A 72089-nucleotide genomic window follows, 5' to 3' on the forward strand; every position below is an offset into this window, starting at 1 on the left:
CACGAGAAAAAGAAGGCCGCACCTAGAATATTTTGGAACCGCATAAAATTATTAGGCAAGGAGTCAACGACCATACAACAACATATCCTAGACGAAGATTGAAATAAACTGGAAGGGGAAGCGGGAATAAATTACATCCGAAAAAATAACAGCCGCATCTTTTCAAGGCAATGACGAGGTTGTATTTGAATAAAGAAAGAGCATGAATGAGACGCACTGGAAAAGGAGCTGGTGCTGATAAATTATAACTGGAAAAAAGCCGAAGGAAACATTCCTAAGCGCACAGCCACAGGGCTAGACGAGGTTCCCGTTAGGCTGAATAATGAACTAGGACCAAAAGTAAGGAAGCTCAGGTGAAAGCAGTGGAAAAAACTTTAAAAGAATGACGAATACCATACTGTTGGCGAGAAAGTAGCATGAATTTAATTTATATAGGTAAGGGGGAAAGAGGTAGAGTTCACTTGTATAGACCGTTGACTATTGCATCGGTAATATACAGGCTAGAAATACAGGCAATCAAAGTAAAGCTGCAAGCATGGACAGAGAATAATGGCATTTTGGGAGAACTTCAGAATATCTTCAGAATAGCTAGGCGTTTGGATGATTACTTATTTGTTCTTACTCAGTGTATTGAAATATCAAAAGTAGAAAGCAAACCGTTATATTCGGCCTTTTTAGACATTACAGGAGCCTTTGACAACATAGACCGCCACATTTTGTGGGATATTGTGGAAGGGGAAGGCTTATGTGACAATTGTCTGCAGCGTTTGACAGAGATTTACCTAACAAATACTGAGGAGAAAGCTGATATCAACAAGGGACTCAAGCAAGGGGGCCCTTTATCCCCATTGCTGTTTATGATGTACACGGTGAAGACGGAGAGGGCGCTAGAAGGAAGCAATATCGGGTTTAATATCTGAAACAAACAGGCGGGTACAGTAGTAGTGCCGCAGCTTCCATGTTTATTTTCATGTTATTAAGTTTCCATGTTATTCCAGATTCCAGATTCCATGTTATTAAGTCAGAGAGGCTGAAATAATCTCATGGGTGGCCGCGATGGGAAAGAAACTTGCCATGAGTAACTACTTAAGAGGAAAAAACGAAATCCGGAAAGAAACAATTTATGATAACTCAAAGGAAGCTTATTACTTTTCGAAGCTAGATCGGGATACCTTAGAACACGCACCAATAAAGCGAGATACAAGAAGGAAGAAGTATGTGCTTGCTACGGTAAAATTAGGGAAACAATGGAGCATGTTTTATTAGAATGTGAAGGTGTCTGCCCAGTGGTTGATTTTGGGCGCCACTGGCTTCTTTGAAGCATTTGGGTTCAGCGAGAGCATTGTAAAAGTAAACACGTCGGCAATAGAGGTTAGTAAGTGGCGATTGGAAGATTGGTGGAAGAAAAGTAGGAAAACGACGAAAAACGGAGATGTACAACAGGAAACTTTAGAATAGGGGATCATAAAATTTGGTTGTGGGCGTTCACGGACTTCTTTTTTTTTCTTTTTTTTCAACCTAGGTAGGACATTATTCAGTATATAGCTAGGTGGCGCATCCCACCACTTCGTTCCAAAGGGGATGCTCACAACGTCTATCCGCCCATCCATCCAACTATCTATCCGTCCATCCATCCAACCAACCATCCATCCATCCATCCATCCATCCATCCATCCATCCATCCATCCATCCATCCATCCATCCATCCATCCATCCATCCATCCATCCATCCATCCATCCATCCATCCATCCATCTTACACCCAGTTTCATTCTTAGGATTACGTTGAACCTCCTTCAACTAAACAGAACCTGCATGTGGATCGTGGCCGAACGCGGTCAGCGATACAAGGTGTGCGGTTATGCCGGTTAGACGCTACCACGCGTCCTGTGCAGCGGTGGCGTAGAGGAAGAACACCCGCCTCGCGTACAAGAGGTCCGTGGTTCGAATCCCGGTGCCTGCAATTTTGCACCGGATTAAAAAAAGAAGAAATCCGCGTGTTGATAAAATTGCATAAACAAGCCTGGAGTGTGGCCTGATCCCGGCGACCAGAACCGGTAACGCACTCCCTCACCAGAGCAGGATTGCCCACCCTGATGCAGTACTTGGCCACAACCTCCTATATGAACACAACAATCACACCCCGGCCCTCAGTCCCCAGCAGCTGCGAAGCAACTGACCACGGCGGCGGTCAGATCTGCGACGCAGCAGAGGGTGCTAAGAATCCCTGGCTCTGGACAGGCCGCCATGGGTATGAACCTGGCAACAGGCCGCCATTGAATATCAACCTGGCAACGTTTAACGCTAGAACGATATCTACTGAAGCGGGTCTAGCAGTGCTATTGGAGGAATTAGAGGGCAGTAAATGGGATATAATAGGGCTCAGTGAAGTTAGGAGGCCAAAAAGAAGCATATACAGTGCTAAAAAGCGGGCACGTCCTGTGCTACCGGGGCTTAGCGGAGAGACGAGAACTAGGAGTCGGATTCCTGATTAATAAAAATATAGCTGGTAACATACAGAAACTCTATAGCATTAACGAGAGGGTGGCAGGTGTTGTTGTGAAACTTAATAAGAGGTACAAAATGAAGGTTGTACAGGTCTACGCCCCTACATCCAGTCATGATGACCAGGAAGTCGAAAGCTTCTATGAAGACGTGGAATCGGCGATCGGTAGAGTGAAAACAAAATACACAATACTAATGGGCGACCTTAATGCCAAGCTAGGCAAGAAGCAGGCAAGAAGCCAAGCAGCCAAGAAGCAAGAAGCAGGGAATATGGCATAGGGACTAGGAATAGCAGGGGAGAGTTATTAGAAGAGTTTGTGGAACCGAATAATATGCGGATAATAAATACCTTCTTCCGCAAGCGGGATAGCCGAAAGTGGACGTGGAGGAGCACGAACGGCGAGACTAGAAATGAAATAGACCTCATACTCTGCGCGAACCGTGGCATCATACAAGATGGGGACGTGCTCCGCAAGGTGCGCTGCAGTGACCACAGGATGGTAAGAAATCAAATTACCCTAGACCTGAGGAGGCAACGGAAGAAACTACTACATAAGAAGCCGATCAATGAGTTAGCGGTAAGAGGGAAAATAGGGGAATTCCAGATCAAGCTACAGAACAGGTACTCGGCTTTAACTCAGGAAGAGGACCTTAGTGTCGAAGCAATAAACGACAATCTTGTGGGCCTCATTAAGGAGTGTGCAATGGGAGTCGGTGGTAACTCCGTTAGGCAGGATACCAGTAAACTATCGCAGGAGACGAAAGATGTGACCAAACGGCGATCTTCGTGGTGACACATCAACGTACGGCCCTACCGGACGCTGAATCATCGCCACGTGGTGAAGCTGCGACTGCGTGGATTCATCGTGGCCTGCTGACATCATCAACAAGACTACCACTGGAGGTCGCTGCCCGGAGCACCTTCCCTTTAAATAGCACGCACCGACGCCCACCCTTCACTGGCAGCAGTGGCATTGCATGAGCCACATCTTTAAAAAAGTTCATCGTTTACGCAGGTATTCTTACCAACTCCTTTCTTTTTCTTTTCTTTTTCCATACCACTGCCACTGCTGCCACCAACTGTGTTCTCCTCCTGCTTGTGTTCGAGTTTGTATTTTATTTTTATACCATGCCAACTAATGCTGAACTCTAAAAAAAATCGAGGATCTAGAGGCTAAAATTAACAGTTTAGTTAAAGACACCTCTGATAAGGTGTTCGGCAGATTCTTGCTAAAAATGAAAGATTCCGGCATTGATGTTGCGGAGTTAAAGAAGGAAGTTGAGTCCCTTCAATCAAGTGCACAACACTTGAATCAACTTGTCGAAGACTTACGTGGCCAAAATGCCTCATTGGTAAATGAGAATAAAGAACTAAAATCTCAAAACTCTTCACTCACTCGCAAGGTAGAAGAACTTGAGCAACATTCACGCCTCAGGAATGTTGAGATCAAGGACATTCCCTGTTCCCAAGGAGAGGACTGCGTCGCAATCATGGAAATGCTAGGGGAGAAGGCTGGATGTTCCATATCGCCTCATGATCTAGACATTGTTCATCGCATGCCCACACGGTCTACTGACAAAAAAAAAAAAAAAAAAAAAAAACATCATTGTTCGTTTCTGCTCTCGAACTAAAAAATCTGACTTCATCAGTAAAGCACGTAAGGCCAAGCTTTGTGTCAGTGATCTAGGCTTCTCTAGCATTTCTAACGCACCTATCTTCGTAAACGATCATCTGACCCCATGTAACAAGGCTCTGTTTTCCAAAGCTCTAACACTGAAGAAAGAAAAAAAGTGGATGTTTCTTTGGACTGACAACTGTCAAATCAAGGCTAGAAAGACTACTAACAGCAGAGTTCCGCGAATCCGTGATCATTCCGACTTGACTAGAATAGACTAATACTATAGCAACCTGTGTTCATTGTCTCACAGCTTATCATGGCCTCTTTCCTGGAACCTAATCAAGTTAACTCTTTCATAAGTGGATTTCATTCCGTCATTCATTTTAATGCTAGAAGCCTTCGCAAACACTTTGAGGAGATTAATCATTTCTTTTTTTCATCTTCTAGCTCATTCTCATTAATTGCCTTGACTGAAACTTGGTTGTCAGACGTAGACAAAAATCTTTATTGCTTCCTTACCTACAATTCAGAATATTGTAACAGATTAAATACCAGTCATGGTGGTGCGGCAATATATATCTCTCCTGATCTTACTTATCGCAGACGACATGATCTACATTTACCTATCACTAATTGTGAATCTGTCTGGATTGAAATAGTTAATATTTCTCCCTCTAATGATAACAGAGGTTTCATATTTGGATGCATTTATCGTTCGCCTTCATCATCAGTCGACGACTTTTTTTATAATCTTGATCATAGTTTACATACCCTTTCACTAGAAAATAAAAATGTCATTATAATGGGTGATATCAACATTAACCTACTCAATGATACATCACCAACAGTTATTTCTTACACCAGTCTACTACAAAGCTACGGATATGAATGCTTAATTGATGTTCCTACACGACAGGTTCCTAGTGGCACAGGGACGCTAATTGATCATGTCCTAAGTTAATAACTTCACCAGAGGCAAAAGTTCTCGATATGGACATAACAGATCATTACCCATTGCTTCTACGTTTTAAACATAACTCGAGTCCTTGCCCTCTTCCACACTTCAAATATGTTCTGGACAAAGAGAGCTTCATAACTGCCATTGCTAATATAGACTGGTCTGAAATAAAAACTTTTAATGATCCTCAGAAAGCATTTTCTAAATTTCTTACTGTAATTATATCACTTGTAATTAATTGTAATTAATTAATTCACTTGTAAAAGGAAATGTAAAAAAACCATTGCATTCTCTCACAATCCATGGATGTCTAAAAAGTTATTAGCAGCTTTGCGTAAACGCGATAACCTGTACAAAAAAACTAAAAACCAGCCTTTTAATACCAAATTAATTGCCCGATATAAAAGGTTACGTAACTCTATAAACAACCAGTTAAAAGTGGCAAAACGGTTATATCTTGAACAAAAAATCTTACAAGCCGGCAATAACAGCAAATTGAAATGGAACATCGTCGACTCTTTTCTAAACAGGAATTCTAAACCAGAACAGCTATCAAAAATTATATACAATAACTCAGAGTATAACTCCCCTAACCAAATAGCCAACGCCTTCAGCTCCTATTTTTTTGATAATGACACACCCTCTCCTTCACAAGTAACTCAACTTAATCGTCTCCCTCACACATTTTTTTATTTTCCCCACAACGCCAGAAGAAATATATAACGTTATATGTCACCTAAAACCCACCAGTGCTGGAATAGATGAAGTTCTACCTGCTACCATTAAAATGATTGCCCACCTAATTTCTGATATCATGTCTCATAGTACTAATTTGATATTCAAGACTGGTGTGTTTCCTAACGAGCTTAAGCGCGGTAAAGTCATTCCAGTTCTAAAAAAAAGGTGACAGTACATTAATACATAACTACCGCCCTATTTGTATTTTACCTTTTTTCGGCAAAGTTCTAGAGAAATTAATCGCATTGCGTCTAACCAAATATCTCACTAAATTTAATATTCTCTCTTCATGCCAATTTGGCTTTCGTAATGGATACTCCACAGATTTGGCACTCATACATCTAACTGACCAATTAAAAAAAATAATTGACGATGGTCTATTCGCAGGTTCAGTTTTCATTGATCTAACAAAAGCATTCGACTGCTTAAACCATACTATCCTTTTTGCTAAGCTTGAGGCTATCGGCGTTCGTGGTCCTGCGCTCTCATTATTCAAAAGTTACCTATCAAACACGGTTCAAATAGTGTCTGTGTCTAACGTCTACTCCAGAGAACAAACCACTAACATTGGCGTCCCTCAAGGATCCATCTTGGGACCACTACTGTTTTTGATTTATATCAATGACCTACCTAACTGTTTGTCCTCTACTAAGTGCATTCTGTACGCTGACGATACTACCATATTTTCCTCTGATAAACACATGTCACTTCTTATTAACAAGCTAAATACTGATCTACAAAATGTTTTAAGTTGGTGTAATGCCAACCTGTTATCTATTAATGCCACCAAGACTAAATTGGTTGTATTTTCCTTACATCAACAACATTCGGCATTCTCCCCTTTAACTTTCGGCTCACACTCCATATCTCCCAGTCCATGCTCATCTTTTCTTGGTATTTCTCTTGACTGTAGCTTGAAATATAAAGATCACATCTCTCACATCAAAAAGAAAATAGCATACGGTATTCGCTTTCTAATTAAAACTCGTCCCTTCTTCACACATAACACATTAATCTCGCTATAACTCTCATTCATTCACTATCATATTAACTACGGCATACTATGCTGGGGTAACACTTATAACACCCATTTGGCATCTCTCCAGGTAATCCAGAACCAATCCATAAGAATAATTACAAGGATTTCACGCTTTGCTAATGGAAAATCCATATTACATGCAAAAAACATTCTAACCATTTCAGAACTCACCAAATATAATCTAGGAATTCTATTCTACAAATATATGACTAAGGAACTACCATCAATCTGCTTCTCACCTTGTGACCTAATATCTCATAGTCACACTAGATTTGCACTCAATAATAATTTTCTTCTACCTAAAGTGCGAAATAACTATGGTAAACAGACTGCGGAATTTTCCGCAATATCGCTTTGGAATACTCTACCACCTATCATCAAATATGAAAAAATTTATACCAATTTAAAACAGAACTAAAACCATTCATAATAAATACTTACTGAAACTCTCCTTCTTTTTTTTCGTTTTGTTTTTTTTAGTGTTCTTAAATTTTTAAATTTTATTCCGTTTTTTTTATACTGTCTTGCTGTTAACAAGTGTTCTTATTACTCATATGCTATAAACATGTATTGATATTACTCTTCGCTCTCATCTGTACTACTGTTGCTTTAAACATTGTATAACATCATAAGTGTCTTTAGCAGGAGGTCCCGATACAGTCTTTGACTATGGGACCTCCTTATGTATACTACGCACATGCAATTATCTGTATTTTTACTAATGGATGGATGCAGAACTTTAATAAGGTCCTGAGGTACGCGACTCGGCGCGCTGCGGGCCGCTCCCACGTTGGGACAGTCAGGCCTTGCCCGACCGCCGCATCGTGGGCCCTCTGGACAGCCCATAGTTGCGCCCCGGCATCGGGGCTCTTGATAGCGGAGAGCCACTTGTCTTCATTGATTCGTTCTGTGCCTCGTAACGAGGGGCAACGCCAGAGCATATGGTCTATGCTAGCGATGTCATTGCAGTGCCTGCAAGAACTAGTGGCATAGGTGTCGGGATAAATTTTGTGAAATAAAGCCGGGTTGGGATATGAGCCTGTTTGCAATAATCTGAGGGTCAATGCCTGCGCTCTGTTTAACTTCTTGTGTGGAAGGGGAAAGTCTCTCCTGCCGAGATAAAAGTGCTGCGCAATTTCGTTGTATGTGGTCGGTTGATCTCTGTTCTCCACCACTGCGGGCCGGCGTTGGAGTTCTCCATGGTCGCGGAAAGCGAGACCTCGCGCCTTGGAGTGGGCCAGCTCGTTGAGGTTTGTGGGGCCTCCCATGATGGATCCCATGTGAGCGGGGAACCACGTGAGAGTGTGGGTGGCGATGCTTTTGCCGTCGAGGATGCGAAACGCTTCCTTACACACGGCGCCAACGCTGAAGGCGCGGATGGCTGCCCTGGAGTCGCTAAAGATATTGGCATGTCCGTCGTCCAGGAGGGCCAAGGCAATGGCCACTTGCTCGGCCGCATGCGACGACGTGCTTCGTACCGAAGCGGCGTTAACGGTCGAACCCCTGTGGTTGATTGACACTACCGCGAAATTGTTGCTGTTGCCATACTGGGCCGCGTCAACGAAGCAGCAGCCGCCAGGGAGTTCTGTTGCGCGGCGTAGGAGCGCCACCGCTCTGGCCTTCCTTCTTTGTACGTTGCGCTGGGGATGCATATTGCGCGGGGCGGGCGATATGATGATGTTATCTTTCTGCTCTTTTGGAAGGCCCTGGTAGGCGTTTTCGACAGTGGCCGGGGGGACGCCCATCTCAGTTAGGAGTCGTCTGCCCGCCCTGGTGCCGGAGAGCCTGAGAATCTAATAAATAAATAAATTAGGAATTAGGAAACGCCAATGTATGAAAGCTTCTAACCCTACAGCTAGAATAGAACTGGCAGAACTTTCGAAGTTAATCAACAAGCGTAAGACAGGTGACATAAGGAAGTATAATATGGATAGAATTGAACAAGCTCTCAGGAACGGAGGAAGCCTAAAATCGGTGAAGAAGAAACTAGGAATTGGCAAGAATCAGATGTATGCGTTAAGAGACAAAGCCGTGATTATCAATACTAATATGGATGAGATAGTTCAAGTGGCTGAGGAGTTCTGTAGAGATTTATACAGTACCAGTGGCACCCACGACGACAATGGAAGAGCAAATAGTCTAGAGGAATCCGAAATCCCACAGGTAACGCCGGAAGAAGTAAAGAAAGCCTTGGAAGATATGCAAAGGGGGAAGGCAGCTGCATGGGGAGGATCAGGTAACAGCAGATTTGTTGAAGGATTGTGGACAGATGGTGGACAGACAGAACGCTAACATAATCCTAATCCACAAGAAATGGGACGCCAATGACTTGAAAAATTATAGACTGATCAGCTTACTGTCAGTTGCCTACAAAGTACTTACTAAGGTAATCGCAAGTAGAATCAGGAACACCTTAGACTTCTGTCAAGCAAAGGACCAGGCAGGATTCCGTAAAGGCTACTCAACAATAGACCATAGTCACACTATCAATCAGGTGATAGTGAAATGCGCGCAATATAACCAACCCTTATATATAGCTTTCATTGATTACGAGAAAGCGTTTGATTCTATCGAAACCTCAGCAGTCATGGAGGCATTACGGAACCAGGGTGTAGACGAGCCGTATGTAAAAATACTGAAAGATATAAAGGAAGGCGTGAGGCAGGGAGATACGATCTCCAATGCTATTCACAGCGTGTTTACAGGAGGTATTCAGAGACCTGGATTGGGAAGAATTGGGGATAAAGGTTAATGGAGAATACCTTAGTAACTTGCGATTCGCTGACGATATTGCCTTGCTTAGTAACTCAGGGGACCTATTGCAGTGCATGCTCTCTGACCTGGAAAGGCAAAGCCGTAGAGTGGGTCTAAAAATTATTCTGCAGAAAACTAAAGTAATGTTTAACAGTCTTGGAAGAGAACATCAATTTGCAATGGGTAGCGAGGCACTGGAAATGGTAAGGGAATACATCTACTTAGGGCAGGTAGTGACGGCGGATCCGGATGATGAGATGGAAATAATCAGAATAAGAATGGGCTGGGGTGCGTTTGGCAGGCATTTTCAGATCATAAACAGCAGGTTGCCATTATTCCTCAAGAGAAAAGTGTATAATAGCTGTGTCTTACCAGTGCTCACCTGCGGGGCAGAAACCTGGAGACTTACGAAAAGGGTTCTACTCAAATTGACGACGACGCAACGAGCTATGGAAAGAAGAATGATAGGCGTAACGTTAAGGGATAAGGAAAGATCAGATTGTGTGAGGGAACAAACGCGAGTTAATGACATCTTAGTTGAAATCAAGAAAAAGAAATGGGCATGGGCAGGACATGTAATGAGGAGGGAAGATAACCGATGATCATTAAGGGTTAGGGACTGGATTCCAAGGGAAGGGAAGCGTAGCAGGGGGCGGCAGAAAGTTAGGTGGGTGGATGAGGTTAAGAAGTTTGCAGGGATGACATGGCCACAATTAGTACATGACCGGGGTTGTTGGAGAAGTATGGGGGAGGCCTTTGCCCTGCAGTGGGCGTAACCAGGCTGATGATGATGATGATGACGCATCCTGTGTCAGTGCATGGCGAAGAGTGCGCTGTGCACTGCGCGACACAACAACATCGTGTCGCGTATCCCTACGGCGCACCGGTGTCTGTTCCCCATCATATTGTCACAGACAAAGCCACAAAAGACTTCGGTCGACGCTAAAGATCTTTTTATATATATCGCTGTCCTGGCACCCTCGTCGTTCTCTTCTTCTCGGAGCCACCCAACATGCTTAGCATGTGGCACCGAATCGCACCGAGTGGCTGTCAGCTGTGTCGAGGCCGTGGCATTACCCCCCTCCCTAGAAGCATCGTCTCGATGCGGAACATTGAGGCACTGGAGATTGCCACGGGGATGCTGTTAAGAGGGACGTAGATGGTGAGAGAGGCGTGGGACTTTGCGTTCAGCGGGAGTGGTATAACTTCAATCTAGAGACGTGAACGACATCGGACAGGCTTGGGCGTCGGGAACGGCGAGCGGTGCCTCCTCCTTCAGGAATCACTTCGTATGTGACGTCGCTGAGTCGTTGAACGATCCGATAAGGTCCAAAGTAGCGGCGCAAAAGTTTCTCCGACCGACCACGCTGGCGAATCGGTGTCCACACCCATACTTTGTCACCGGGTTGATAAGTGACGTCGCGGTGACGAAGATTGTATCGGTCGGCGTCGTTGTGTTGTTGGTAGCGGATACGCATTCGTGCGAGCTGGCGTGCCTCTTCGGCGCATCGAGCGAATTCGGCAGCATCATTGACAACATTAGAACAGTAGGTGGGTAAAAGCATTGCGTCCAACGTTGTGACAGCTTCCCGGCCGTGCACCAAGCGAAAAGGGGTGAAGCCGGTAGTTTCTTGAACGGCAGTATTATATGCAAACGTAACATATGGGAGAACGTCGTCCCAGTTTTTGTGGTCGACGTCAACATACATGGAAATCATATCAGCGATCGTTTTGTTTAGTCTTTCTGTGAGCCCGTTCGTCTGGGGATGGTAAGCAGTGGCTTTGCGGTGAACGGTACCACTGAGAAGCATGATATCTTCTGTGAGCTGCGCTGTAAATGCTGTGCCCCGGTCGGTTATAACCACTCTTGGAGCACCGTGGCGCAGTACGATACCATGTACAAAGAAGGTCGCAATATCATTTGCAGTGCCTCGTGGGAGAGCTCGGGTTTCAATGTAACGTGTTAGGTAGTCTGTGGCAACAGCAATCCAACGGTTACCAGCCCTCGACGTGGGGAATGGTCCAAGCAAATCTATTCCAACCTGCTGAAAAGGGATCCGCGGAGGATCCACGGGATGGAGAAGACCAGCGGGACGCACGGGTGGTGTGTTGCGTCTCTGGCAGTCGCGGCATGTCTTCACGTATTGCTTGACGTCACGGCGAAGGTTAGGCCAGAAGTACTTTTGGCGTATGCGTGAAAACGTCCGTGCGAATCCCAAGTGGCCCGAAGATGGATCGTCGTGAGATGCCCGCAGGATGTCGTCACGTAGTGAAGAAGGCACTACAAGGAGGCAGGCGGTTGCGGTCGAGTGAAAACCCAATTTGTAGAGAACGCCATCGCGGAGAAAAAACGAGGAGAACTTGCGGATGAACATACGAGGCGGCTCCGGTAGACGGTTCTCAAGGTAGTCGATGAGAGGCCGGAGTTCTGAATCATCGCGCTGTTGCTTGCTGATGTCTGATACTGAGATAATGGACAGAAATGCGTCCTCTTCATCAAACTCGCATGGCGACGGTTGAAGTGGAGCACGTGACAGGCAGTCGGCGTCGGTGTGTTTACGCCCGGACTTGAACACTATTGTCATATCGTATTCTTGCAAGCGAAGACTCCAGCGTGCAAGACGGCCAGATGGATCCTTCAGATTGGCTAGCCAGCACAATGAATGGTGATCTGTCAAAACTCGAAACGATCGGCCGTACAAATATGGTCGGAACTTAGCAATTGCCCACACAACGGCCAAGCATTCCTTCTCCGTAGTGGAATAGTTACTTTCATCTTCATCTTCATCATCAGCCTGATTACGCCCACTGCAGGGCAAAGGCCTCTCCCATACTTCTCCAACTACCCCGGTCATGTACTAATTGTGGCCATGTTGGCCCTCCAAACTTCCTTATCTCATCTGCCCACCTAACTTTCTGTCGCCCCCTGCTACGCTTCCCTTCCCTCGGAATCCAGTCCGTAACCCTTAATGACCATCGGTTATCTTCCCTCCTCATTACATGTCCTGCCCATGCCCATTTCTTTTTCTTGATTTCAACTAAGATGTCATTAACGCGCGTTTGTTCCCTCACCCAATCTGCTCTTTTCTTATCCCTTAACGTTACACCTATCATTTTTCTTTCCATAGCTCGTTGCGTCGTCCTCAATTTAAGTAGAACCCTTTTCGTAAGCCTCCAGGTTTCTGCCCCGTACGTGAGTACTGGTAAGACACAGCTGTTATACACTTTTCTCTTGAGGGATAATGGCAACCTGCTGTTCATGATCTGCGAATGCCTGCCAAACGCACGCCAGCCCATTCTTATTCTTCTGATTATTTCACTCTCGTGATCTGGATCAGCAGTCACTACCTGTCCTAAGTAGATGTATTCTCTTACCACTTCCAGTGCCTCGCTACCTATCGTAAACTGCTGTTCCCTTCCGAGACTGTTAAACATTACTTTAGTTTTCTGCAGATTCATTTTTAGTCCCACCCTTCTGCTCTGCCTCTCCAGATCAGTGAGCATGCATTGCAGTTGGTCCCCTGAGTTACTAAGCAAGGCAATATCATCAGCGAAGCGCAAGTTACTAAGGTATTCTCCATTTACTCTTATCCCCAATTCTTCCCAATCCAGGTCTCTGAATACCTCCTGTAAACACGCTGTGAATAGCATTGGAGAGATCGTATCTCCCTGCCTGACGCCTTTCTTTATTGGGATTTTGTTGCTTTCTTTATGGAGGAGTACAGTGGCTGTGGAGCCGCTATAGATATCTTTCAGTATTTTTACATACGGCTCGTCTACACCCTGATTCCGCAATGCCTCCATGACTGCTGAGGTTTCGACTGAATCAAACGCTTTCTCGTAATCAATGAAAGCTATATATAATGGTTGGTTATATTCCGCACATTTCTCTATCACCTGATTGATAGTGTGAATATGATCTATTGTTGAGTAGCCTTTACGGAATCCTGCCTGGTCCTTTGGTTGACGGAAGTCTAAGGTGTTCCGGATTCTATTTGCAATTACCTTAGTAAATACTTGGTAGGCAACGGACAGTAAGCTGATCGGTCTATAATTTTTCAAGTCTTTGGCGTCGCCTTTCTTATGGATTAGGATTATGTTAGCGTTCTTCCAAGATTCCGGTACGCTCGAGGTCTTGAGGCATTGCGTATAGAGGCTGGCCAGTTTTTCTAGAACAATCTGCCCACCATCCTTCAGCAAATCTGCTGTTACCTGATCCTCCCCAGCTGCCTTCCCCCTTTGCATAGCTCCCAAGGCTTTCTTTACTTCTTCCGGCGTTACTTCTGGGATATCGAATTCCTCTAGATTATTCTCTCTTCCATTATCATCGTGGGTGCCACTCGTACTGTATAAATCTCTATAGAACTCCTCAGCCACTTGAACTATCTCATCCATATTAGTAATGATATTGCCGGCTTTGTCTCTTAGCGCATACATCTGATTCTTGCCAATTCCTAGTTTCTTCTTCACTGCTTTTAGGCTTCCTCCGTTCCTGAGAGCTTGTTCAATTCTATCCATGTTATACTTCCTTATGTCAGCTGTCTTACGCTTGTTGATTAACTTCGAAAGTTCTGCCAGTTCTATTCTAGCTGTAGGGTTAGAGGCTTTCATACATTGGCGTTTCTTGATCAGATCTTTCGTCTCCTGCGATAGCTTACTGGTATCCTGTCTAACGGAGTTACCACCGACTTCTATTGCACACTCCTTAATGATGCCCACAAGATTGTCGTTCATTGCTTCAACACTAAGATCCTCTTCGTGGCTTAAAGCCGAATACCTGTTCTGTAGCTTGATCTGGAATTCCTCTATTTTCCCTCTTAGCGCTAACTCATTGATCGGCTTCTTATGTACCAGTTTCCTCCGTTCCCTCCTCAGGTCTAGGCTAATTCGAGTTCTTACCATCCTGTGGTCACTGCAGCGCACCTTACCGAGCACGTCCACATATTGTATGATGCCAGGGTTAGCGCAGAGTATGAAATCTATTTCATTTCTAGTCTCGCCGTTCGGGCTCCTCCATGTCCATTTTCGGTTATTCCGCTTGCGGAAGAAGGTATTCATTATCCTCATATTATTCTGTTCTGCAAACTCTACTAATACCTCCCCCCTGCTATTCCTAGTGCCTATGCCATATTCCCCCACTGCCTTGTCTCCAGCATGCTTCTTGCCTACCTTGGCATTGAAATCGCCCATCAGTATAGTGTATTTTGTTTTCACTCTACCCATCGCCGATTCCACGTCTTCGTAGAAGCTTTCGACTTCCTGGTCATCATGACTGGATGTAGGGGCGTAGACCTGTACAACCTTCATTTTGTACCTCTTATTAAGTTTCACAACAAGACATGCCACCCTCTCGTTAATGCTATAGAATTCCTGTATGTTACCAGCTATATTCTTATGAATCAGGAATCCGACTCCTAGTTCTCGTCTCTCCGCTAAGCCCCGGTAGCACAGGACGTGCCCGCTCCTTAACACTGTATATGCTTCTTTTGGCCTCCTAACTTCACTGAGCCCTATTATATCCCATTTACTGCCCTCTAATTCTTCCAATAGCACTGCTAGACTCGCCTCACTAGATAATGTTCTTGCGTTAAACGTTGCCAGGTTCATATTCCAATGGCGGCCTGTCCGGAGCCAGGGATTCTTAGCACCCTCTGCAGCGTCGCAGGTCTGACCGCCGCCGTGGTCAGTTGCTTCGCAGCTGCTGGGGACTGAGGGCCGGGGTTTGATTGTTGTGTTCATATAGGAGGTTGTGGCCAAGTACTGCACCAGGGTGGCCAATCCTGCTCTGGTGAGGGAGTGTGTTACCGGTTCTGGTCACCGGCATCAGGCCACACTCCAGGCCTGTTTATGCAATTTTATCAACACGCGGATTTTTTTTTTTTTTTTTAATCCGGTGGAAAATTGCGCGGCACCGGGATTCGAGCCACGGACCTCTTGCACGCGAGGCGGGTGTTCTACCTCTACGCCACCGCTGCGGCTTTCAGCTGGAGACAAAGTGCGGCTTGCGTACGCAATGACGCGTTCGGCTCCATCTTGCCACTGTACGAGGACGGCACCAAGGCCAACGTTGCTGGCATCCGTGTGCAACTCGGTGTCACTGTCTTCGTCAAAGTGTCCTAGAACAGGAGGTGTGCGCAGACGATTCTGGAGTTCACAGAAGGCCTCTTGTTGTTCCTGCTCCCAGACAAACGGAACATTATCTTTAGTCAGCCGCTGCAAAGGTTCGGCTATCCGTGAAAAGTTTGCCACGAAGCGTCGATAATAAGCGCAAAGCCCTAGAAAACGGCGGAGTTCGTGTTTGTTCGAAGGTGTTGGAAACGAAGCAACAGCAATGGTTTTGTCGGGGTCTGGTCGAATGCCCTCGTAGCTGACGACATGGCCTAAAAATTTGAGTTCGTCATACCCGAAATGGCATTTTTCAGGCTTTAAAGACAGGCCAGCAGTACGAATTGCGTCAAGAACTGCTTGTAAGCGCTGGAGGTGCTGCTCAAAAGTTTCCGAAAAGACAACGATATCATCTAAATAGACAAGGCATGACTGCCACTTGAGACCTGATAGAACCGTGTCCATCATGCGCTGAAAAGTGGCAGGCGCAGAGCACAATCCGAAAGGAAGGACCTTGAATTCGTAGAGTCCGTCAGGCGTAATAAATGCCGTTTTCTCACGGTCACGCTCATCAACCTCTATTTGCCAGTAGCCGCTGCGAAGGTCCATCGATGAGAAGTATCGAGCATTTCGAAGGCGGTCCAAAGAGTCGTCGATGCGGGGAAGGGGATAAACGTCCTTCTTCGTAACGTTATTAAGCTTGCGATAGTCAACGCAAAAACGCAGTGTGCCGTCTTTCTTTTTCACCAGAACCACAGGTGACGCCCATGGACTGGTGGAGGGCTGTATGATATCGTCGGTAAGCATTTGTTTGACTTGATTCCGGATGGCGTCTTGCTCTTTACGAGAAACACGGTAGGCACGTTGGCGCACGGGTCTTTCATTGGGATTTGTAATAATTCTGTGTTTCGCAGTAGGCGTTTGGTTGACCTTCGATGTTGAAGCGAAACAGTCCGCAAAAGACTGTAGAAGGCTTCAAATGCTAGCCTGTTGTTCACCTGATAATTTAGAATTCACATCAATATTGCTGTTGGCTGGTACGTCACAGTTAGAATCTCCATCATTTTGCCCTACAGTTAAACAAGCGGGAAAATCACTGACTGGCTCCAAATAGGCGATGGCAGTTCGTGGGGCGAAGTGCTGGTATTCACGACTGAAATTGGTCACTAAAATCTGAGCAGTCCGTGACGACAGCTGCAAGATGCCGCGGGCTACGCAAACCTGTCGAGCCAACAAGACTGACAGATTGCCTTCAGCGATTCCGAGATGGGGAGGATCATCGTCTGTTTCTACGGTGATCAACGCAGTACTCCGGGGTGGTAAAGTAGCACAGTCACCCGAAACGCGTAACACCGTGGACTGTGGGTGGTAGTCGTCCGAATGAGTTGCGTGTTCGCTGGAAAATGTGACAAGCAACTCGCGAAGGTTTATGATTGCGCCGTACTCCCGAAGAAAGTCCATGCCGAGTATGACCTGCCTAGAGCACTCTTCCAGTATAATAAATGAGCCAACAAATGTGACCTCGCGAATTTGTACCCTCGCAGTGCATTTGCCGATCGGCGTGAGAACATGACCGCCGGCTGTACGGAGCTTAGGTCCTGGCCACGGTGTCGTCACCTTGCGAAGTGCCGTAACCAGTTATCCGCTCATGACAGAATAATCGGCGCCAGTATCGACAAGAGCGGTGACCGGGTGGTTATCTACAGAAACGAGTATGTCGGCTGAAACAGGTTCAGGGTTTTCGAAGAAAGGTGTCGAAGGTGCGCAGTCGTCGTTGTCGTCGTCGTTATCGTCGTCGTCGGGGTGTCGCAGCGGAGGATCTTTCGAAGTGCGTTGGACAGCGGCCCCACCTCCGGAGGTCGCTGTTCTCAGTTTCCCCGACTTGGGCTCGTGGGCCGATTGCCCACGGAAGCGGAGAACGTAGTGTAGCGGCTAGGTGACGCCGATCGTCGAGGAGGTGGTGATCGTGACTGGCGCCTCTGCGGAGACGGAGATCGGGTCGTTGGCAGGGACTGTTCAACCGGTGGGAACTGCGCGTACGGCGACGAAGGTTGACTGGCCAGATATTGCTGGATTTCTCTCGGGCGCTCTCCCTCACGTGGGCGACGAGCGCCGGGGTGATAGCCCTGGAGTCCAATTCTTCGGTAATAGCAGGCACGGTACACGTGGCCCGCTTCGCCACAGTGGAAGCAGAGTGGCTGGTAGTCAGGTGCGCGCCACACGTCTGACTTTCGCGTATTGATTCGGGGGCTCGTGGACCCGTACATATTTGTACGTGAACCTTGTCCCTGGAAGTGACACAGCGGTTCTTCAGAAGAAGGCGGGTTACGGTGGTTCCCGGGTTGCGCAGGTAGCCTCACTGCTTGCGCATAAGTCAGTACGGGGGCGGCTTCAGGTCTGGTTTGCACGAATGGCTGTGCTGCCTGGCGAACTTCTTCGCGGACGATATCTGTGAGGGATGTTACGGTCGGTTGAAATCGCACTCCCTGTAGCCGGTCGAGCTCCTCACGCACGACACTACGCACAAGCTCTCGAAGCGCATCGGTGTCATAGGGTAACGAGACAGAAGATGCTGATCCCAGGTTGATTTGGCGATCGTAGACCGAGGAGCGTTGTTGAAGGGCTCGCTCCATTGTTGTCGCCTCACTGACGAACTCAGCTACTGTAGCTGGAGGCCTTCGCATCAGTCCAGCAAACAGCTGCTCTTTAACTGCACGCATCAGTAGGCGTACTTTCTTCGCTTCTGTCATGCCAGGGTCAGCACGCTTGAAAAGCCGCGTCATGTCTTCTACGAACATGGCTACGCTTTCGTTCGGCCTTTGAACCCTATTCTGAAGGTCTTGCTCTGCTCGCTCTTTTCTTGCGGGGCTGCTGTACGTGTCGCGTATCTGCCTTTGAAATTCTTGCCAGGTGGTGATGGATGGCTCGTGGTTAGCGAACCATGTTCGGGCAGAGTCCTCTAGGGCGAAGTACACGTTCCTTAACTTTTTCTGCTCGTCCCAATAATTGACGTCAGCCACACGATCGAATTCGTCGAGCCAGTCTTCCACGTCCTCAAAAGGCTCACCATGGAACGGCCGCGGCCAGCGTGGGGTGTGGAGAACCAGCGACGCAGGAGGCTGTCCCGTACCGTACGTCTCCTGTGTCTGGCTTGCGGTTGTGGTGGACAACCTCGGCAGATCTTGGAGGCCGTATTCCGGAGGCAGTCTTTGAAGCCGTCGGCTTTTGCGTAGGTTGTCCGCGCTCTGTTCCTGGGGGTCAGAGTACATAGACGTGTACCCAGCAGCTCCACCAGTTTGTCACAGACAAAGCCACAAAAGACTTCGGTCGACGCTAAAGATCTTTTTATATATATCGCTGTCCTGGCACCCTCGTCGTTCTCTTCTTCTCGGAGCCACCCAACATGCTTAGCATGTGGCACCGAATCGCACCGAGTGGCTGTCAGCTGTGTCGAGGCCGTGGCAATATACTACAACGAGCTATGTGATCTCTGCATCGCGGGGTATATGCGAGCTCTAAGTTGCTCACCATTAGTGCCCTCCTGTCGGATCTTTCAAGTCGTTGGATGGACGTAAGTGTATACTTTATTTATTTTGCTTTGCCGTTCTTTTCTTGTTCACTTTTAAGCTTTTCTCCCGGTTCCTTTTTTCGAATAAAATCATCTAATACAACATTCGAATAAAATCTTTTCTTACCCTGGTGGTGCCTGGGATCTCTGAGTCCCAGGTGGAACAAGGGACGTTGAAGGGCGCGTCACAGCTCCCGGAACCCACGACCGGAGTGTAGAGGGGTATGTGCTATTGCGCCTACGTTTATTGCGCCATAAACAGATTCGCTGTAAAGCAACTGCAGCTCGCTTGCTTGCTCCTCACTTGGGGCGCTTATCCACTACGGGGGATTGGCCAAGAAGCCGGCAGTTAAAGGTTCAAGGGAAATTTAAGAAGGGTTGCAGCTTATATAAATGATCAGGGTTAGTTATCTCCAGGTATATTACACAATCATCTGCGAACAGTTATTATGTTGGAGCGGAGTTGCGCCAGAACGCGGTTACCAAAACCATTCAAGAGAATGGACAGACTGCAGATTATATACTATATACTTGGTGCTAATCTAACTCGGGCCCCAGTGTGGCTGTATTTAGCAGCCTTGGGCATCCGGGCCGCATGTTCACTGTGTGCAACCAGCGCTGAAACTTCGTGTGACAACAGCTGCGCCGTGACGTAGAGCCTGGCAATCAGAAAGAAGCAGTTTTCCGTACACAAGCACCTATTTTGCACTGGCAAATTAAACAGTCATGTCGATGCACAACTACTCAGCTTTTAGCCTGGCTCGGCGCCAACGTGGTAGAATGCGGCAGCACATGGGCACCACGGTCTGCATATGATCATGCATTGGGCCTGGTTGGGACTGTTATTTCTAGTGGTATTGTGTAATATACATGACGTATTTAGATTGACGCTTCCTTGTCCCGCCTTCCCGGGGCTCGGAGTGTCTTCTTTGTTGCCATATCCCAGCAAAGTAAGTGATGGCGTATATGATGTTAGCCTAAACGAGGACGATAACAGAAACCTTGTAACAGAATGTGGTGATTTTGTGGGCTGATCCTCGTGCTAGCACATGAAATGTGTTATCGTAAAGCTTTTATTCTGATTTATAGTGCAGCATAATCCTGTAAGCGGTGAAATAAATTGCGTGTGTGGGCGAGTCTTCATAGTACTGTCGCATTGCACATGGTCGGACATGTTTTAAGGGCATACGTTCTTCGCAATTTCTTCGGGAGTTGGCATCAGTGAATGCTTCTGATTTGTAGTGTCGGGGCTTATATTGCTAAGGTTCATAGAAACAAAGCACAAAGAAACAGCTGCAACTTTAGTGTCGAAAGGTTTCGGTAGGAAGCATTTATTCCGGAATGGCACTGCTTCATGCGTCATAAATTTGAATTTTTTTTTAGTAATTCCCGTCAACAGTGCTGGGCCATTTTTAGTCAGAAGAAGAAGACTACTGATAAAATATAACTCAGTGGTACGCGAATTTTTGACAAAGAAGCCATCGCGCACCCAATCATACATATTCACAGAGCTTATTCTCCTCCGTCAGATACAGTTTGTCAAAGCCCTGCATCCTGTCCTCATGACGTTGACATTGTATCACTTCCGGGCCTTGTTTGGATGCTCCTTCACCTGAAAACTGAAGCCCCAGCTGGTCTCAATGGCTTTCAAGTTTGTTGCTTTCGTCGCCATGCTTAATTCCTTGCTCTATTCCGTGCCTTCTTTTTCGGCGCATCCACATTTGCAGATCTACCGACTGACTGGCGAGCTGCACGCGTTGTGACTGTACAATAGAAATGAGATACTCTACACCTTGCACAACATTGCCTGATATCTCTTACCTCTTCCTGCTGCCAGGTAATTTAATATATTGTTGCTAGATACTTGACCGTGTTTGTTTACGGACAGCTATACTTTTTTCCGCTTTTCCGCATAATTTAGGGAAAGGCTTTTCTACGGTCACGCAACTCACCACAGCAATGCCTAGTTTTTCAAGCGTTGACGATAAATCGACAAACTGACGTAACCTCCTTGCAATATAAACAAGCTTGAAATATTGATTGGCACTGTAAATTATTCTGTAAACTAAAGTAGATTGGTTTGTCATTCTTTCATAAGAAACTGAACTTCCACGTTTTTAGAAAACGGAGTAGAATTACCTTCTAATGATGGTCACTTGTGTAATTTGTCTTTTACTTTCGGGCTACGACTTCGTAATGTGCTTAGACATCTCATATTTTGCTTTACATTATCGATATTGTTATCTTATCAAAGAGAATGCAACAACACGATTATTAACAATTGAGTGTACTTTTTATAATCAAATTGTGTGTCGAGAGAATGAAGAACTCTTGAACGTTAACCTTAGCGGCATCTACTCGTGGTATAAAAAGTAGGACACGGGGCCTATTAAAAAAAATTCACATGCATATTACGAAGAAATAGCCGGAATTTTTTCTACTAACTCCCTGTTCATCCTCTTTTCGAATTGTTTGAAGATCTACATTTGGGTGGAACAAAAAACAACCTAAATTCGAGCTCTCATATCTCGAACAAGTGCGATGCCGGATTTTGGAAGCTTTGTGTTCTTCGTCATAAACTAAATCAAGTGCCTTCTGAAACTAAACTCCATGCATACTGAGGACTAAAGTCAAGCGTGCGACAGAAATGCGTCTGGTCAGGAAGAATGTTACACAGAATAAAATACAGTCCTCGAGCATGTGGAAGAGAATGTAAATGTCATGTTTCGAAACATCATATTTCCTTTTTGTGGCATCAACGGTGACAGCATTTTAATATCTGTATTCACAGAAAGATCTATACTCTATATACTATATACCCCGAAAATAGAATACGCTTTCGCTGTCTTGGACCCTTTCACTAAACACAATAAAGCGCACTTGAAATGGTTTAACAAATAACAGTTATGTGTATTTTTTACAGGTACCGTAAAACCGACTCCCATACAATTCTCACCTAAATACATGGCAACCAGACCTATGCAGCTATGCAGAAAAGTGCTGAGGATTAAGCATTCTCTTCTCCCTAAATATATCAAATTGTCACAGCATCCTAATCCCTATGTCCACCCATTCGCATCACTGCTAGCCAGAAATCATGACTGGAAATATTTAGCTCTCTATTAATAAAGAACTCACGTTTTGATTTTTTTTCTTTCCCGGACTACAGATGAATGGAACACTCAAGCTCCCACTGTCATTGCTACGCGGTACTGATTATTTCGAAGGGACTGAGTACATATTTCACTGTTTTAGAAAAACATCTTCATTGTTTGCTTTTTAATGCTAGTATATTTTCACAATTCTTGTTTAGTGATTTTGATTCTTCATGAGCACACATCGCCTTCTGTATCTCGCAAGTAACAAAATAAATCAATAGTTGGTTTTCGTGTCGTTCATAAAAACCGTGAAGGAAACTTCGCAACGCCTCAATTGGGAATTGCAAATGACCATGTCCATGCAAGTTTTGCACAAACATGATAAAGCCTAAGCTGGACTCGCTCAATGCAAAGCGTTATGTTGCGTACTTCTCAGCACGTTCACTTGAACTCAGAATTCGCTTCCCACGCGAGAACCCCAGCGTCTCTGTATGGCTACTCTATGTAATCCATCAAGAAACTTCACGTTCACAGACTCCCCCAGTGTGCGGTGAGGCGAAAAATATTTCCAATGCCCATTAAAGCAGCCGTAGCGTCCCCGGGTACAGCTGAATTCGCCTCAGCAGCACCAGCAAAGGCTTATTTCTCGCTTATAGCTCCGCAGTGGCTGTACCTCGGAGCACTTCGCCTGTTTCCTTCACAACGGACATGCCTATAAGCGAGATTTCATTGGGCTGCATTTGCATACTTCATTTTTTTTCCTTTTTCTTGCATATGCCGGACATTTCTGAAAATCCTATCGTATCTGGCATGGGATTCTCGCATTTAGTGCAAAGGCCATGACACTTGGGTGAAAGGTTAGGCGTAGTGGACAGGCAGGGCAGCGAGGTGCAGGAGACGCTCCGTGTAAATGTAGGAAGTGACCTGAAGTGACTCAGTCATGCTACGAGGAGCACAACGTTCGTGTCTGATAAGGTTTTCTTCTTTGTATTACTTTTACCCCAACTCAACTCCATTTTTCAGTAGCACACAACTTACCAATATTCCTTTCTCATTTCTCGCTAAAATTATATTCTCGCTGAAATTCATTGTCTTCCCCATATGTATATAACCCTTCATAATTATGCAAAGTCAGAGCTTCAAATTTACGTGCTCAATATAGGGCTCTCTATTATATGATTACTCACCAGCAGGTATTCACTTTCAGGCAAGCAGCAGTAGCCAATTCGCATGAAAGTGGCCTAGTACAGCTGTGCGATGCTTTGCTTTCGGCATAAACATGTGACTGAGCCGGCTAAAACTGCGAAATAGTGATTTTTGTGGCCGAACAGAGTAGGAAGAGAGCAATGTATGAATGGAATCTAATATCGAATATCTTTCGAATAATAAAAAGCCGTTATCTGCATTATTATAAAATGAAATTCACATCCCAGTATTAATGTTTCCAACCTTCTATGATTACATGGTACGTTATAAAGCGTTGCTTACATTAAAACGTAAATGGAGCCATAGGAGCACAGGAGTAGTTGATTCACAAGTACAGGGGTCATCAGAATGGGCGAGTGATCACTGTACAGCCTGTAAAGTATGGCTAACTAAGCTGTGCTGTGCATGCGCATTACGGCACCATTGCTCCAATTTTATGTGGTGTGGTGCAGTACACGGTTTGAACTATTCGAAAAATATACGCTTATAAGAATAGTACCAAGTCGATTTGAAAACCCAACCAAATAAGTTGTGATTCAATTTACTGTTCAAGATTTTCGAATATTCCTGCACGCCTACTAAAAATACAATGATAGAAAGGAAAAAAAAAGCACAGAGAAAGGCACACACTCACACAAAAAACACCGACCTCTGCAAACAACTTGAAAACTAAATACCTTTTATAAACAAGAAAATGTATTTCTACAGCATCCTTCTGGTTTTTTTATTGCCACTTCTAAAGCTACTTTAGGTTATCGAACATCTGCTTGAAGCTGTTTATGGCTGGCCTGTAAACTTCCTCAAAGTAAGGCTGCTCGCGCTTGACACGCTCGTAGTAGCTTGTCAGCTTGGGAAACTTGGAATGGTCCACGAACTTGTTCTGAAATGCACATTAATTGGGCAATGGTTAATTTCTCAGGTCAAGTGCGTAGTAGACAAGTGCTCGAATTTGATACAGGCAGCTCCTATGCACTGGTAGCAATATCGGTTTCATTAGAGCCACTGCCAGACAATGCAAAGGTAAATACAGTGCAACATAAAACAGATGCATATGGAAATGACTGGACTGTTTCGCGTATGCTGGTCATCACCCTTCATTCAGCTGTACGCCAATTGGCTTAATAATGTGACTTGCTAAACAGGGCGATGTAGTCGTTGCGCTGGTTACAAGGCACCAGTTGTAATGACAACAGCATACGCCTACTACAAGCGAGGCACAGTATGGTACAATGAAGAATTAGGCTTATGAATTATCTTCAGAAAGCCAAGGCGGGTAGAACCGAACGGCTGTCAAGAAGACACAACGAAAAAGCTGGACTCCTTACGTTCCTCGAAGTGGAAGATCATGCGCGTTGCCTGCCTATATAAAAGAAACTAGCCGCGTAATAAACGTACTAATGTACACAGTAAACTTAAAAAGCGCTTGCCGAGGAAGCCATCAATTTACTATATGCACAGATCAGGTTCGTGAAACAGGTTTTCGAGAGTCGCATATACTTATCTGCATGCGGAAAAAGCGCCCCCAGAAGCACTGTCTAGCTAGAAAGCTGACAGGGTAATATCGTGCGTAAAACAAGTTTAAATCATTGATTGTCAGTCCTAACTGACAATTCAGCTTGCAAATTACTACGTCATATTTTTATACCTCTCATATGAAGCCAGAAAATATTTATAAAGATTGGAACAACATACTTTCTGGAACTTTCTAGATGTGGTGGTGGTGGTGGTGGTGAATTGTAGCAACAGGCGGGTTTAGCCTGGCGAACAAGGCCGGCAATTGCTCCGCCCGAGCGTCTCGCACAATACCGCTGAAGGGTTTCACCATATGTCGATCAAACCAGTCTCTCTTAAGAACTCGATGAGGAGACGTGAAGTTTCTTTGCGGGCTATAACTGATCCCGCGGGAAATATAAGGTGTTGCAGGCGCGCATGCGGAAGGTTCTTGCTTTGCAGATTCTTCAGGAGAGTGTCTCTTTCATCTCGGAATTGCTGGCAGGACCACAAAAAGTGCTCAATGCCTCCTGTCTCGTTGCATGCCGAACAGTTCGGAGAATTGATTCGCCCCGTTTTAAATAACCAGGCCGGTGTATTAGCAGATCCTGTCCTTATTCGATATAGAAGTGTGGCTTCCTCTCGGTGCAATCTCTTGGTTACGCAGGGCATATGCGGTGGAACCCAAAGCGACGCAAAGTGATTTCGAATGTCAGATTTTTCACTTGATTACTCTTTGGGGCCTTGATTTTGGGAGGATGATAGAGCGCTGCGTATGCAAGCGCATCAGCTTTTTCGTTTCCTGAGATACCAATGTGGGAAGGAATCCACTGAAACTTTACTGTGAAGCCTTTGTTGTTGAGCTCTTTCACGATGGCTAGTGATTTGCGTGGGAACTTGAGGGATGGCAAACCACGGTACATTTGTTGTAATGCGGCCTTTGAGTCCGCAAGGACAACCACATTCTGCGGAGGCAAAGTCTTTAATTTGCGTAGAGCAGAAGCTATTGCTGCGCCTTCCACAACTGTCGACGAGGCTATACAGTCCAGATGGCCAGACCACGTATATCTTAGAGAGGGAATATAGAATGCAGCTGCACAGCGGTCTTCATCTGCCTTGACAGAGCCATCTGTGTATACTTGTAGGTGACTCGGGTAAATCGTGTTCAGGTGTTCCAGGAGGAACTTTCTAGAAAAATCGAATACAACAAGGTGTCCTGCTGTTTATGTGTTCTAGGCTTCAAGTCGGCTTCGATGCAATTGACTTCGTAGGGTCATCTGGATAGGCTCATGCTCAAATTACTTGTACCAAGAATGTTCTACGCTTATTTTGCTGCCTTTTCATCCTAAAGTCATACAAAGAAGGACACGCCGAACTCTTACCTAACTATCGAGAGTGCCCCTTGAACTGCAACCCGACCCTATTCTGATTTTTTGGCTGCTTCCGCTGTTCTAAAGTAAATAGTTGGCTTTGGTTGTTTCGTTTCGCCAGTGAGTCTACGGGAACCGCTGCCGTGGCGGCGGTCTTTCACTCTGGGCGAATTGCAATAAAATCGGTGTGCCGTGCATTGGGTGCACGTTGACGAACTGCAGGTCGTGGAAATTAAACCGAATTCCCCCACTACAGCGTGCCTCATAATCAAATCATGGCTCAATTCGCACGTAGAACACTAGAATTTCTTTTTATTCCTAATTTTCGTTGTTGCAAAGTGTAAGCCTAAATTCCTAATAGTGTTTCTATACTTGCTCATATCGGGTAAATAACAGATATTGTCAACGCGATACATTCCCAGAACATTTGACACAATAGCTTTAGTGCAAAGAAGGCATTTCTAAAGTACATGAATCGGTGGGCAATAAAAGAACTTCCGTATTTGACGCGCTTTAATATTGGTGCAGCCGTCAAGAGAGCGTCCAGCAATTCTCGCTTTGTGAACGTCTGACCGGCTTAGATAGGCTGGTGACTGACCATGTCTACGAATCAGCAGGAAATTTTGAGTGAGGGGATGCAAGCAGGAAGGACCATTACCTCAAGGGGCACAATTATGCGTGCTGTCAAGGCCATGTCGGCGAGGGTGAAGGTGTCCCCAACCGCGAACTTGCCCTCACCGATGAGGTGTTCTAGCCCTCGGAGCACATTCTGTTCAAATGTCGTAATCTCCTCAGTCGTCGGCTTGGTCTTCTGATAGACTCGAGGAGCCTGCACCAAAGAAATGTGCACATAGTTCGCTTTATTGAAAAAAAATGATCATGTAGGCGAATGAACACAATGACAACTGCTTCTTACCCCATGATCGGGAAAGGTTGGATAGTTGCATTCACCTGATAGAGTGCGTAAGCGCGACTGAACGAGGACGTAGAAAGAAACAGATACACAGAGACAGCGCTACTTTCAACAATAAAATTTATTTTCGCATGCATCCATAAATATATACCGTACGAGCGGAAACAAATGAGACAGCAAAAAAGAACAGTCAGTGGTGCATACCGTACACGTCTCCAAGGCATGGTCAAAACTTACACTACAATATTGACAACGTTAAACCGAGGAATCATATCCCCTTTTCAGAAAGCGACACTGATGGCTTGCTCACATGCCTTTCCTCTAATTTTGTAATTTCATAGGCCTCCACGATCTCACTTGTCATCCTGCTATGAGCGCTATGCAAAATACAAGTACATTGAAACATGGGTTTGCAGGTGCAATCTCGGCAATGAATGCCCAGGTGGCCAGAGATTACCCTAGGGAAGTTATATAGATATTATTTTAGTCTCTTATTGATGTATCTGCCAGTTTGACCAACGCACGTTCTTCCGCACAAAAGCGGAATGGCATAGGGAACGTGATGAGTCCAGGTTACAAATTGTTTGATGTTGAGTAGAACATGTGTTCCTTTTTCTATTTACTGAATTAACCTATTTAGACAGCTTGAGCAGACGCTCTGGGGCTGAGAAAACTACGTCCCCCTGAGCGTCTATAGAAGCTATGTAAACCGGTTAATTCAGAGAATAACACAAGGAAGGCATGTTCTACTGAACATCGCAAACAAATTGTAACCTGCACTCATAACGCATGGATCCTCAGTCCTTTCATATTTGAACAGCGTGCGTAATTTACGTCTCAAGAAAACCACTAGAACATGCCCATACCGCTTTTGAGCGCTGCTAGTCGTACTAGCAGCTCCCGAATGTGTAAACTAATTGCCTGGCGTGTTCCAGTTGTATGCGTTTGAGGTGTTTCACAGACAAGGTATTCGACCACTCTTAATAGCATCTTAAGACGATCGTAGCCAAGATATACGGACACCTTACAATTATCGAGAGAATGCAAGTCACAAATGGGTAACCCGCCATGATGGCATGGTTGTTTTGGCGTTTGGCTGCTGTACCCGAGAGTGAGAAATCAAATCCTGGTTGCGATGGATTTAGATGGGGGCGAATTGTAAAGGCGCCCTTTACCATGCATTGGGTGTGCGTTCAAAATGCCAAGGTGGTCAAAATTAATGCGTAGTCGCCTACTACGGCGTGCCTCATAATCAAACCGTGGTCTCGGAATACAAAACCAGAAAGAAAAGATAGGGTACTCACGATGAACACTCCGGATGCACTGTGGATTGTAGTGACAAGTGATGAAAGAATCTGGTCGATGTGGGTGCGAGTCTTGATGCAAGCCGGGTAGAGCTCCGAATCGGGGGCGTACTTGCGGAGCAAGTAGTAGGCAATGGCATTGCTGTAAAGGTAAGGAAGTACCGTGCTAGTGTTTTTGTATTTCGCAATTGTATATCTTAATCTCCTGGTAGCTATTTGCTAATAAACTATTGAAATATGCTATTTAGGGCACATGTTGCCATGATCACACTGAACACGAACAGTAAAGTGACTCGTGCATCGTTAGAGATATCAGTCGCGAAAATCTGCTAAAAACGCATTCCTGTCAGAATTAAGATCATCCCTAACTCCTTGACGTACACTTTTAGGAGACTGTTTGCTCACATCAAAGACCGATATTTCTGAAACGGTGCTAGCCTTGCTATTACTGTTAAGGAAACTTGACACCACTACTCCTAGGCTTCGATATCGAAAATTTAAAATGGTTTCGATCATAAATAAAGCAATAATTCCGTTAGCAAATACCTCACGATGAATTTCCACTGTAATGCGATTAGCATTCGAGAAACGGAGTGACAAGCTGTATTTCCGCCGCCGAGATGCGTCATGTATGAGAGGTCTATGCTGCCTCGCTACGCACTGGCGAACGCCGACCACGCCGTGAATACACTCGGGCACGCCGTGTCATTTAGTGGGACTGCCATGAAGTCCATGCGTGGAGGCACTAATGTGAATGTATAATAAGGAAAAAAATATGTGGATATAGATTACTTGCTTCTGATACCGCCCTGTACCGGAGGAAAGTTTAAGATTTCTTTTATGACGGCAGAGCGGTATACGCATACATGCATACGTAGCGACACAAGCTGGCGTGTCGCGGGATCGAATCCCGGCCACGGCGGCCGCATTTCGATGGGGGCGAAATGCGAAAACACCCGTGTAATTAGATTTAGGTGCACGTTAAAGAACCGCAGGTGGTCGAAATTTCCGGGATCCTCCAGTATAACGTGCCTCATAATCAGAAAGGGGTTTTGGCACGTAAAACCCCATAATTTAATTTTAATTTTTAACAAGCTGGCGTGTGAGAGGTTGAGGCCAATCCCTACCAAGTCACTCAATTTGGCCAGGTTCAATGAAAACAGTTAAAGGTGGGTATAAATAAATCGGTAGATACCGAGAAGTGCGTAACGTATCATAAGGACGATAAATTTATTTTCCCGCATGTACATTCTAATTAGTCACGGGAGGATGTCTCGGTTGTTTCATGTGTCCCCCCGAGAGAGGGAACACCACTGTTTTTAACAAACGACTTGATAACATTCTATTCTAAAAAAAGCAGGCTGTATGAAGCAAGCACAACGCAATTCCGGCATACAGCTGAGAAAGCCAATCAGACTGTGCAAACGGTGGAGATGCTTCGATCCTACATGGTTTATCCTTGCATATGAGTTAAACCACATTTTTTATGTCATCAGCGTTGTACATTCTTAATCGGCTTCTCTGTTCTTACCGAGATCTTCAGCTCGTATTTAGGATGGTGGAGACGTTGAGGTGCGTCAGTGGCATGTAAAACGGTTCCCGGAGAGAGCTTGCCGCTCTACTTACCAGCCCGATTAGGTCACACGGTCACGCAACCATGCGAGGCTTAGAAACATATTCCGCGAAAATTCAAAAATGGGAATAAACCAGTGACATTGGCTTCTCAAAAAAAAAATAACGAGGAATGTAGACATTCTTTTCTTTATCTTTGAGCTTATTTCTGCCCACAACTTTACCTGAACCAACACCGGCATGTGTCACTGTGAACTAGCCGTGCGTATCACGACCTAGGAGCTCACTCAGATCACATGAGGAGAAGAAGCGTCTTAAAATTAAGTCACCGCACCTTCAAGCACAAGTCATGCACCGTCACCTACATGCAAAAGCCAAATTAGAAATACGGCTCGTGTGTTTTCATCTAATTCTCTTAATTGTTTGCCTTCTCCTTACGTATAAAACATCGACTTGCAAACACCACTACCTTTGTGTTCCAAATGCAGCAGTGGGAATTAGAGAAGTACCAAATTCTCAATGCACATAATCATTAGGAACTCAGGGATTTTCTAGTTGTCTCAGATCGCACGCTTTAAATTTCGGGTGGTGCGCAAGTAACTATGGCCCATTTTTTGTATCAACGAAAAGCCAGTTTCACCTTTTGCATGATGCATGTAGTTGCTGACTTAAGCACGCGTTGTCACAAATAAGGCCATGGGCACGATAAAACGTGAAGCAGACTATGTGCACCCTCCACAATACACCTGAATCGACCATCACTTCACGTTCTTCACTTTTCTCATATCAATTTACGCGCACTTTTATTGCTATCGCAATTATGTGGACAGTCCAGGCACCGTCGGCGTCGCCATGTGGTTCCGCATAAAGTTGAAGGACGACAAAATCTTCGCATCTGGCCGCATGCTGTTATGTCCGAGTGAATGCGTGTGAGGGTGAGCCGGTGACCGCGGCTAAATCTCGCGAACGCAGTGGCGAAATTCGGGGAAAAAGCACACCGCCTTCTAGTCGCCCACTAGGCTTCGAGGGGAGCGTCGGTATGGGGTCACGTTCGACACCAAACAGCTCGGCCGGCCACTCGCGCCCGACCAGGCCACTCTACCTTGAAAGCCATCTGCAACAGGTACAGAGTCTGCGCCGCACTGTGTTTTCGCGTCGTAGTCCGCGTTCATCGGAGCGGTCGCACGAAGCTCCATTTACTCGCTGCTCCTACCATGTTTTCTGACTGGAGCGTTTTGACATCGAGTTTCTGTGGTCATCGAGTGAGATGTGCTCGCGTTTCCTCATTCGCGCATGAGACCATGCTTTTAATTTAGCTAGTATTCCTGTTTAAGGGCTTTTACGGCCCGTAAAACTACTATCCTTAATTCGTATGTCTGTCCACTAATTTACTATCGCTAGTTTGCTTCGCCTTTCGGGCGAAACTCCAACTTTTTCTTAAAATTTTCTCCTCGTAATGCCCAGCGTCAGCAGCCTGGTTAATCATGCATGGCACTTCTGCGACCATAGTTTCTCTGCGTGCGTTAGAGCGCGGACAATATATTCAGCCGTAATCGTACTGATTGGTGCACACCCAGAATAAACATCAGATACCGTTTGCTAAGCGAGCTTTCTGGCAAACGGATAAATTCTGCAGCTTTCTCTTTTTTATTTGTTTGTTGTTCCTCAATAAAAGATGATTTCACTGTTATTTATTAACTTTGCATAATTGGGTATGTTTTATTCGAAAGAACGCCATCTTTCACAACCTAGACGGTGCGGACATCGAGCTATTGTGCAGAGATGAATTTAACACCTTCATGGCACCATCGATTGTTGCGAGGTGGTAGTCTCTCTTCTTTTTAAACTGCATTGTCAGCCATTGTGCCAGGCCTTCCTACAAGTTTATGGAAACAGACCTTTTTTATTCCGTTCTGTTTCGAGGTGGCGAAAAATGTGCGCTGGGATGTGAGCGTAGAGAGCAATGTGCCCCTATGCAGCTTCGCCACAGAAAAAAATCGAATCTTTTACTGTGAAAATACCTTAAGGAGTGAAAGGTAATAACACAGATAGTGAAAGTAAATCATATCACGTTTCTAGGGAACGAGGACGTAGATACTCAAACATCACATCAATCTCGAGTTGTATAGATTTGTTAAAGTTCCTCGGCCTCCGAATTATGAACAATTCAGCGTGGTCTCAACATAGTGTGTGAAGCCTTACCTTTCATAGACGATAAAACCTTCATCGTTAATCGCAGGAACTTTGTGGAATGGATTGATCTGGAATACCAAGTGAGAAAATAGGTTTGTCTCATCCCAGTTGTCCCAATAACACTGCCCTAAATAAATACATGCTCTATAAACACTGCAAGGAAAGCTCCAATTAGTTGCAGGGATAGCACATCATTCCGAATGTGGAGACTCCATTCGAACCGTGCCGGCACCGAAGGATCATCAGTACCTACTACTACAAACTGTGAAGAACCACTATAAAACGAGACCGAGAACGAAAATAAAAGAAAAAAAAACAATAGTATCCAAAGCGGTAGCATTATTTCAGCAGTTGCTTACCCATAGAGAAAAGCAAATCAGGTACATCAGGTCGAAAATATACGTGCCTAGGTTGTAGTTTACTGTAAATAATCTCATCCACTGCAGTGTGAAATGGCGAAATGGAGAACCAGACGATATTGTATTAGATTACAAACGCGAATTTCAGGTGTAGCAATATAAGCAGGGTAAACACTGTTTGCGGGAACCAGTGATATAAGATAACGCCCAAATCGCTAACATCTCACAACATATATTTATCTCGCTGCGACACACCTTGAGGTATTCCTCCTTAAACTGCTCCTTGTTGATGTAGTCCAAATTCTTGAGCTTCACATCTATGTCCAAATGCTTTGCGAGTGTGCGTACAAAGTTGCAGGGCGGACTGCCAATTATATTATACAGAATGATGGTCATGACTCAGACCAAGTGTGCGTGCGACCTTCCTTCCACCGCAGACCTACAGCGAATGATGTGAAATAGTATGGAGAAGCGCATTTAAAAACCGCAATCCCAGGGCTGCAGCAGGCGTAGCACCTGACGGGTCTTGGTAATAAAGGCCTTGAAAACAGCAAACGTACGCGGCACAGGGCGAAAAATAGCAAAGAGGGCGTTGGCCTGTAACAGTGCTTTCAAAATGTCGACCTGGTTGTGTGGGACACATGGCAATCGTGCAGTATGAGAGGTTTGTTTAGAGGCATTAAGTTTAAACGCATTGAACATTTAAAAGCAATGAAAAAAAAACAGAACAATAAGCAATATATATAGCTGCCTACGGTGCCCACATGACAAGTGCCAAGCATAAATTGTTCGTTTATAGGCATGCCCCGAAACTTAGAATATGCTTATGCGCCAGCAGAGGAAGTGTAAATCACTGAACTCTAGCCACGCAAAATAAGCCACACAAAATAACAGCTTCTACAACTTTACAGCGCACATGATGAAGCTTGCTTATCTAGGGGGGTATTTATTTATTTATTTATTTATTTACTCATTAATAGAAATATCTTACAGGTATGAAGATCGGGCGTTTTGTAAGGGGAGCTTCAATATTCTAGATGGCATAGACCACAAATAATTATACAAATTATAAGGACACCTTGCAAGTAATTATACAATGAAAAGTCAATGCTACGCCAGGCTGAAAATGCTCCGAGTAAAAAAAGAGACAAAGGAATGCGGAAAAAAGCAAAGCTGACAAGATAATTGGTGTAAGAAATGCGTGTTTAGGCGTGTCTACAGGAGTACATACCTCGAACAGGTGTTTTTCATTGCTTTAGTCTTACTCTACCAACCATATAATAATTACAAGCGTCTTACACAACTGTGGAGATATTGTTGAAGGCTCAGCTGTTCTTTACACATCTTTATAAAAGTGCCATGAGCAACGCCTTTGCCGGAAAATGGCGCCTTCCAGCGCTCTGGCCGGATTCAGCTGCCACGCTGGTCTGTGCGACAAGCTGCAGCGTCGCTTGGCTCTGGGAGAAAAACTTTTTCCAATGCTGCACAGGTCATTTGTTGCAGTCTTTTTTATTGGATTGATATTTGTGTAGGAGCGTGGATGTCGTCCTGGAGGAAATATTAGGCTCGACATAGTTACATCGGCACAGACCTATCAAGCAAATACTTGCGCTTAATAGGGCATTCATGACGCAATAGAATTTCCAACAAAGTGCACTGCGATAGCGTAGAAGGAAAAAAGTACACGAAATTGCAGAAAGCGACGTTGCATGCAGTTCACTATAGCAAATTACACTTCTTTCCGCAAATGTGTTAACGTTTTCACATACGGAGGACTCATCTTAAACAGCACTCCAAGACAAAAAAGAAGTGTCTGATTTCTGAGGAGTTTGGTTGAAGTGAACGAACCAAACATTATTTGAAGGGACCAATTCTTTCTATTTCTGTGTTTAAAAACATTTACCGTATCCTGCTCAGCTTTGAATATTGCATCGCTTCGTTTTAGAAGAGCAGGTTTTCATGTGCGACAAGTTTTTTTAGAATTCTGTGCAGCCCTCGCTTTTAATTTATTGCTGCCGAATTTGAACCGCATGTCCTCCTTCTGATCCGAAACAGTAAATCACACTGAAGCGTTAAGTAACGTGGTATTGTCAGCAGAAATATGGTCTTAGAAAGCAAGGTCTGCGATATTGTCGTCGATGCTGTTCTTTGAGGGTATCTTCTGGCATTTATGGGGCGTTTAAGAAGCAGTAGCGCTAATCTGACTGCAAAGTTCTTCCTTCTCGATAGTACTGTATTTCTTCTCAGTGGTACTTCTTGCCTAGCGAAGTCGTCATGGTGTCAACACTGTTGGAACTTCAACGCCTTCATTCACGTCTACTTGTCTACAACTACTTGGTGGATTAAGTTCTTTATAATATTGAGCTTCACCATTCAAGATGGTTGAACTTCCAAAAAAAACGCCTTCATTTCAACCACACTTTGAAATGTTGTGCCTACGAAAGCGAACCAAACTTGACGCCCTCATTCTGTTTATCTTACATTTACGTTTAAGCGATATTTGTTTACCCCGAGTCCTCAGTGCTTCTTACAAGCTAGTGCTTTCTGGCATGCGAGGAATAAATCCTGAGGATAAGCGTTAGGGAGCAACGTGATTCTTTAAGCCGCGATTAATCACTTTTTTTTTCACAAAATACCTACAGGCTAAATTTTTGGTGTCAATGCTTTGCCTAAGGAGTTGTTCCTAGTACGAGAGCAAGGGGCCTTTCTTGGAAGATAGATAAATTTGTTATAATTACGCTTATTACGGTTGCAGAATACGTATTCTGAAAGCGCAATCTCCTTCCATAACCCAAGATCGAACCTCTTCCCCCTTCCCCCCAAATAAAACAGATTAAATTTGATTTAACCTTGACGGTTATAGACCACAAATGGTGTTCGTATATTTCTTGGTAACACTAAAGGACATATCCAATGCCTCTAATAGGAACTACACTCAACTGTGCCTATATAAGTGTTGTCCAAACGTGACTAGAAGCCGGAGCTTGAAGCACTGAACGTGAACCGTTACGCTTCGTACTTCTCAGTGCAAGCTCCTTTACTTCAAATTCTAGTTGAGGCGCGAGATCAACAGCGCATCGTTACGGCCATATTAATAAAAAATTTACCGATTATTACCATACTCCCTAATGTGAAACTTGAGCGCAGCTCTATACGCGTTTTCAGATCGCGATATATTGGCTGGCACAGACAATCTCCCTTGTGCGGCACGTTACAAACGGAGCGAAGTGGGGCGCGTCTGCGTCGCTATTAGGGACATTGCGAGATGCAGTGCGTGGATGGTGCATGGATGCGATTCACAGCATCTGCAGCAGACAGACCTCCGCTCGTGTAGCGCTTTGTTTCTATAGAGACGACGCTCGCTACTCTGGTGTCATATCGCAGTCATCTTCGTCGCACAGCCCACCTTTCGTGACACTATGCTTTTCTTCTCCCGCTTTTCTTCCACCAATGACGACAGCGGCCCTTTATCGCGGAGAAGTCATGCCACCAGTGTCAGTGGGGACCACACCCAAGAGAGCGTCACATCAAGCCTAACTCGTAGCCGCTCGCCATCGCCCTTTCAAGGAGCAGTTGTCCCCGTGACACACGCTGGCACCGCCGACTGCCCTCACCAGTTGACGCCGCGGACAGGCGTAGCCCTCCCCCCCTCGCGGCACTCTACAGCGCCCCCACCTCCACCTTCCGAAGCGCAGATGAGATCGCCCACGCGGCTTCGGATGCCTAGGCCCCCGCAAATTCTGCGCTTACGCACCGTCTCCCCTCCGTACTTTTCCCACTTTCCGCCTCGTAGTTCCACTGCAACCTCATCCCGCGTTATTGCGTTTCTTTCATTTCCTGCTGCGCTGCGCGTTCACTTTCATTCTTCGCAGCGCGCGTTTGCTCGGTTACGGCGACGCCGTCGGACAACGCCGATCTAATGCTGCGCTCTAAAATTATAATGTCTACAGATTAACACAGTGTGTGGGATCCGCAAATATCTTCTAATGCACGTAAGAGCAGCAGCCGTTCCTCATGGCCACCGCTGCTTCCTCATCGCCCCAACCAGCAATATCCGAATTCTAGTTTTTGGCGGAATAGTTGCTCTACCTAAGGAGCATTTCACCGATTCGCATAAGAATGCAGCAGGCTCTGAGGTGTAGTCTTGCCTCAGTACCAGGCAGTTCACAAAGTTTTCTCTATTATAGTTCATTTAGTGGAGAATACGCATGCTATGGTGTAGGAACTGCCATCACTTCGTTGCGAGGACTGACGTCGAGCTGCTCATGCGCAGAGCGAGGACTGTTCATACATATGCACTTGCTGATCCTTAGGCGAGCTTTAATAAATATCTCTTTCATTTGGTAAAATTGCTTAGGTAACCTCGAAAACGAACTCTGAAGCCGGACCCTACCCACTGCTGCAACCATGGCTGACGAAACCACACAGGAAGCTATAATACAGCCTCCAACAGTCATCGTTCCTAATGTGTCGAATTGCTTAGGTAACCTCGAAAACAAACTGTGAAGCCGGACGCTACCCACTGCTGCAACCATGGCTGAGGAAACCACACAGGACGCTATAATACAGCCTCCAACGGTCATCGTTCCTGATGTGTGGAATTCCTTAGGTAACCTCGAAAACTAGAACTCTAACGCTGGACGCTGCCCACTGCTGCAACCATGGCCGACGAAACCACACAGGAAACTATAATACAGCCTCCAACGGTCATCGTTCCTGATGTGTGGCGCCAGCGCGTTTCTGCAGTCGTTAGTGACACCATTGCTGGTCGATAGTTGCTTGGTCGATCGTAGTTATACACTGCATTGCTCGAGGTACACTAACGCGAAAATCGTGTGTGTCGCGTTCTTTTCACTTGCCGTAGATGGCTCGGAAAACTTTAACTGCGGTTTGAATCCTTGACTCCTCGAAAAAAAGATTAAATTATGGGGTTTTATGTGCCAAAACCACTTTCTGATTATGAGGCACGCCATAGTGTGGGACTCCGGAAATTTTGACCACCAGAGGTTCTTTAACGTGCACCTAAATCTAAGCACACGGGTGTTTTCGCATTTGGCCCCCATCGAAATGCGGCCGCCATGGCCGGGATTCGATCCCGCGACCTCGTGCTCAGCAGCCCAACACCATAACCACTGAGCAACCACGGCGGGTAATGACTCCGCGAAAGTATCATAAATAACTTTTATGCGATGAGTTATACGATGACCTTTTATATGATCAGATCAAAAGACTAGTCAAATGCAGCGCGTTTTCGGTCGATTAAGAAAGCAATATAAAAAAAGCTAAACCATGGAAAAGGCAAGTAGCAGTTACGTGCTCTCAAGAAGAACTTAAAAGCCCGCCAGCCAGTCCGGCGCGGTGCTTGAACGTCATTAATTAACCGTGACGCCCATTGCTGTTGAATTGTTCCTTCCAATTTATCGCTTCTTTAGGAAACGCAAGGTGACACATTCTTCCTTTTGTTCCCATCAAGTGCTCAATGAACTTACGTTTTGGGAACGCGTGTATACACTGTACGAACGCGTCAGTGGTATCTCGTGCACCGAGACCACCACAACAGTTTTCGATGAAGCGATCAGTCTGCTTTTTCACATCTGACGCCGCACTGCACTTGGAGCGCGCATTAAGCTGGTCTCATTAAAATGTAACCGAATAAAATGTTTATAATAATAAATATCCCCTTCAGTCATGGCGTACACGTTTGTGGACGCGACTTATTTTTGCCATTACTGTGCCGTGGTTGCAAGGGATAGACAACGAACATTAAACATTGAGTAAATTGAACATTCTGCTTTCCCAAAGTACACCCACTTCACTTCTGAGAGAAATTTATCGCTTCAGACGACTGCTTTGGTGAAGGCACTACCGTGTTTGACGCGTGACGTTCGAAGTGGGGCGTTTCGGTAGTAATTTCGAAAGATGTTTTTCCCTTGTTGCAATGCTTGTGCCAAATAATTAACTTGTGCATGTAATTCGAGCGGGTGATTCAATATTTTTAATGAGGAGACGTAGCATCACTGACTGTACAATAAAGGAATATATAATTACCATGTAACGATGGTAGCGCTCTATAATATGCACAATCATCCTCGTCCCACCTTGTCTTGCTTTCTATAGAGCCTCCAGCACCTTGGCATAAAATTATGTAAATTTTACACATTTATCGACAGTCGAACATAATTCGTGACTGAAGGGGATATAGAACGAGCTTGCGACTTCGTGATCAGCAGCTTGACACTGTAGATATTGCAATGTGTAACATTCGATAGCTCACTCAAAACAAGTGCCAGAAAATATTTCTGCATTACAAAGAGTGAATTAAATTCATAATTTGGATCTAAGATTGAGTGGTACTTGACTACATCATTTCTTCCATAACTGTAGTGGTAAATACAAAATAGTAGCAAGGGTAAGAAAAGTACAGCCGGCGTTGAAGTTTTCATTTTTCTATGTAACCCATGGATGCGATGCTGGGGGGTAAAGGTAGGGGGCCGCGAGCCTGATGGTTGTTTCGTACATATTTGCTGCCATGTACTCTCTTGCTTTATTCTGTCTGAAAAGACCCCGAAAACCTAGATATCAGCTAGAACAAAGCAGCTACTATACTACGACAATATCTTATACTTCGATCATATTCGTTCACACAACGCGCTCGCAGCGCGTCCGCAAGAGAGAGAGAAGTGGTTCTTGTGGGGAAATGAGGAAAGGCTAGCACTATCTTCTGCAACCCATGTGGGAGCACGGCTCAGCGCCAGCGGGGTGGCGGACATGGGAGTACAGGAGCGAGAGGGTAGGAGGGAGAAAGGTAGAGGGTCGTCCTTGCAGTGTCCGAGCCGTCCGGCCGAGAGGGCCCAGTGGTTTCAACCGGAGGGGTAGGGTGGTGATAGACCGTATAGGACGTGGCCCAGCAGAAGCAAATCCCGAGGAAGAATCCAAAGGAATCCCGAGGTGTTGGGATGGCCGTTAGGCTATCCGTCTTTGTAGAAATTTCCTATAGTCTCGCCGAAAGCCCCGACGAGTCGAGGTACGCGACGACATTTAGGAAGGCTGGTAGCTGATTATGACAGGGGAAGAGGATATCGTCCTGTCGTGAACATGGAAGCCCCAGGCGGTGGAACTCCTGCAGAAGTCGGCCGCGGCACTGCAGGTGAGCAGGGCAGTCCAGCAGGAAGTGCACCAGAGTCTCTGGTTCACCGCAGAAGGCACAGGCTGGCGAGGTGGCTTTCCCAAGGTGGTGCCGGCAGGCTGCCGTCCAGTAGCAGCAACTCGCAGTTGGAGCAGCAACGAGGCTTCCCTTGGTGGGAGGCCGTGCTGTGGAAGAGGCCGTGGAGGCCGGCGTGGAGGCCGTGGATACCCGTTTGTCGGGGTGGCAGGCGGTGATGTGCCGGCCCAGCCTGTGCCTCGAGAAGTCTGCGGCCGCTACAGCAGGGCTGAGGGGGACGCTTGATTGGTGGGCACCCTTTACAAGAGTATCCGCCTCTTCATTTCCCGGGATCCCAACGTGTGCCGGTAGCCAATGCAGGGATAGTGAGCATCCTGCGTCGAGAAGGGCCGTCAGTCTTGAAGAGAGCAGCGCAACCCCAAGGCTAGCCCTGTCAGGGCTCTGCAGGCCGAGCAGCACCGCCTTGGAGTCGCAGAAGATGGCTGCCGGGCTCACTGATAGCTCCTCTGCGAGTAGGTCCACAGCAAGGTGGAGTCCTGCTACCTCTGCTGCGGTAGAGCTTGCATGTCCCGGGAGACGGCACAGCTTGCTCTTTTGTAGGGCCGATGCAACGCAGGCTGCTATGGATGAGCCCGTATCCGGTGTCACGGATCCATCGACGAAGATGTGAAGGTGGTCCCCAAGTCTCTCTTGGAGGCGCGAGGCTGCCGCCTGCTGTAGGGCACATGTTGGGGAACAGTTCTTCGAGACACCTGGCAGCTAGATTGGGATAGCGACTGGTGGTCGCTGTGGTGGGCGAGGCGGTACAGCGTTTGCAGGCGTGTCCCCTATGACTTCCTTAGGAAGCGATAACGGACAATTGTCTTGAGGGGAAGGACTTTCGGTTATTTTTCTTCCTCCTTCATTAATTAATGCTAAGCAGTCATACAATCGAAAAGTCTGCTCTTCTCACTTTGGGGAGATTAAGCGCATCATGATTTCCAGGATGGGGTGCTGCGGGAACCTCACCGATAAAAACGGAAAGTGGGGATCAACATTTACGCTGGTGATCTCGCTATCCAGCTATAACAATGATTTTGCTATCTACAGGTTGCCCTACGATATGCGATATTGAGTATCAGTCGCAACTAGTGTGTTAGCAAAGGTGTGTTGAAGAAAAGGCAGTGAAAGAGCCCTCGACTTTTCAAACACTTACTTTATAGTGTTTCGGTACAGATGTGACTGCTGCCTCTCCCAAGCTATTGGGGGTGGCTGTGTTGCATTGCTCGACTGAGCAGCACAATATCAATGCTTCTCTTGTCAGCTGCGGAAATACCTAAATATTTCTAAGCAGCCGCTCCCTATGGTAAAAGACTTTCCGACGAGATCGAAACGAAAATGCTCACTTCCTACAATGTGTGCAAACAAGACCTTACAGTATTTTTTACTGGCCGAATTGAAATTGATTGAAACAAATAAAAGAATAGACCTAACTTGCTATAAAAAAATTCGATTTTGTGGGAGTGGGTCAGTAACCTTATTGTTTTAGTTCTCAAAAAGTGCTTGCATTACATCTCTCCTAGGTTAGATCTTCCCCATGTATAGTCTTCTCTTCCTGTGCTAGCTACCCTTATGATAAATAGAATGTAATTGTACTCCTCAGCAAATATTTCTTTTTATATTTTCTTTCCTGCCAAGGGAGCCATAGAGAAAGGTAAAGGAAAGACAGAGAGTTTAGCCAGAGATAATCTCCTGTTAGCTACACTGTATAGGGGGGGAAGGGGCAGATACAAAAGGATGTGATAGGTAAAAAAACAAAAATAATTAAGGAAAGAAAAAAGCTACACGCAGAGTTATAGCTCATGTTGCATTTGTTTTGATGGAGTGTAAGGCTACACAGTAAGAGGACTTGTTGTTGAGCTTGTTGGCGTTTGCTTAACGATATATTATAACGCGAAGGCCTAATGACAATGACGACAGCCACAAGTCACAGCGCCTGTGACGTGTGTCTGTGTGTCTTCTCTGTAACTTCTCTGTAAGACGGAACAGACTTCTCTGTCACGTGTACAAGCGAGCGAGCCACTTAAGAACTTTAACGGAGATTAAGTTATGGCGCCCTAACACACGCAGGCCCTTTCCTACGAATTGTGAGTAACTAGATAACTTTGTGCAATTCCTTTATCTTTATGCCACTGAAAATCATTCAACAATGCACACTTGGTGAATAACAGCATAAAGCGGCAGGATTGGCTATGCTGTACGCCTGTGCATGTACGCTAACATTTGTCCAGCATCGGCTTGCTTGTACAACATAGTTGCGGCTGGTCCCAACAAGTCATGCAAAAGGAAATACGCTTGTGTTGCACTGCTCGACTGAGAAGCACAAAATCAATGCTTCACTTGTCATCTGCGGAAATACCTAAATATTGCTAAGCAGGATTTACCGAGGTGTTTACATCACAAAAACAATTAGCGTATTCGGAGATATAGTTGCTACGGACGCCATTCTGCATTGCTGATCAATCTCGGCAATGATATTTGACTGCCCTGAATATATCTTGACTTGTCTCCTCCCATGTTCACATAAATGAAAAGTGTAGCAACGTGATGGCCAGTGGCAGCAGCATTGTGCTCCTGTTTCGCCTTTTACTGAAAGCCAAAAATTTGAAAGTTCTTTGTGGCATTGTATGTTTCTTTTCATTATTAAAAAGAAAGCTTTCATTTATTACGGTAATGAAGCAGCTAAATATTTTAATAGATGTGTCCTCTATCGGTATATACCAATTTGAGGTCCTGAAGAAAAAGGATACTAAAACTGCATGTCCATCAACCACAAGAAAATCATTCCTGCGCCTACCATTTTGATCGGAAAGGTTGTGTTGGGCTTTTGGGGTTTTGTTACTGACTACATCGAATTAACAAATATAAACACACTCCTTACGCGCTCAATATGCATTGCGAAACTGTGCCATGAGTAGATTTTATTCACTATCATAAGAAACTGGGAACATGATTGGTTGTGACATTGGGTTTCTTTGGTGTGCACCTGACATAACAAAACCGCAGTCGGGCCTCACTGTTGTATCCTCTCTGATTTCTCACTAATCGTATCTATGACATACAATTAGTGAGAAATCTGCTGTATAAATGAATTTTAGGTTTGATGCTCCTTGCATGTAGATTAGTTTAATGTGCAAAAGCAACATCCAAAAGGCATATCCGCCGGGCCGTCGGGTCAAGCACTTAAGAACGTTTATTGCTCTTTTTTACAGTGCATTCCGGTCTCAACATCTGCTCGCTAGCACATAACAGAACAGCGCAATGAACTTACCTAAACGCATGGCCCGATGTCCCGGCGGATGTTTCTCTCGGGCTGTAGGAAGGATGCACTGCATGCCGCCAGTTCGCCCTTGGCAGATGTATGGGGCGAAAATGTCATTTGCCGCGACGGGCCAACTGCGGCACGCAAAAAGAAAGTGTGTCGTGGTATCGAACAAGGGTACCCCATCACATCGCACTGTTGGCATTTCGGTAAAAAGAAACTTCTGCTTGCTTGATGTCAACTGTATGCGTTCAGTCGTACATGCGACGTACTTTTTGAAACCTCGTATAATTTCCTTAGATAAATGAGCAGAAGTAGGCTAGAGAAAGACGTCACGGGTACAAACATTGCAGTCTGAAAGGCCAAACACACATGTTGAGAAACGAAGAGAACCTACATGGCATCAATGGTGTTATCTGTCATTGCAGTTCGCGCGCTGCGGCCAACAAAAATTTCACCAGTTCCACAATCCAGTGTTGCTCCGCACTCACGTAAGAAAAGAATTCCTAAAATAATGTCATGAGCTACGCGTGCAAGCGCAGTAATTTCCCGCCTAAATGCCTGGTCCCGTACCGTAACGTACACAGAACATACCACCAGTGGGCGAAACATTTTCCCGCAAACTCGGAGACAGGCAGCGTTCCGATCGCAGAAAGCATTTTCGCCCAAGGCAACTTTTGAATGAAAATGCACTCACATGGTGCCCAGAAACGAACTTTGTTTTTCAAGATTATTGCCCAAGATGGTATTGACAGAGATGAATGTATTGCGTCCTCACCTCCGCTGGTCGCTCCAGCTAGTGTCCTTGCAGCGCTGTTGACAAAGAGTGACAACAAGCTGACGGAAAGCACTGTTGTGTTCTTGGTGTGAGGATGTGCTGGGAGACAGGTAGTCACGGAAGGCCCAGCGGAGGGTGGTTCGAGTGAAACCCAAGCGCTAGCTGCAACACTGAGACTTGAGCGGTCTTTAGGAGCCAAGCCGCTGTAATGATTCTTGCGCTCTCTTCTTCCTTATATTGGCCTCATGAAAAAAGAAAACCTATCCTGGTAACTCATGGTAACGGTTCCATAATGGGATGATAATATGGTTTAAAACGGTTGATGTGCACGGTCTTGCAATCACGAAGCTGAATGTCGTAAGGCGGCGTGAGAGACCTCAACCAACTAGTTTACCGGAGACGTACGGTCGTCGATTTGGTAGGGTCCGTCATGTTGAGCCCAAAGATTTGGAGCTGTACCATGAGCGTGATGTGTTATACACCACCAATCAAGGGAGTCAGTATGGAGCGTTGCATTGGCCAGACCATTGCCGTGTAAATTCTCTTAATGAGTTTGTCCTTCCATTGCCGAAGTACAAGCAAGTTGGCACTGCTGCACGTACTCGGCTACACTTCCTCTATTGTCCGGCATTCGGAGGTGTGTTGCTAGTATGGAAGCACTCAATGCGATGTGCACGAATTTTTTCTTCTTTATAAACGACACTATTTCGGGAAGCCGGTGGTCAATTGCGCTGTGGTGTTGTATACAAATGTTACAAAAGGAGGAATCATGTCCAAGTTGGCGAAAATGGTGTATGTGCTGAGCATTTCGATAAGAGTCCTGGTGAAGCTCTTAGTTAATCGATTAGCTAAAAGATCTTAAGCAGTTGCTCTGTGCCAGATTACGTGACACTCAGTAAGGAGGGCCTAATCCAACCACTAGGGAGATAATCACACGCCCTCTGTCACTGATGACTTCCCGAGCTGTAGTGTTTTGAAGTACGAAGCTCTGCAGAATTAAGAAAGCAAGAGAGAGAGAGAGAGCAAATGAGAAAGGAAAGGTAGGGAGGTTAACCAGGACTGAGCCCGGTTGGCTACCCTACACTGGGGAAAGGGAAAAGGGGACGGAAAGATTAAAAGAAGAAGAGAAAGTCCACTGGGTATATCGTTCGGTCACTCAGTTCGGATCACAGACGCTGACTCAATCCAGTTGCCTTCAAATATCGCAGCAGAGCTTTTGTGGCCTTTTGTAGCTGCGATATGCGAGGCCATGGTCCCAAGATCTTCTTCAAGGTGAACGGTGTTCTATCTAGCTGACTGAGAGCTGTGCAGAGGTCATGTCTTTCGTTTTGAAAAGATGGGCAGTATCACTGTAGATGTTCTATAGTTTCCTCGGCACCGCAAGCATTACAGTCGGCGCTATCAGTCATTCCAATCAAAAACGTATATGCATTGGTGAATGCGACGCCCAAGCGTAAGCGGCACAGCATTGTTTCTTCATTTCGCAGAAGCCCTGGTAACAGCCGCAGTTGCATAGAGGGGTCGAGGGAATGCAAGCGTTCTTGGGTGAATTCAGGTGTGTGCCACTTCTCTAATGTCATACGGTGTGCTACCTTGCTTAGGTGTTGGGCTGCGTCGGTCCGCGATAAAGGTACAGAAACAAGGGTTGCTCCTTCGTGGGCTTTCCTAGCAGCTTCGTCAGCGAGGTCGTTGCCAGGGATACCGCAATGGCCAGGCAGCCACTGAAGCACGACGTCGTGTCCTTTCGCTATCATACGATGGTGCATTTCTCGTATCTCCGACACTAGTTGTTCACACGACCCGCGACGAAGAGATGACAGAAGACATTGTAAGGCCGCCTTCGAATCGCAGAATATTGCCCACCGATTAGCGGGTTGGTTGTTAATGTAATCAACGGCACGTCGGAGGGCAACAAGCTCCGATCCGGTCGATGTTCTCATATGAGAAATCTTGTATCGGACGCTAATTGATCGTGACGGTATAACCACTGCGCCGGTGGAGCTGGTCTGAGTGGAAGAGCCATCCGTATATATGTGGACTCGGTCAAAGTAGAAAGTGTTCAAACAATCCAGAGCTGCTTGCTTCAGGGCCAAGGTAGGCAGGTCGGTCTTCTTCCTTAGCCCTGGAACCGTGAGACGCACTTGAGGTTGTTCTAAACACCACAAAGCTGAGGTTGAACGTGCTGAGGGTGTGAAGCCCGATGGTAGAAAGGCACGATGGATGCTGACCTCGTTGGAGAAGGACGCCTCTGGTCGTCGTTCTGGCAGGCAGGCAAGAGAGCTTGATTGCATGCGTGAAACATGACGAACATGGGCCCTAAGCGTGTCGATGCTGATGTAAGTCGCGATCGGATGGTCTCGAGCCATTATGATGGTTCCTGCTGTTGAGGCGCTCCGCGGAAGTCCTATGCAAACACGTAGTGCCTGTGCTTGCACGCTCTGTAGTTCTCGAAGATTTGACTTGCATGTTTTAGCAAGCACGGGAGAACTGTAACGTAGCAATCCGATGAAAAGTGCTCGATATAACTGAAGCATGGAGCCCACTGAGGCTCTCCATTTTTCCCGGCGATAAACTTGAAGACATGAACAATAGATGTGAGCTTCTTCTTCAAGTCGGCAACATGAGGGCTCCAAGAGAGGTCCCGGTCCACAATGATACCCAAAAACCGATGATTTCTCTTGTAGAAGATAGGCTGGCCATTAATGAACACTGGATAATGAGACATTGGTTTTCGTGTGAAAGCCACTAACGCACATTTTTCTGTTGAGATGGTAAGGCCCTGCGTGTGAAGATAGTGAGATGCCTGTGTTGCTGCTTTCTGCAGCCTTGCGCGAACCTGAAGACGAGTGACCGCTGATGACCAGATGCAGATGTCGTCGGCGTAGATTGAGACACTCACTGTTTCCGGTAGGGATTCGGCCAGCCCAAGAAGTGCGAGGTTGAAAAGAATAGGGCTTAGAACCCCACCTTGGGGAACTCCTCGGCATGTGTAGTGGTCGGTAGTCGGACCATCTTCCGTACGTACGAACATGGACCTTTGTGTCAAGTAGTTTCGGATCCATCGATATACTCGCCCTCCTAGTTCAATTGTCAAAAGTGCGTCTAGAATGGGTTGATGGGAAACGTTGTCGTAAGCGTTGTCGTAAGATTTTTGCTGTTCTACAGATGACACTAAATCGATGACACTGTCAATCGATGAACGGCCTCGTCGAAATCCCGCCATAGAATCAGGGTAAATCTTGTGGTGTTCTAGGTACCATTCGAGGCGCATGAGGATCATGCGTTCCATGAGTTTCCCGACGCAGCTTGCAAGTGCTATAGGCCGATACGATGCCAGCTCGAGCGGCGTCTTTCCTGCTTTTAGTAGCGGTACCAGGCGGCTGCGTTTCCACTCCTGTGGGACGACACCATCTTGCCATGAACTATTAAAAAGGCAGAGGAGTTCTCTTCGTGCTTCTCGGCCTAGGTGGCGCAAAGCAGTATATGTTATGCCATCGGGCCCTGGTGAAGACGAACACCTACAGAGCGCCATAGCAGCTTCTAATTCTTCCATAGAGAATGGAGCCTCCATGCTGGTATCTCGTGGACCGGGGATGTCGCTTAAAGCCATGTCAGGGACTAAAACTGTGCCGCCGGCGATTTGCGCGCAAAATTCCTCTGCAACGTCTATCTCGCGGCGGTTTTGATAGAGAGCGAGGGCGTTAAAAGGGTGTCGTTGCTGGGGTCTTGAGCAAAGACCCCGTAGGGTACGCCACACACGGGACAATGGCTTGCGGGGGTCTAGTGACTCGCAAAAGCATTTCCATCTTTGATCCGCTAGCTTATCCATTCGGCGTCTTATCTTCTTTTGCATGCGCCGAGCTTCTCTGAGGTCAAGAATTGACTTTGTGCGCCTGTACCTCCTTTCAGCACGGCGACGTATTCTACGAAGCCTTTCCAATTCAATGTCATTCTCTGTACGCTTTTTCGAATGTGTGAAGTAACGCGTGCATTCTTGCATTGCGTCTGCAATTATGTCTTCTAATCTGCGTGCGATATGTTTCTTGCAGGTGTCTTCTACTCGATCTTGAAAGACTGACCAATCGATTTGACGAGATACATCCGGTAATGCGGCGTCTAGACCATTGATCCTCACATAGGTCGGAATATGATCACTTCCATGGGTTTCAATATCAGTGAACCACTGCACGCTCGAAGTCAGGCAACGTGACACCAAAGTCAAGTCACGGCAGCTACTGTACGTTGTTCCTCGCAGAAATGTCGGACTTCCGTCATTTAGAAGACACAGGTTGTGGCCTGATGCAAAGGTTACTAGTGACCTGCCCCTCGAATTTATCCTGGAGCTTCCCCATATATGGTGGTGAGCGTTGAAGTCCCCTGTTATTATCCAAGGACCGGGAGTAGTAGCCATAATATCTTCTAGTCTTTTGCTGTAAAACTGACTTGTTGGGGATAGGTAGACGCCAATAATAGTAAAAGACAGCCTCTTCTTTTTCACACTGACACAGACGTATTGGTTAGCGTCGTGTGGCGCTACGGGTTGCGAAAAATACGTTAGGTCCTTGCGAATATAAACCAGAACCTTACTACTACGGGCACACGTTGTTGACACAAAAGGTTCATATCCTGATAGTCTTATGGAGGCTGATAAGTTCGGTTCACAGATCACCAGTATAGGAAAGTGGTAGTCAAACACGAACTGTCGAAAATCCGAAATACGTGACCTTAGGCCTCTCGCATTCCATTGGAATATGGAGGCACTTCTGACATCATCCCGGAACGATCGCTGTTGCTGTCGATGAGCCATGGTTCTGCTGTAGAAGTTCTCAAGCACTGGACTTCTGAAGGCTCGCTAGAATCGGATTGATGGCATCCAGCACTTGCAACGCACTTCGAGCTGTTGGTGTCTGTATCTTGTCCAGAAGAACACGAATAGCACTCACCAGAGAGCTGATCATGACAACAATTTGTTGATCTTGGTCCGTCAGTTTATCAGGAACACTCGAAGTGTCCCTTGCTGTAGAAGTCTGATTTCGCTCAGTAGGAGCATGTAGCCTCGGGAGTGCAGGCCACGCGTCAGCAGCAGGGCTGTTCGTTGCATTTTTGTCCTTTGAGCTGACTGCGTTTGGCCTGGGCGGAAGAGTGGGTGGCAGTGTATGTGGTTGGCGCTCTGCAGAGGCTTTGGAGGTTTGTGATCGACGTCGGCGACGCGATCGTCGCCGCCTAATAGATGTTGCTGCCTCTCGGTGAGACGAGTGGTCTCTAACCATTTTCCTCAATATTGCCATTTCCTTGCGAACTAACGGGCATTCCTTCGAGGAGGCATCGTGAGGGCCGCTGCAGTTTGTGCACTTCAGCACACTGGCTTCGCACGTGTTAGTGGTGTGGGGCCCAGTGCAGCGAGAACAGACGGTAGTGTTCTTGCACACACTACTCACACGCCCAAACTTCATGCACTTCCAGCACTGCAGCGGTTTTGGTATGAAGGGGCGAACTGCGTGTCGGAAGTGGCCCACTTTTACATGCGATGGTAGGGATTCGCCTTTAAATATGATTTTGACACACCGTGACGTGCCGAGACGAAACGCGTTTGTGATGATGGTGTTTTCTGTAGCTGGCTTGATTAAGATCGACAGATCGGAGTCGACAATGGTCTCATCAACATCGTAAATTACGCCACTACTGATTTGTTTGCCCAGCGGAATATGAGGGCTGACTTTCATCCCGTCAAGTTCCGTGACATTGCGCAAAGAATCCAACGCAGCCGCGTGTTCTACGTCAATCGCTAGGACGTTCTTACGGGTGTTCACTCGGATGTCTTTGATTTCATTCGGAACCAGTGCCTCTAGATGTGCAGACACGGCTTGCCTGTTGAGGCGTCTCAGGTTGTCAGTAGCGAGAACTGGCGTGAACAGGATGGTGAGCTCCTCGGTATTCCGCGAAGATCTCACGGTGGACTCACTCGAGTTCGAGGATGCGCTGAGAAACCTTCGTTTTGCTTTACGACTCCGCACCAGCTCGAAGGCGTCGTCACAAGAATCTTCACCGCTGACATAGTACTGCATGGTGTCGTCGCTGTCTGTGTCGCTCTCGGTGCCGTTGCGCTTCCTGGAGGCAGCCGCCGCGGGCACTGCCGACTCCGGCGGACGCGCGTGAGACGCCATCTCCATCGCAGTTAAGGAGGAAATAGCAGTTCACTGTCAAAGTCTAAAAAAATCCACAAAATCTGCCTGAAAGGCACCGCGCAGCTGAGGCGGTGAAACCGCGCACGAAGCGAAGTTAGTATCAGCAGAGGCCGATGAGACTCCGGACGGCCTTCAGTGGTGTCAGCAAGGATGCGGTGGTTGTGCAACGCAAACCCGACCAATCGAGTGCGAGCATGGTTACGGCCGCTTGGTTCTTGAACAGAAAGGAACCTGAAACCTCTGCGGGGCAGCAGCGATACTCAGGATTTCTTCGCTATTAAAATATTTAGCATATTACGGCGGAAGCCGCTCTTCAGCTTTCAGGCGTGGAACTCTGGTATGCCAACAATTGTATTTCTCTTAGCAAGCAGCACATGCGTGTTTAATAGTTAGGGGGTGTGGATGCCAAAAAGGTAGTATTCTTAATTCTGGAATTTAATGGAAAGGTGTTAGACAAATTCATCTCTTATGAAATCAAACAATGTGCGAGGCGTTTCTCTGGAATACATTTACTTGTAGTTTGACATCAGCAGAACGCGACCGCGAGCAGCCACCTTTGTGTCTGCTAAGTTTGAAGTTTATTGGCAAACCATGGCGTGAAACGTTCACAACGCGTAAAGCACCATTCTTGCAATGCGTAATCTTGCCATAAAAAACCAGGACGCGTCGTGGTGTTCGAAGAGAAATGTTGCTGTTTTGACAGCCCCGATGCACTAGGCGAGACTAAGGCAGAAAAAGAAGTATGCAGATCCCACCCATTGTCAGAATCGGCGTAAGAGAACCTTTCTATTCTGGTAGCTTTGATCGACGCTAATTAGCGGTGATGTTGAGGGCTAAAGCTTAATTTCTCCAACGTTTAATCTAGTACGAGAGTGGTGAATAGATAAAAGCTACCTGCTGTTTGCGTAGTACAGAGAACACGAATGCAAGGGCGTTTGCTTCAGGAGTTGTTGTGCGTCAAATTTTATAATCTCTAAGAGGGTTGAGCAGTGTCCGTACCTCACATAGCATATCGCATCGTGGTAAAAGTATTAAACTTGAATTGGATTAGGGGGCTGTGCGTGCCAAAACCACAAAGTGGCGGACTCCGGATTACTTTTGACAATGTGATGCTCTTCAACGTGTCCCAAAACCTAAGCGCACATACGTTTTCTATATCGCCCCCGTCGAAACGTGGCCGCCGCGGTCGGGATCAAATCCTCGACCTCTAGCAATGCCATAGCCACAAGGCTACGGCGACAGGCACGGAGGTGCAGATTTGACGGTGGAGCGCTTCCACAGTGTCACCAGGACCCTTTATTTGATGCTGCCCTGCTTCTACACGCTCTGTGCGATTTGTCCGCGTCACACATTTGCATGGTGTTTTTTTTTTCTTCAGAACTTCCAGGAACACACTGCGCCTACCTTGAACTAAAGGTTATCTAGTTTCCCCTCATCCGCTGTCCCTCTTCGACGTTTCCTCTGCTGCTGCTGCGGGGGCTCCTGTTCTCTGGCACACTGTGTACAAGCCATGATCCAGTATATAGCCATATAGCCATATATAGCCGTATAGTAGTAGGGATTTCTTGCCTTCCCACGTAACCTCTCCCCCCCCCTTGTATGGAAACCTCCTCTTCTCCTCCTGCTTAAGTTTCTGCAATGCTTTTGAAGGGGGTCACGGATAAATAAAGCTGTCAAGAGGCTAGTGAGGTGACCTGGGAGTTCTGAGGCCTGGGAGTTCCAAAGGGCATTGTGCACATTCGACGTGGTGCGGTCCAAACGAGTTTCTCGCGTTGCCTGGCTCATGCCTTGTAGAAGTGTGCCAGAGAACAGGAGCAGTGGAAAAGCAGCAACAGCAGTGGAAAAGTGGAAGAGGGAAATAAAGCTTCGTTTTAATGAAATTCGCTCTAGCGCCCGAAGATGAAGCATTATGAGCAATAGATATGGTTAGATTGCCCTCAAGGCGTCTCAGAACGCAGGCGGGATGAGGATGGCCGCGACCCATTGGACTAACAAAGGCCTACAGATGTCCAACAGATGTCTGGAATGGGACATTCAAATTCCTGTTGATCATTTTGGGATGTCCCTTTGATCGTCCCATGCACGCGAATTGAAATTTGTAGAAACGTCCCACGAACGTGCGATAGATGTTTAAATATAGATTATTCCGATTGCTTTACCACGAACCCGTCCAAAGGACATTTTTGTGAGGATGTAGGGCGCTCCTCGGACACTTTGAGTTCCCATGTGTACAATTACGTATGTGGGACATATAGGTGTAGATTTAGGATATCTACAGGGCGTTCATATTGATTATAAATTAATAGCGACGTTCCTCATAATGTTCCCTAGCACGGCAGCAGGTCCGCTGCATTTTACATATCATTAAAAAGGTAAGCTTGGCCCTGTTTTGTGTTGGATCGTGGGGCAATGATTAAAAAGAGCTACTTGGCTGTTGAAGTTCCATCTCAGCAGTCAATAAGGTGAACAAATATTTTTGTCATGTAAAAGCTAAAGTACCAGAAGACAGTCAAAGAATACAGTACATCGCAACTTAAAGCATGCTAAAGAAGTCTGCAAGTCAGCAAAGCACTGTGCACCTAATTACCTGCTACAGTAATACATCGCATAAAGCTTCATGAAGAAGCAATAAATCAAAACATATAGCATAAGATACAATCAGTGAGGAGAAGCTAACTGTCCTTTTTTGTGCTAACAGAAACGAATCTATAGAGACATATACTGCAATCTTCTGAATCATTTGACAATCTCAACAAAATACTGTATTTATTTCAATAAAACAGTTGCAGGAAGATCCAAAGTTTAACTCTCAAATGCACTCTGTAGTTTTAAGTAAACCACATCAACGCAAACAAATTACTCAATTATTTCTTCATACCAGCTAAGCCTTATAGGGTATGACGCATGATGGCCAGTAAAAGTGTGGAGGAATTAACTATTTATAAATGAGCTTTGGGTAGCAAGAAAATTTAACTCGCAGTTGGGCCTCTATGGAAGTTATCATGATGCTTCCTGCGGCTCAATTCCGCAGGGCACAGTCTTCTGAAGGAAAAAATTTGGCGGAAAGTTCAGATATGTGACCCACCATAAGAAACCTACAAGAGCCTTTCTGCAGGCCGTCTTCAGTAGTTGGACACACTAACACAAGTTGTGCTCAAGATGTCACAACTACATTGGACATCAACCAAGTTACTTGACACTACTGCCGCTGTCGTAAAAACAAACATCTGCTTGCTGTATGGTCACCTATTTAAAATGCAATTGCACTCTGCGTCCATGGCACATTCTGGTATAAATCACCAAAGCAATCCTTTTCTAGTGATGAGGCCATATTTTGCAGATGCACCTGGGCCAAAAAACAAATTTCAACATCCTTTTGTAAGGCTGGGGCGCAAAGGAAGTTGGTAGGAGGCATACTGCGGGCTGGCTCACTTCAGCGGTTGCAAGCACATAAATGCAAAGTTTGCTGAAAAGTTCACAGGCGTATCAGACATCAAGGAAGCTACTTGATTCGGGCTTTCTGCAGGCTTGCCTCACCGGTCGACACAGTAAAACACTAAAGATCTTAGAAATACATCGGTCAATAATAAAACTACTAAAGGCTCACTTTAGCAGTTACATATGTGAGCGCAACTACAGAGTTCGCAGACACAAAACTAGTTACAAGACACTTGCTTCAGTACAAAGCCAAGCAGAGTTCACAGGTACTAAATGTTGCAGAATCGTTGCTGTGCTTGAGTGGTCACATATTCAAGTTAAGACGTTGGGTGAGCTGCTCGGCATACTTCGCTCGCATTTAAACCCAGCACAGTCCACACTAATGAAGCGCTTCCGCTTCAACAACCGGAGCCACCGGGAAGGAGAGACCCTCGGGCAGTTCGTTGCTGCGCTACGAGGGTTAGCGAGTGCCTGTGCCTTCGGGGACCAACTGGAAACACTGCTCCGGGACCGTTTCGTCTGCGGCATCAACAACACCGCCATGCATACGCGACTCCTGGGGCTCGCCGACCCCTCGCTGGACGACGTCGTGAAGGCAGCGCTGGCAATGGAAGCTGCGTTAAGGACGCCGGCGAGATTGCCCGTGCAACTGGCTCACCGTCGCCGGAAGCGGTGGTCAACAAGTTGGCGACAAACGGCAGTACCTGCGGTCGCTGTGGTGGTGTCCACTCCCACTCACTCTCTCAAGCACAATACTTGACGTGCGGGAAAACTGGGCACCTGGAAAGGGTATGCCGAAGGGGGTAGGACAAACAGCAAACAGCAGCAGCAGCCTGGTTCAAGCCCAGGTACTACACAAGCCTGCGGCCAGGGTAGCCGTCGCAAGGGTAGGCGGCGGGTGCATTTGGCAGCAGGCTCAAGTTCTTCCGCGGCCAGGCTCCACGTCGTGGCCGAGGACCTGCCGATTTTCGACATGTGGCACACAGGCTTTGTACGGTCGTGTGTGACGCAGTACATGCTGACCGTCGAAATCGGCGGGCACCCCATTTCCATGGAGCTGGACACAGGGGCCAGAGTGTCAGCAATGGCCGGGTAACTCCTCAAGCGTACTTTCCCCGGCATGTCCATTGTGGATTCGGGCGTAATGCTGCGGAGCTACTCCGGGCAGCTCTCCCAGGTCAAGGTTCAGGCCCTGCTCAGCGTTCGCTTTAGCGACAGGGAGGCAACCCTTTCCCTTTGCTTAACCAAGGGGTCCTCGCCGACGCTGCTGGGCCGAAACTGGATTCATGCACTGGGCGTCCGTCTGCCAGAGTACCAGGAAGCTAGCCTGCATGCGGTGAAAGTTGTCCCCAGCCTCCTGACCGAGGTCCAGTCCCTGTTCCAGACAGGGGTGGCCACATTCCCTGGCACGACGGCTCGCATCTATGCACCCGAGAGAGCACGGCCGCGTTATTTCAAGGCTCGTCCACTGCCGCTCGCTCTGAAGGACAGGGTCACACAGAAGCTGCAAAAGCTGCAACGAGAGGGCATCCTGGTGCCCATCAAAACGTCTGAATGGGCAGCTCCCATCGTACCAGTCCTCAAGTGAGACAGCAGTGTCAGGATCCGCGGAGATTTCAAGGGGACCATCAACCCAGTCGCTACCATCGAGAAGCACCCGTTTTCATGGATTGAAGATCTCTGGTCAGTGTTTTCCGGTGGACGGAAGTTAACCAAGCTAGACCTCAGAGATGCTTACCAGCAGCTGGCGCTCCAGGATGCCGCCCGGAAGTATGTTACAATATCGAAAACTTTGGGGCTCTTCCAGTACACGCGCTTACCTTTTGGCATCGCCTCAGCCCCAGCCCTAATTCAGAGGGAGATGAGCAACCTCTTCAGGGGCGTGAGACACGTGGCGGTGTACTTCGATGGCATCCTGGTTACTTTCAGCGAGGACGGGGAACACCTGCAAATTCTGTGCAATGTCGTGGCACTACTGCAGGGCGCAGGTCTCGAGTTCAAACGGGAAAAATGAATTTTCCTGGCCCCCAGTGTATAGTACTTAGGTCATGTCATTTACCAGGCTGGCCTCGCCCCCGCTCCCCGCAAAGCTGATGCTGTGCTCAGGGCTCCTAAGCCCCAGAAGAACAAGGAGCTTCAGAGCTGCCCCAGCATCATCAAATTCTATAGGAGTTTCGCGCCAAACCTATCGGAGCATCTACAGCCGCTCCGAGCGTCTTCTGCTTCGAGATGGTCAGCAATGGGTCTGGAAGAAAGAGCAGGACCGGGCCTTCAAGCGCAGTAAGGAGCTTATGACCAAGGCTCCAGTGCTAGTACACTTTGATCCCTCGAAGCCTGTCGTCCTGACCGTAGATGTGTCGCCGTATGGCGTGGGACGCGTCCTCGCACACCGGGACAAAGATGGCCAACAATGCCCTGTGTCATTTGCTTCTCGTCAGCTCCATGCTGTAGAGCAGCGCTACAGCCAGCTGGACAAGGAAGGTCTGGCCCTCATGTACGGTGTCGAACGCTTCCACTAGTATCTGTGGGGCCGGAAGTTCGAGGCGGTGACGGACCACAAGCCGCTGTTGGGACTTCCGGGGCCTGACAAGGCAGTTCCCGTGCAGGCATCACCTCGAGTGGTACGCTCGGCTTAGAGGCTGGCAGCTTACAGTTACCAGATGGTTTACCGTCCGGGAAAGGACCTGGGACCTGCTGATGCCCTGAGCCGCCTGCCCCTGATAGAGGTGTTGATATCACTGTTAACATTGCTACAGAATGGTATTTGCGATCACGAAGAGGTGAGCAGAGTGAAGACCACGACGACGATTAGAGGCTAGCGCGGGCGTTTGCCTCTTGGCCAAGTGCGGCGTACTTTCTTGTAAATATACTGGTATATAGCTTTTCATCTGCGTATGCCTATGTAACATATCTGGTGGAGGCGGACATTCCCTGTACCTCGTCATGGAGCTTCGCAGTGAATGGTACGTCGAGCCTTCCTTCATGGCTCCCGGCGACGACAACTCGACTCCGCCGGCTTCGACACCTGCTGCAACTTTGACAACCTAAATCACTCGCCCCGCTCCCCGTGATCCTGGCGTATTCTCAGGCAACGATGTGGAAGACGTCGATGACTGGACCAACCTGTACGAACACGTCAGCCGCAATAACCGGTGGGATCCTACTATCATGCTCGCCAACGTAGTCTTTTACCTCGGTGGCACACCTCGAGTTTGGTATCGGATGCACGAAAATGAGCTGACTAGTTGGGATTCACTTAAGCAAATGCTTCGAGACTTTTTCGGCGACCCCTACAGTCACCAAATTGCCGCGCAGAAGGCGCTTTCCAGCTGTGTGCAGAAGTCAGCAGAGCCCTGTGTCCTGTACATTCAGGACGTCTTGGCTCTTTGCCGCAAATTTGACGCACACATGGCTGAGTCAGACAAGGTTTCCCGATTCTCAAAGGGATTGCCGACGAGGCCTTCAACTTGCTCGTTTTCCACAACGTCGCGACGGTGGATGCAGTTATAAAAGAGTGCCGCCGCCTGGAACTCGCTAAAATCCGACGTATTGACGAGCAGTTTGCCCGTCTGCTAAACACCCCAGCGACATCTTCCTGTGCCGATGCTCCTCATGCCAACAACACTGGCGATGTTACCAGCATCGTCCGGTGTGAGATCGAGGCCGCCTATCCGGCTGTCTTCTACTCCAGCCACACCAACGCATCAGCAGTCAAGGTTTCCGTAATCCAGGCTGCCAGGAGTTCGAGAACATGGGTCTTCACACCATCTGCTCGGCCCATCGCCCTGATTGCCGCCGGGCTTCTTCGATTCCGCCCCATCCTCTTACCCACCACGTTTCCGCAACCCATCTGAATGGCGCACTGCTGACGACAAGCCCATTTGTTTTCACTGCCATCGAATCAGGCAAATTTCTCGGCACTGTCGCAGTCACTGGAGTTCCCCGACCCGGTCTACTTATACTGCCTACTCTCGCCCCCCAGGTGTCCCTTCTCGTCCCTATGCCGCACGCTCTGATAATGCCGCCGCTGATACTGCTGCACCAAACCGCCCCTATTCTCGTTCGTCTTCGCCCCAACGACGACAATCTCGCCCTCCCCCGCCCCGTCGCCCCTATTCGCCGACTCCCTTCGGACGCCGCTCCCAACCGGAAAACTAGACGACGCAGCGCTTCGAGGTGACGCTGCATTGCTCCCTACGCCGCCAAATCCTCTACTGGCGTTGCCCACTCATCTGACCCTTCTTGACGTGCAAGTCGACGGTGTTTCTGCATCTGCTCTTATAGACACTGGGGCGCATTTGTCGGTAATGAGCGCTGACCTTCGTAACCGGCTCAAGAAAATAATCACGCCCGCGACGACGCCTGTTGTCCGTGTCGCCTATGGCGGAACAGCCCCCGTATTTGGCTTGCGTACCGCCCGCGTCACCTTCGCCGATCGCTCCACTATCGTGCTATTCACAGTCATCGCCCACTGTCCCCACGACATCATCCTCGGCTTAGACTTCCTCTCCGCACATTCTGCTCTCATCGATTGTTCTGCCAGTACTCTCCGCCTTGACCTGCCTGTTCTGGACCACGCTGAACCACACCCCAGTCGCCACAGTTCCGTCGACTTCGTTCGCTTGCCACCTTCGGCACTGACTTACGTTGACTTAGTGTCTCCCCACCAGTCCTCGACGATCACTACATCACGGCTCCTATGCAAGAGGTCCTACTTACACACGGGATCACAGTACCTCGTAGTTTTATCTATTACGGTGAATTGCGTCTGCCTGCCAGTAGTCAATTTTCGCTTGACGACACAAGTGCTGCCACGCGGGATGTCTCTGGCCCAGCTTTGCTCATTCGAGGATCACTAAGTCGCATCTATTACAGTAGACGACGATTCATCCGAGCCTCCTCTACCATCGCAATCGGCACCTTGTACCACCGGGGACACACAGAAAATGATTGCGCCCTACTTGCCATTCGAGCACGCTCGTGAGCTCTACCGCGTTCTGTTTTCCTACCACGATATGTTTTAATTTAACGATCGTCCATTGGCACAAACTACAGCTTTTGAACATCGCATTAATACCGGCGATGCCCCTCCTATTCATCGCCGCCCCTATCGAGTGTCACCGGCTGAGCGTCAAGTTATTCATGCAGAAATTCGCAAAATGCTTGCCAGGAACATTATTGAAGCGTCGTGTAGTCCATGGGCGTCACCTGTTGTGCTGGTCGAAAAGAAGGATGGCTCATATCGCTTTTGAGTGGATTATCGGCACCTTAACAGGGTTACCAAAAAGGACGTATATCCCCTACCTCGGATTGATTACGCCCTTGAATGTCTCCACGGTGCTAACGAAGTCCGTACTGATGCCAGCGGTCGCGGAATTGGCGGAGCACTGGCACAACGCCAGCGCGGCCACGACTGTGTTATCGCTTACGCCAGCAGATTCCTCTCACCCGCGGAGCGCAACTATTCCATCACTGAGTGTGAGTGTCTGGCCCTAGTTTGGGTGGTTGCGAAATTCCACCCCTACTTATATGGCCGACCCTTTTCCGTTGTGACAAACGATCACACGCATTGCTGGTTATGCTCACTGAAAGATCCTACAGAAAGACTTGGTCGCTGGGCCCTACGCCTCCAAGAATATTCGTATACTGTCACCTAACAAATCTGGCCGACTACACAAGGACGCTGACTGCCTGTCTCGTTACCCCGTAGACGAGCCTGACGACGCCGACAGTAGTACCGCCAGCGGTATTTTCTCTCTGTCTGCCTTCGCTAATATCGCCGATCAGCAGTACCGAGACCTATCGCTGCGAGCACTCATCGAGCGTCTGCACTCTACACCTACCGACGCATCGGGTCGCCGATATGTCCTCCAGAGCGGCATTCTGCATAGAAGGAAGTTCCTCCCTTCTTGTCGTGCCAAAAAATCTACGACAGACTGTGCTCTTTGAGATGCATGACTCACCCAATGCAGGATCTTGGGGTAACCCGCACCTACGACTGCGTCAGCCGCCGCTTCTATTGACCTGGTCTCGCTTGCTCCGTCCAACGCTATGTTGCTGCCTGTGATCCCTGCCAGCGTCGCAAAACACCTCAGGTGCTACCTGCCGGTCCTCACCAGCCAATCACCTTCACTGTGGAACCGTTCTTTCGTGTTGGATTAGACCTGCTCGGTCCCTTTCCCACGTCATCCTCTCGGAACAAATGGGTAGCCGTCGCAACTGATTACGCCACCCGATACGCTATCGCGCAGGCTCTCCCTACCAGTTGCGCCACTGACGTCGCGGACTTTCTCTTGCGTGACATTATCTTGCTTCATGGCGCCCCGCGACAGCTGCTTACTGATCGTGGTCGAAACTTCCTTTCGAAAGTTATCGCCGACATTGTCCTTTCCTGCTCCATTCAACACAAGGTGACTACCTCATACCATCCTCAAGCCAATGGCCTGACAGAGCGGTTAAACCGTACTCTTACCAATATGCTGTCCAAGTACGTTTCCAAGGGCCACCACGACTGGAACATTGCCCTTCCTTACGTCACATTTGCGTACAATTGTTTCCGGCACGACGTCGCCGTATTTTCTCCATTTTATCTACTTTAGGGTCGCGAACCTACCTTGCCCCAAGACAGGGCACTTCCTCCTGCTGCGATCTCAACAAGCGAGTATGCGCGCGACGCCGTCGCCCTCGCCGACCATGCACGCCAGCTTGCCCGTGCTCGACTGACGGCCTCACAAACTACTAAGCAGTGTCAGTACAACGCCCTCCATCGTGACGTACAGTTTTCGCCTCGCGCTCGAGCTCCTGTGGTCACCCTCTCGTCACGTTGGACTTTCAGAGAAGCTCCTTTCGCGATACACAGGGCCCTACCACGTGCTGCGCCAGGTGACGCCTGTGACGTACGAAATTGCTCCTTTGGGTTCAACCTCGTCCTTTGATGCCGTGCATGTCAGTAGGCTCAAGGCCTACTACACTGCTTCCGAGTCCGGCCTTTAGTCGCTCCAGAATGCGCTTTTGCCGCCGGGGGTTGTGCTGCGGAACAGTATTTGCGATCACGAAGAGGCGAGCAGAGTGAAGACGACGACGATGATTAGAGGCTAGCGCGGTCTGTTGCCTCTTGACCAAGTGCGGCGTATTTTCTTGTAAATATACTTGTATATAGCTTTTCGTCTGCGTCTTCCTACGTAACAATATGCTACCAAGTGAATGTCGTAGAATATAGGTCGCCTTTAAATAGCGCCGAGACATGGAAAAAATGCAGCAGTAATGTGAACTACGCCGGATTGCGTGCTAGAGTGATCAGGATGCTCGTGTTTGTCGGACCGTGATGCATTTGTAAACTCACAATATGAATGTGAAGGCTGAAGTTCTTTGTCAACTACCATTGTAAGTATATTAGCAATCTAAAAGCCTTGTTGCACACTTCTGTTAAATTCACTGTGCATTCCTTACCGACACGGGCCCTTCAAATCTTGGGAAATTTCGGTAAAAGTGTTGCACAGGATTAGCTTATTATATAGTGGTAAATAATTGCCTACGTTACCCAACATTTTTCAAAAAACATGGCAACGCTGTAGACTCTGGCACACGTACATCGAGTTCAGGATTTCAAACCCATCATTGCTTGCTTTATCAAATCGAATTTATTTATTTCACTCGTTTTTGCCGTATAAATACAAACAGCTAGCTTTAGCTTTTTCATTTCACTCGTATTTGATCTTCGAATTGACGCACTTGCCGCCAAGAAACATATTGCAGCACTGCTGAAGGCATGACGCGCACACATGCAATATGCTTACGCAGTAGCATATAGCTCCTGGAGTGACTGGTGCGGTTAGCTAGCTTTGCTTCAGATCGCAGCTCTTAGACGACCGTTCGTGTGTTGCGCATCGACGCCCATCGGCGTAACCGAACTTAATGAGCACAGCGAAAGATGAAAGAGCGAACGCGGAGTGCAGGGAAAAGGAAAGACAGCCATAGCGAAGAGAACGCGAGGAGGAAAGCGGAGGAGGACTGTATGGCGAAAACGTGAGAAGACAAGTCGATCGCTACGAGACGGCGGCACAGTAACTCGTCTCGTCTGTTCACCGATAACGCCATCGATAAAGTATGCATTGAGCGTGTCCCCCGATAGAAACAACGAGCTCCATGAGCGGAGGTTTGTCTGCAGCGGCTGCTGCGAATCACGCCCATGCGCTGCCTCTGGCGTTCTCCTGATTAGTCAATCAGTTGCGCTACACTTCGGTTCGTTTGGCACCTGCCGCAAGAGCCAGATTGTCCCCACCAGCCAATATATCGCGAAATGAAAACGCGTATAGAGCTGCGCTTTTATTTCAAATTAAGCAGTATCGCAATCGTCACACAAATTTTTAATCAATAAATGATAAGTTTAGTCCTTTCCTTATGCATCGTTTACCGTGCATTACTGTATATGGCTTTTTTTACGAGATCATGTAACTGGCCTGCTGGCGCTATCGGCGAATATAAGTTCTAAGCCGCGAAGGAAGCGGAGGAGGAAATCACTGAAGGTGAAGAGAATCTCACACCGGGGAAAGTACAAATGAGCACGCTTAAAGTCTCTAGATACTTTTACAGTCTATGACGTTGTGCGCTGCACTTGAGTGACTGGTATTTAGCCAATTATAGAGACTGCGGCTCGCCACGCTACACTAATGAAGCTTCGATCCGACTCATTTTAACAAGAAAGATACCTCACTTGATCGAACTTATTCCCCTACTGCTAGCGTTAGTGAAATCGACTGGAAGATATCACGAAGCGGCGTGGTAACTCCTAAAGATGGCTTCTCCTGCGACAGAGTATTCGACAGCGCTGCCGCAGGATTTGTGTTCGCGCGCACTAGTTTTAGCATGAGTCCTCGTGCAGTATAACTGGACTGAAATGTGCAGTATTTACGACAGTTGAACGCTGTCGTAGGTATAGTTCACCCAAGAAATTGCTTCGTCGATCGCAGATATGCACAGTATTGCTAGAGGTACACTAACGCGAAAGTCGTGTGTCGCTTTCTTTTCCCGTGTTGGAGATGGCTCGGAAAACTTTAACTACTGTTTGAATCCTTGACTCCTCGGAAGTGTCATAAATAACTTATATGCGATCAGTTATGTGATGACATTTTATATGATCAGTTCAAAGCACTAGTCAAATGCAGCGTGTTCTTGGTCGATTAAGAAAGCAATATAAAAAAGCTATACATGGAAAAGGCAAGTGGCAGCTACGTTCTATCAAGAACAACGTAAAAGCTTGCCAGCCAGTCCGGTGCGGTGCTTGAACGCCATTGATTAACCGTGTCCCCCATTGCTGCCGAATTGTTCATTCCAATTTATCGCTTCTTTAGGAAACGCAAGATGACACGCCCTTCCTTCTGTTCCCGTCAAGTGCTCAATGAACTTAGGTTTTGGGAACGCGTCTTTAGTCTGTACGTACACGTCAGCGGTATCCCGTACAACGAGAGCGCCACAACAGGTTTCGATGAAGCGATCAGTCTCCTTTTTCACATCTGACGCCGCACTGCAATTAGAGCGTGCATTAAACTGGCCTCGTTAAAATGTAACTGAATTAAATATGTTTTGGTGCTCTCGGGCAATTGAGGGTCATCATCATTTATAATGATGAAAGTGGGCTCACGCAGGAGGTGGTGTTATTCCAAGTGTGCCTATGACAGCGAGAGCGTAGTAAAGAATGGGCGGTATGTGGATTAGTAGACGGACCCGTTTCCGGAGACTGTCTTAACAACGATAGTCACTGGATGCCGATCATTACAAAAACAATGAGCGTGTATCCTCACAAATGTTTTTTATCTGGTTTGCAGCGCGAGTCAATCCTGCAGTTATTGCAATTCTGAGAATCATCAGGACGCTATTGGATTACAGTAACTCCAACGTGCCATGTCAACGTACATTATTTGCCGCTTACGTTAGGTTTACCGCCAGTGTCTCGCCGATCTCACGCACGGCCGCGCCAACAGATGGTGTCTGTGGTCGAGATTGAGTGCGCTGGCTTTAAAAGGGGTTGCGTGTGTAAGCTAATCTGGACCATAGCCAGCGAAGAGCTCTACTTGTATGCAGCTTCGGCTCACACTACATTGGTATCTATCTGTCACTGAAACAAATATGGTGGCCATGCCGAACGCCGCAGCGAACGCTCCTGTTTGGCCCAAATACAATGGCACGTACACTTCCGTAGAGCGGCATAAAGGGAGAGAAGATGCTAGAGGCTTAAAATTTATTTCGATTGTGGGGCTTCGCTCTCCGAAAGAGCATAGCGGTTGATGGAGCGTGGAGCGCTCAGCATCAATCTTCATCACCTAGGTTTCTTGAACATGAACACAGGGCTGTGTACACGATCATATTTCGATGCCCCCTCCAAAGCTGGCCCAAGAACGAACTTGCGACTTGGTGCTCAGCAGCTTGACTCCGTATATACTGCAATGGCTAATACTCGATTGCTGGCTCAAAGTCCGTGCCATAATATATTTCTGCAATACAAAGAGTTAGTGAATTAAATTCGTGTTCTGGATCTACGATTGAGTTGAATTTAACTCAAATAAAGTTAATTTAACAACGACAGCCGGTGGCGAAATTTTCATTTTTCTAAGTAAGCCATGGATGGGATGCTGGGGGAGAAAAGCTAGGGGGCCACGAGCCTGTTGGTTGTTTTGTACATATTTGCTGCCATGAAATCCCTTGCTTTATTCCGTCTGAAAAGACACCGAAAACCTAGTTATCAGCTAGGACAAAGCAGCTACTATGCTACAACGCTATCTTATACTTTAATCGCATTCGTTCACAGAACGCGCTCGCATCGCGTACGGAAGGAGCGATAATGGGCAATTGTCTTGAGGGGAAGGACGTTCGGTAATTTTTTTTCCTCCTTCATTAATTAGTGCGCAGCAGTCGTACAATCGGAAACTCTGCTCTTCTCAACTTGGCGAGGTTGACCGCATCTTGAAATCCAGGATGAAGTGCTACGCGAACCTCACTGATAAAAATGGAATGTGGGGATCTACATTTACGCTGGTGATTTCGATATCCAGCTGTAACAATAATTCTGCTATCTACAGGTAGGTTACGTTGCGATATGCGATATCCACTATCAGTTAGCAAAGCTGTATTGAAGAATAGGAAGTGAGAGGGCCCTTGACTTTCTGTGTACTTACGCCTGAGTTCTTAGGTACAGATATGACTGCAGCCCTCTTCAAGACTGACACCTAGAGCAAAAGATTTTCCGACGAGATCCACACAAAAATGGTGACTTCGTACAACGTTTTCATACACCTTACACTATTTATTACAGGCCAAATCAAAATTCTTTGAAACAAATAATACAGAGTATATAGCCTGCTATGAAAAAAATTGGATTTGATGAGAGTTGGTTAGTAACCTCATTGTTTTATTTCTTAAGAAGTGCTTGCTTTGCATCTCTCTTTGGTTTGATGTTTCCCCTGTAAAGCCTTCTCTTCGTGTGCTAGCTACCGTTATGACTGCAGAATGTAATTGTACTCCGCAGCAAATATTTTTTTTAAGTTCCTCCCCAGCCAAGAGAGACCGAGTGAAAGGCAAAAGAAAGACAGATAGTTTGGCCAGAGATTATCTCCGGTTGGCTGCCCTGTACCAGGGAGGGGAAAAAGGATGCGGTAGATAAGAGAGACAAAAATAATCAAAGAAAGAAATAACCTACAAACAGAGTTATTGCTTATGTAGCATTCGTTTTGATGGAGCGTAAGCCAACACAGTGAGATGATTTTGTTGGACTTGTTGGCGTTCGCTTAACGACGCATTTTAGCACGAAGGCCTAATGACAAAGACGACAGGCACAAATCACAACGCCTGTGACATTTGTCTGTGTGTCGTCTCTGTAAGTGTGCCTTCGCGCTACAATATGTCGTTAAGTGCACTCAATACAAGGTTGAGTGGGTCTCTGAGGTAATTCAAGTAATAATAACGGTAACAGGACGTCCTCACTTACATCAGGAATATACACCTGGCTTTGCCATACCGACGTGATCGAAGACGGCTGCCTGAAATTGTTCTCCCATCAGGAGAACGATTAGCGCGACAAATATGCGCAGAAAATTTTACAGATTTTCAACAATACGCAAAAGTACTGGACGATGGGAGAGTTCTTTCTCCATGAGTGATTAAGCGATTCTTTTTTCTACCAACTATCACATACAGAGATTTCGATTTCTCTTTCTTTGAGGCCAGCTTAAAATCAAAAAATTACATTCGGTATGACGTAAGAAATAAAATTATTTTATCTGAACTAGATTCATTCTGTTGCTCTCAAAGAAAAAAAATGGTACATGCTTTTAGGTGTATTTCAACGTCAGCTTATTGGCACGGCTCTTTTGGAACCGATAGAGACGAATGTTTAGGAACGGCGCCGCGAATAGGACAAGGCTAGACCTGATGGGCGCAAACTAACAACGTTTACTTGAAAATGCATATTTTATTTTTGATTGATGGTTGTCGCTGTCCTGGAATGCTACACGAAAAGTGTTTCCGCTTTCTGCGCAGTGACATCAAATTAACATGTTGATGAAATACCTAAAGGATCCGTACAAATATTTTCGTGCATATAGACCAACTGTATTCCTTGTGGCACCTATGTGTATTCTGTAGCCAGCTCTAACCAGCACTAACAGACCTTACAGAGCTGCACCCACACGCTCTTGTAAAATAGGCTAAAAAATAAAATTGGTACCCTGTGGCACCAAAATTAATGTAAGATTATGAAGTAATAGACGGAACAAACTTTTCTGTCAGGTTTACAAATGACTGAGCCATTTAAGAACTTTAACTCAGATTAAATCAGAATAAGTGATCGCTCGCGCCCTAGCACACGCAGGGCCTTTCCTATGAATTGTGAGTGATTAGAAATTTTTGTGCGTTCCTTTATCTCTATGCCACTTAAATATCATTCAGCACTGCAAAATTGGTGAATAACAGCACTAAGCTGCAGGGTTGGCTATGCTGTAAGCCTGTGGGTGTCCGCTTAGAATTCTCCAGCACTGGCTTGCTTGTGCAACGTAGTTGCGGCTGGTCCCAAGAAGTCATGAAAGAAAGGAATACGCCTGCGTTGCACTGCTCGACTGGGCACCACAAATCAATGCTTGTCTTGTCATCTCCCGAAATACCTCAATATTTCTATGCAGGATAAACCGAGGTGTTTGCATCCCAAAAACAATTAGCCTATTCGAAGATATAGTTGCTACGGGCCCCATTCTGCACTGCTGATCAGTCGCTGCAGTGAGATTCGACTGCACTGAATTTTTTGCGACTTGTCTCCACCCAAGTTCACATAAATGGGAAGTGTAGCAACGTGATGGCCAGTCGAAGCTGCATTGTGCTCCTGTGTCATCTTTTACGGCAAGCCAAAAATTTAGAATGTACTTGGTAACATTGTATGTTTCTTTTGATTATTACAAAGAAGGCTTTCATTTCTTACGGTAATCAAGTAAGTAAATATCTTAATACATGTGTCCCCTATCGGCATATCCCAATTTGAGGTCCTGAAGAAAAAGGATACTAAACCCGCATGTCCATCAGCCACAAGAAAATAATTCCTGCGCCTACCATTTTGATCGGAATGGCTGTGTTGTGCTTCTGGGGTTTTGTTACTGACTACATATAGTTACGAAATATAAGCACCCTGCTTGCGTGCTCAATATGCGTTTGGAAACTGTTCCATGGGTAGATTTTATTCACTATCATAGGAAACTGGGAACAGAATTAATTGTGGCACAGGGTGTCTCTGGTGTTCACCTGACATAACAAAACTGCAGTCGAGGTATCACTATTGTATTCTCACTGATTTCTCACTAATTGAATCCACGATATACAATTAGTGAGAAACCTGCTTTATATATGAATTTTAGGTTTGATGCTCCTTACATACAGACTAGATGAATGTGCAAAAGCAACATCCAAAAGCCACATCCGCCGGGCTATCGGGTCAAGCACTTCAGTACGTTTATTGAGCTTTTTTACAGTGCATTCCGGTCTCAACATCTGCTCGTAAGCACATAATAGAACAGCGCGACGAAATTACCTAAACGCATGGCTCGACGTTCCGGCGGATGTGGCTCTGTCGCGCAGCAGGTAGGATGCACTGCATGCCGCCAGTTTGCCCTTGGCAGATGTATGGGGCGAAAATGTCCTTTGCCGCGTCACGCCAACTGCTGCACACAAAAAGAAAGTGTGACGTGGTATAGAACAAGTGTACCCAGCACATCCCACTGTTAGCGTTGCGGTAAAAAGAAACTTCTGCTTGCTTGATATCAACTCGCTTTGTTCAGTCGTACGCCCGACGTACTTATAGAAACCTCGCACAATTTCCTTAGATGAATGAGCACAAGTAGGCTGCAGAAAGGTGTCACGGGTACAAATATTGCAGTCTGAAAGGCCAAACACACATCTTGCCACACAGAGAGAGTGTACACGGCATCAGTGGTGTAATTTGTCATTGGAGTTCACGTGTTGCGGCCAAGAAAAATTGCGCCAGTTCCACAATCCAGTGTTGCTCCGCCCTCACGTAAGAACAGAATCCCTAAAATAATGTCATGCGCTACGCGTGCAAGCGCAGTAATTTCCCGCCTAAATGTCTGGTCCCGCACCGTAATTGACATAGAACAAACCCCCTGTGGGCGAAACATTGTCCGCAAACTCCGAGAAAGGCAGCGTTCCGATCGCAGAACGCCTTTCCGCCCAAGACGATTTTCGAGTGAAAATGCACTCACATTGTGCCCCGAAACGAACCTTGTTTTTCAAAATTATTGTACAAGATGACATAGACAGAGATGAATGCATTGTGTCCACACCCCGGTTGGTCGCTCCAGCTAGTGTCCTAGCGGCGGTGTTGAAAAAGAGTGACGACAGGTTGACGGAGAGCACTGTTGTCGTGTTCTTGGTGTGAGGCTGTGGTGGGAGACAGGGCCGTCACAGAAGGTCCAGCGGAGGGCGGTTCGAGTGATACCCAAGCGCTAGCTGCAACACCGAGACTTCATCCGTCTTTACGAGCCAAGCCGCTGTAATGATGCTTGCACACTCCTCTTCATTACATTGGCCCCCTGAAAAAAGAAAAGCTATCCTGGTAACTCATGGTAACGGTACAACAATGGGATGATAATATGGTTTTAGCGGTTGACGTGCACGGTCTTACAGCCACGAAGGTGAATTTCGTAAGGCGGCGTCAGAGACTCGACGAACTAGTTGACCGGAGACTTCGTCGTCGATTCGGTAGGGCCCGTGATATCGAGCCACAAGCTTTGGAGATGTACCAGGAGCGTGATGTTTTATCCACCGCCAAAGAAGGGAATCAGTATGGAGAGTTTGAATTGTCCAGCCCATTGTCGCGTAGATTCTCTTGATGAGTTTGACCTTCCATTGCCGAACTACAAGCAAGTTGCAACTGCTGCACGTATTCAGCTACACTTCGCATATTTTCCGGCATTCGGAGGCCTGTTGCTAGTATGGAAGCACTCAGTCCGACGCGCACGAATGTTTTCTTCCTTATAAACAACAGTATTTCGAGAAGCCGGTGGTCAATTGCGCTGCGTTGTTATATACAAATGTTACCAGAGGAGGAACCATGTCGGAGTTGGAGTTGGCGGACGCGATGTATGTGCTGAGCATTTCGATAGGAGTCCTGCTGAAGCTCTCAGTTAATCGATTAGCTAAAGTATCTTAAGCAGTTGCTCTGTGCCAGATTACATGACACTCAGTAAGGAGGGCCTAATTCAACCACTAGGGAGATAATCACATGCCCTCTGTCACTGATGACTTCCCGAGCTGTAGTGTTTTGAAGTACGAAGATCTGCAGAATTAAGAACGCAAACTCACCGCGCAGCTGAGGCGGTGACATCGCGCACGAAGCGAAGTTAGTATCAGCAGAGGCCGATGAGACTCCGGACGGCCTTCAGTGGTGTCAGCAAGGATGCGGTGGTTGTGCAACGCAAACCCGACCAATCGAGTGCGAGCATGGTTACGGCCGCTTGGTTCTTGAACAGAAAGGAACCTGAAACCTCTGGGGGGGCAGAAGCGATACTCAGGATTTCTTCACTGTTAAAATATTTAGCATATTACGGCGGAAGCCGCCCTTCAGCTTTCAGGCGTGGAACTCTGGTATGCCAACAATTGTATTGCTCGTAGCAAGCAGCACATACGTGTTTAATAGTTAGGGGGTGTGGATGCCAAAAAGGTAGTATTCTTAATTCTGGAATTTAATGGAAAGGTGTTAGACAAGTTCATCTTTTATGAAATCAAACAATGAGTTAGGTGATTCTCTGGAATACATCTACGGGTAGTTTGACATCGGCAGAACGCGACCGCGAGCAGCCACCGTTGTGTCTGCTAAGTTTGATGTTTATTGGGAAACCATGGCCTCAAACGTTGGCTACGCGTAAAGCACCGCTCTTGGAGTGCGTAATCTTAGAATATAAAAATCAGGCCACGTTGTGGTGTTCGAAGAGAAATGTGGCTGTTTTCACAGCCCCGATGCACTAGGTGAGAGTAAGACAGAAAAAAAATTGTGCCGATCCCACGCATTGTGAGAACCGACGTAAGGGTACCTAACTGTTCTGGTTGCTTTGATCGAAGGTAGTTAGCGGTGATGTTGACACGAAAGCGTAATTTCTCCAACGTTTAATCTAACACCAGAGTGGTGAGTAGATAAACGCTACCATGCATGTACCACTACTGTTTCTCTGCGTAGCACACAGAACACGCAGGGAAAGGTTGAGGCTTTCTTGTGCGTCATATTTAATAACCTCTGAGAGGGTTAAACCTTGTCCGTAGCTCACATAGCATATCGCATCGTGGTAGAAGTATTAAACTTGAATTGCATTATGGGGCTATGCGTGCCAAAACCACAATCTGTGGCGGACTCTGGACTCCGTTGTGGCGGGCTTCAGATTCCTTTTGACACTGTGATGCTCTTTAATGTGTCCCAAAACCTAAGCGCACTTGCGTTTTCTATATCGCCCCCGCCGAAACGCGGCCGCCATGGTCGGGATCAGATCCGCGACCTCTAGCAATGCCATAGCCACAAGGCTACCGCGATAGACACAGAAGTGTTGATTTGACGTTCGAGCGCTTCCGCAGTGTCGCCTGGACCCTGCGCTGCGGTTTATCTGAAGCGGCTCTGCTTCTGCGCGCCCTGAGTGATTTGTCCGCGTGACATAATTGCATGGTGTTTATTTTTCAGAGCTAGCAGGAACATACTGTGCCGTACCTCGAACTAAAGGTTATCTAGTTTCGTCTTAACCACTGTCGTATAGTAGTAGGGTTTTCTTGCCTTCTCACCTCACCTCTCCCCCCTCCCCCTTGTATGGAAACTTCGTCTTCTGCTCTCTCTTCTCTACAGTTCTATCTTCGTCCTCTCTGGACTCGTGTATTAGTAGAAAGGTAAGAACTTTATTTTCTTCAATGCTTTTGAGGGGGGTCACGGATAATTAAAGCTGTCAACAGGCTAATGGGGTCACGCCCCGGGAGTTCCAAAGGGCATTGTGCACATTCGACGTGGTAGGAACCAAACAGTTTCTCTCGTTGCACGGCTCATGTCTTGTACGCAGTGCACCGGTCAACAGGAGCCGCAGCTGCAGCAGCAGTGGGAAAGTCGAAGAGGCAAGGAAAGCTTCTTCAATAAAATTCGCTCTAGCACCCGAAGAAAAAGCATTACGAGCAATATATTTGCTTAGCTCTCCCTGAAGGCGTCTCAGAACGCCAGCGGGATAAGGATGACCGCCACACATTGGACTACCAAAGGCCTACAGATGTCCAACAGATGTCAGGAATGGGACATTCAAATTCCTGTACATTATTTTGGGATATCCATGGGATCGTCGCATGCACGCGAATTCGTTGAAACGTCCCACGAACGTGCGATAGATGTTTAAATATAGATTGTTCATATTGCATTACCCCGAGCACGTCCAAAGGATATTTGTGAGGATGTAGGACGCTGCTCGGACATTTTGAGTTCCCAATTATAGAATTACGTTTGTAAGGCTTTTAGGTGGGGATTTAGGATATCTACAGGACATTCATATTGTTTATAAATTAATAGCGACGTTCCTCACAATGTTTCCTTGCATAGCAGCACGTTCGCTGCATTTTACATACCATTAAAAAGGTAAGCTTGGTTTTGTTTTCTGTTGGCTCTTGGGGCAATGATTAAAAAGAACTGTGTGGCTCTTGAAGTTCCATCCCAACAGTCAATAAGGTGGACAAATATTTTCGTCATGTAAAAGCTGAAGTGCCAGAAGACAGGCAAAAAATACATCCCACCGCATCTTAAAGCATGATAAAGAAGTCTGCAGTGCAGCAAAGCAGTGTGCACCTAAAATCCTGCTTCAGTAATACATTGCATCGAGCTTGATGAAGAAGCAATAAATCAGAACATATAGCATATACTACAATCA

The 72089-nt window shown here is 46.8% G+C and overlaps 1 protein-coding gene across 1 annotated transcript; it reads right to left on the reverse strand.

Annotated features, from left to right (window-relative positions):
- Window positions 1-24251: 24251 nt before the first annotated feature.
- On the reverse strand, window positions 24252-33690 carry LOC126525241 (glutathione S-transferase 1-1-like). Its single transcript, XM_050173276.3, has 5 exons — window positions 33047-33690; window positions 32442-32500; window positions 28668-28809; window positions 27109-27279; window positions 24252-24469 (listed from the first exon to the last, which is right to left on the reverse strand). The coding sequence occupies exons 1-5, from the start codon at window positions 33185-33187 to the stop codon at window positions 24332-24334; spliced, it is 651 nt and encodes a 216-aa protein (XP_050029233.2). The 5' UTR covers window positions 33188-33690; the 3' UTR covers window positions 24252-24331.
- Between the last annotated feature and the right edge of the window lie 38399 nt (window positions 33691-72089).

This window comes from Dermacentor andersoni, chromosome 3 (assembly GCF_023375885.2).
Source record: "Dermacentor andersoni chromosome 3, qqDerAnde1_hic_scaffold, whole genome shotgun sequence".
In the NCBI taxonomy this organism is placed as follows: domain Eukaryota; kingdom Metazoa; phylum Arthropoda; class Arachnida; order Ixodida; family Ixodidae; genus Dermacentor; species Dermacentor andersoni.

Coding starts and splice junctions, on each gene's coding strand:
- LOC126525241 (XM_050173276.3), bottom strand. CDS start 33,187: ATGACCATCATTCTGTATAATATAATTGGCAGTCCGCCCTGCAACTTT. Junction 32,501..33,046: donor TTAAGGAGGAATACCTCAAG/GTGTGTCGCAGC, acceptor TTGGTATTCCAG/ATCAATCCATTCCACAAAGT. Junction 27,280..28,667: donor GTGCATCCGGAGTGTTCATC/GTGAGTACCCTA, acceptor TCTTTGGTGCAG/GCTCCTCGAGTCTATCAGAA.